Genomic DNA, 71,820 nt, shown 5'->3' with positions numbered 1-71,820 from the left:
CTGCGGTCCTGGTCCACCACCCGTGCCCAATGCCAACGCGACACAGGGTCCGCCACCAGCACCACGATCAGCCCACATGACTCAGAATCCGCCACACTGGATCCAACACCGCGACCCCCGGTGCGCGATCCACAAACCGTAATCCATGGTGCGGCCACAGAGGCCCTGGATCTGCGGGTGATAAAGCAAAGGGATTCCGGGGAAGGGGGATAGGGATGGAGAAGAGGAAGGAGAAGCTGGAAAGAGAAGCTCCGTGTGTCATGTGTCATAAAATAGAACAAGTAACGTTCTGGCGCACTAATTAGCTCTAAATATCATCATCACTTGCACATCATCCTGCGGCGCACATCATCCTGCAGCGCATATCATCCTGGGGCACATCGGCACACATCGTCCTGCGGCGCACATCATCACCGCACATCGTGCAGCACACGTCATCATGATGCGCACATCATCGTGCAGCGCACATCATCCTGCGGCGCACATCATACTGCGGTGCACATCATCAGCGCACATCATCATGTGGCGAACATCATCCTGCAGCGGCGCACATTATCACAGCACATCATCCCTGCGCACATCATCATGCAGCAGACATCACCGTGCGGCGCACATCATCAGCGCACATCATCTTGGGCGCACATCATCCCAGCGGCGCATTTCATCCTGCGGCGCACATCATCACAGCACATTATCGCGGTGCACATCATCGTCCAGCAGACATCATCCTGCGGCGCACATCATCACCTCACATCATCATCACCGCACATCGTCATGCGGCACACATCATCCTGCACACATCATCCTGGGGCACATCGGCACACATCGTCCTGCGGCGCACATCATCACCGCACATCGTGCAGCACACGTCATCATGATGCGCACATCATCGTGCAGCGCACATCATCCTGCGGCGCACATCATACTGCGGTGCACATCATCAGCGCACATCATCATGTGGCGAACATCATCCTGCAGCGGCGCACATTATCACAGCACATCATCCCTGCGCACATCATCATGCAGCAGACATCACCGTGCGGCGCACATCATCAGCGCACATCATCTTGGGCGCACATCATCCCAGCGGCGCATTTCATCCTGCGGCGCACATCATCACAGCACATTATCGCGGTGCACATCATCGTCCAGCAGACATCATCCTGCGGCGCTAATCATCACCTCACATCATCATCACCGCACATCATCATGCGGCACACATCATCCTGCACACATCATCCTGGGGCACATCGGCACACATCGTCCTGCCGGCGCACATCATCCTGCGGCGCACATCATCACCGCACATCATCATGCGGCGCACTTCATCATGTGGCACACATCATCCTGCAGCGCACATCATCATCGCACATCATCATGCGGCACACATCATCCTGCAGTGCATATCATCATCACTGCACATCATCCTGCGGCGCACATCATCCTGCAGCGCACATCATCCTGGGGCACATCGGCACACATCGTCCTGCGGCGCACATCATCACCGCACATCGTGCAGCACACATCATCATGCTGCGCACATCATCGTGCAGCGCACATCATCCTGCGGCGCACATCATCCTGCGGTGCACATCATCAGCGCACATCATCATGTGGCGAACATCATCCTGCAGCGGCGCACATCATCACAGCACATCATCCATGCGCACACAATCATGCAGCAGAAATCATTGTACGGTGCACATCATCCCGGCGGCGCATTTCATCCTGCGGCGCACATCATCACAGCAAACTATCGCGGCGCACATCATCGTGCAGCAGACATCATCCTGCAGCGCACATCATCACCGCACATCATCCTGCCGATGTGCGACTCATATCATCATCACCGCACATCATTATGCAGCGCACTTCATCCTGTGGCGCACGTCATAGTGCGGCAAATATCATCATTCCCGGCACATCATCTTGGGCGCACATCATCCCCGCATATCATCCTGCAGCGCACATCATCCTGCGGCGCACATAATCGCCGCATCAGCTCACATCATCATGTGGCGAACATCATCCTGCAGCGGCGCACATTATCACAGCACATCATCCCGGCGCACATCATCGTGCAGCAGACATCATCCTGCAGCACACATCATCCTGCGGCGCACATCTTCAGCGCACATCATCTTGGGCGCACATCATCCCGGTGGCGCATATCATCCTGTGGCGCACATCATCACAGCACATCATCATCCTGCGGCGCACATCATCACCGGACATCATCCTGCTGCAAACATCATCCTGCAGCGCAACTCATCCTGTGGCGCACATCATCCTGGGGCGCACATCGGCACACATCCTTTAGGCACATCATCCTGCAGCGCACTTCATCCAGCAGTGCACCTCATCGTGCGGCATATCATCATCACTACATATCATCGTGTGGAGCACATCATCCTACAGCACATATCATCATCACCGTCCTGCTGCGCACATCATGGTGCTGCGCATTTCATCCTGCGGCGCACATCTTCCTGCAGCGCCCATCATCCGGCAGTGCACATCATTCTGGGGCGCACATCGGCACATCATCCTGCAGCACACCTCATCCTGCGGAGCACATCACCCTGGGGCGCACATTAGCACACATCGAGCTGCTGCGCACATCATCCTGCGGCGCACATCATCACCGCACATCATGCTGCACACATCATCCTGCGCCGCACATTATCCTGCAGCGCACATCATCCTGCGGTGCACATCATCCTGGGGCACACATCGGTGCACATCGTCCTGCAGCGCACATCATCCTGCAGCGCACTTCATCCTGTGGCGCACATCATCCTGGGGCGCACATCGGCACACATCGTCCTGCAGCGCACATCATCCTGCGGCGCACATCATCATGCGGGGCACATCTTTGTGCAGCGCACATCATCCTGCGGCGCACATCATCAGGGCACATCATCTTGGGCGCACATCATCCCCGCATATCATCCTGTGGCGCACATCATCACAGCACATCATCGAGTGGCGCACATCATCAATCAGCAGACATCATCCTGCGGCACACATCATCACCGGACATCATCCTGCTGCACACATCATCCTGCAGCGCACCTCATCCTGTGGCGCACATCATCCTGGGGCGCACATCGGCACACATCCTTTGGCGCACAACATCCTGCGGCGCACGGCATCACCGCACATCATCCTGCCTCGCACATCATCCTGCGATCGACGATGTGCGCCGATGTGCGCCGTAGGATGATGTGCGCTGCAGGATGATGTGCGCTGCAGGATGAAGTGCGCTGCAGGACGATGTGTGCCGCAGGATGAAGTGCGAAGCACCATGATGTGTGCCGCAGGACGGTGATGATGATATGCGCTGCAGGATGATGTGCGCCTCAGGATGATGTGCTCCACACGATGATGTGCGGTGAATATGATGATATTTGCAGCACTATGAGGTGCGCCACAGGATGAAGTGCGCTGCATGATGATGTGCGGTGATGCGGCGCACATCATGGTGCTGCGCACTTCATCCTGTGGCGCACATCGTCCTGCAGCGCACATCATCCTTGGGCGCACATTGACACATCGTCTTGCAGCGCACATCATCCTGTGGCGCACTTCATCCTGCAGCGCACATCATCCTGCTGCGCACTTCAAAGGAGGAGGGTTGGAACTAGAGCTAGAAGTTCCAGCCCACATAACAGCCTTTTGATTAAATTTGTTATTATAACATTTAACAATACAGGACAAAATCGATTTATGTATGTGGGTCTAGACACAGCATTAAAGTCATGAAGTTATTTCGAGAAGTGAAGGCCTATTTCAATGGCAAGATAAAAAAAAAAAAGAAGAACCAACAGAAGAATACGGAATCGGGAGTCCCTGCTGACTGTGTGTGAAAGCTGGAGGGGAAGCCAGCTGCCTCCGTGTAGCTTCAAGCTGTTGAATTAGCAACATAGTTTGGAAACAAGACCGGGGAACCGCTGCGCTCAGAAACAATCACATAAGCATTTTGACTCGCTGGGTGTCACTATATTTCAGCAAAAACTGTCCTTTCTACGCGTCATCAACAGCCTTTGTCTTTTGGTTTCCATCGTTCACTGTGTGTGAGGAAAGCCGGACATAAATATACAAGCGTTGACTTCTTCTACATACTTCATGAGGTAGGCATCTCCAAGCTGGTCTTTCGTTGCGCCACCTACTGATTTGGCGGTGAATTATTTTCATCACAAACAGCTCGTAGAACCATAAATGAAAAAGAGTCCGTCCGTCCGCCTGTAACGAACACGGAGAAGCCTACTTTAGCCTTTAAGTTGATTCCAGTGTTTTTAAACTCAATGTTGAATTTACCTTCTCCAGCATATCAAATGATTACAGGGTTAGTATATACTAAAGTATCACATTTTTTCCTAAAATAAAATCAAGAAGGCCCATACCTCCGGGGTTTATAAATAATGTAAATAAATGTAACAAACCAGAAAATGCTATAATTTTGGTTGGGTGTCATTTCCATTTTTTTAATTTTCCCATGCAAAGATCACAGGTGACACAAATCAATGGAGTAAATTCAGTCTTTGTTTTCAAGAATCTCAAGCCCCAATGTCTATTCTATGAGACTGGGAGTGGGCGGAGAGAATTACCTGTCACGGGGGAGGAGACTAGAGTAGGGGAGGTTATATAACGGCTAGGTAAATGTGTACACCAGTTAGGGGTTCTATGGTCCAGTAATACGGCACAATAGAATCAAATATAATTAATTATCTTTTTTCAGTTCTTCATTGTGAACTGTGAATCAATTAATTATCTATAGCTTCAGATTTAGCTTAAAATACATTATCGTATTATTTAACTTGTTTATTAATTTGGTTATTAACGCTGAACTTGAAATTAAATACACCAATGCCATACCAGTTGTGACCAGGATGCTTGGAAGTCAATACAATTAATTAAACGGTTGTATTTGTTTAATAGGGGTTGTATTATGATTCTGGCCGAACTCTCACACAATCAAATAACAGGTTGTGCTTTCCTTCTAATATCATAGCAGGCGCAATATGTTACATTACATTACATATCATTTGGAGGATTCTTTATCAAAAGTGACTTATAATTAGGTGCATTCTATGAAGGGACATTAAGGGGTTCAGTATCGTGCCCAAGGACATATTTGGAAGCAGGTGAGGATTGAACAGCCAACCTTCTGGTTGGAAGACAACCACTCTACCCCTCAACCACAGCCGCCCAATGTGACGACAGCATTAGTTAATATGCAATAAAAATGAACATATCAACAAAATACATTTTCTCTGCTCCAACATAAATCTCAATGAGGCTACGGGCAAAACATTAATTCACAAAGTGCTGTGTATTTATGACAGTCAAGTTCTCACACACCTTACCTTTTATTTGACAGTTTGGTTATAGATGGTTTGTGAATCATGGTCCACACTTGAAATTACCACCCCAAAAAAGGTGTACAATGTATTCTACTTTGTTGCAATTGAAATTCCATGTCAATGGACTTGACAGGATATCAGATTTTACTTCTCAATATGAGTATATATTTACTTGTAAAAATAGCTTATTAAAAATAAAGATGATTATGAAAAGAAAGGTTCATAGTTCATTGGCCTTTTTCACAGCAGACATGAAATAGTTGGTAAATGCAGCTGCTGGCTCAGTTGTATTGCGTTAGAGTCTTACTTAATGTGATTATTAACATTTCATCTATTGTAATTTAATGTTGTGAAAATGGTCTACTCCTTATCATAGAAAGTGAGCTTGTAATGTTCCCTCCTGCCGGTGAGTGGCGCTGTAGGTGATGAGGTCTACCATCAGCCTTCCTCGTTTGTTTACAGAGCAGCAACTTCCCATGTGTCCTTTCGGAGGAAGTTTCGCTAAGTATTGTAGAGAATATTGGTGTAATATAACGGCATTATCTGACAGATGACAGCTAGCCTAATAGCGGTGCTGTGGACTCTTTAGCTATAGCTCGGTAGGTTTTTGAAAGTGTTTGACAGGAGTGATTGACAGCTGCTGCTTGGATACAGCGGTAGAGACGCAGGTTTCAGAGTGAAACTCTTCGGTCAGTGGACATGAATATTTCACCGTGAACTGCAACATAACTGCGTTTGCTAGCGTCGGACATCGCCTTCTGTCTGTTTCGAGCTAACGATGCCCCTCGGCCCTGCTAACCATTCTCAGTTGATTCGCTCCATCCAGAAGGACGAATACTATCAAACTTGCCTGAAAAACAACAGCAACGAAGCTTTTCAGACACTTGCTGGTGAGTTTGTGTCTCCTTTTATCCAGCTTACTCTACTTTAGTATGTAACTTTAGGCAGCTTTAGCAAATGTAGGTAAATTAAGAGCGTCCTATCCTTTAGTCTGGATTGAAGACTGAAGAAATTACTGTGTTTAGTCACACAGCCTCTCCTCAGTTAACACATATTAATACATCGTGTACTGGGTCAGTTGGCAGCTTTGATTAGAGCTGATGTTTATGGGTGAAATGCACTGTTGAAGTTTATGAGCTATTATTTCCTAACACATCTCATTGTATCTAAACTCTGTGTTTAGATGTTTGAGAGAACCATACTTCTTTCAACACTTTCCATGTGTAGTTTATTCTAATAACAAGTCTCTGTCCACCATTAACACAAAAGGTCTAATAGCTTTTTTTTATAAAGTTAATTAAACTATTTCAATGTCATGGCTGTTTCATGTTTCGGGTAAAAGCTGAGCTGGTCATTCTCAGAATGACGATTGTGTTCTGTTCAGAGCTTAAGCATTTCTGTATTATTAAAGTGTGGTATTGTTTGTTGTTTATTTCCTGTAGGTTCCAAACGATGGTTGGACTGGAGGAAAGAGATAGAGCTGCTGTCAGATTTTGTCTACTATGGTTTAACAACATTCTCCGGTAGGGACCTACCACACCATCCGACTTCACTCACTGCATGTTTCACTATTTCAATTATTGTTGGCAGCAATTGATTTAAATCATCCTATGCCTCAGGTTACCAAACTCTTGGTGAGGAGTATGTCAGCATCGTGCAGGTGGATCCCAGTAAACGGCACATCCCCTCCCGGGCAAGACGAGGCTTCTTTGTCCTCTGTCATGCCCTCTTGCCGTATCTCCTGGACAAGGTCCTGGTGTGCCTGGAGAACGAGCTGGGTGGTGGGCAGGAGAGCCTCAGCGGTGTCAGGCGGCGGCAGACAGCTGCCGGGACATGGAGCCTGGAGGCTTGGCTGAGGAGGTGGGTGCAGACAGCAGTGGGGCTGTTGTCAGAGCCACAGAGGACAGCGTGCCTGCCGGCCATTTGTGTCCTCCGACAGGGTCTGACCCTCCTGCACCAGTTCCATGTGGCTATGTTCTACCTCAGTGGCTGTTTTTATCACCTATCCAAGAGGATGGCTGGTATCAGCTATGTAGGTAACTTTTATTTTTCTACATGTTTTACATATATTTCTGACATTAGACAAAATTGAAAACTAATTTGTTTTCCTCTATTTTATAAGTTGGCCAAATCAAAGAGTGACGTAAACTTTTTTACATCAGAGGGTGTGTTGAGGAAAAGACTTAATGTCAAAAGAGAGGCATTGCCTTGGACATTTGCGTTCAAACCTACAGCCGCTCTGAAGAAGGTCCACAGATTCTCCAGAGTTCAGTGCATGTCTGGAAGCAGCTTCAGCCCATTCTGACAGTTCCCTGGACCTCACTCACTCACTCACTCACTCACTCACTCACTCTCACAAAAACACACACTCTCACTCTCACACACACACACGCTCACTCTCACACACAACACACACACAACACATCTGCAAATAGAAACTTGGTAAATACTTGGTAAATACAATATAATTGAGATGTTGTGAACAGAATTTATGTGTGTGTATTTGCATTTAGAGCAAGGAAATAAAATCTACCCACATGAGAAAAAAGTAAATATTTCAATGTCAGGAGTGAAGAGTAAAACTTGCCGCCGTCCATGGGTGCGCCTGGCTTGGGCATCCTAGGCAGTTTTTTCTCAAGCACCGATTAATTTCACATTCGCCACTTTCAGCGGTAAATACTTTCCAAACGGAACATTCACTAGAGGTGTATAAATGTTTAGATTCTTAGTTGCAACGCGATGCGGACGTGGAAGACTCAGAATCGATGCAGTGAAAGAACATAATCGATTCAGGTTTTCTGCTACATTCATTGTTTTATCGATGTACCACCGCTGCATAATTATAACCACTGCTGCTTCAGGATCAGGACAGACGCTCATTAATGGTCCGGTCGTCCTGTGTCAGAGTCTCTGTCTGAGCCTGCTTTCTCCTTACTCGCCCTCTGACACTTTAACATTAAACACCATAACTGATCACAAGTTATTAGGGCACATGTAGGACTGACGTTAACTTTATGTTTGTTGGATTCACACTAGAGTTTATGAGACACACGTTTAAACCTGCTATACAACACGAGATGTTATGACGCGCAAGTGACCCGAATGATCTGTAGTCATGATCCAACATCGTTTATTGACTAAATTTGTTTTATTATCAGTTTTTGTGTGAAGAATAAGAGATGTGCAGACTCCTGCAAACAGAAGTCCCTGTCACAGACATTTGAAAAATTGAATTTCAGGTGCGAAGAATTTTCAGAACCACCTTTTTGGCTTGAACAATGTGTCTTAACAGTTATATTATCTATTGTTTGAAATCTCAATTTTAAAAGGATTTAAAGCAGTAAAATAAATGAGATGTAGTATGAAATACAACAATTCTCTCTGACATGTATATACTCACAGAGTAGAAATATAAAGTGGAAATACTTCAGTACAGTACAATTGCTTACATGTTGTGAAATAAAAAACAAATATTTACACTATTCTTGACATTGAGTAGAAGTTATGTAAATATGGGGGTGTATATGTTCTTCTCTATACTAAGGAACAAAATAGGCTTGTTTGCCCCTGGTGCTGTCTACTTGTCTACTCTTGGGACAGATGTTAATATCAGGACTGAACAGGGCTTCTGACACTTGGTCCCACACCCTACTGAGCCACTCTGACCTTGTTAGATGTAGCTAAGTGTTGCTTTATATGTGATACTTAAATGTAAACCAGTTTGGTCTAAATCACTACTTCACTGAATTATTTCACTATGTTTATCTACATTAATTTCCCTGTGTGTGTAGCTGCATGTGATGGGGCGACACAGCAGTGACGGGACCATCAGGAGCAGCTACAGGCTGCTAGGTGCCGTGTCCCTCCTTCAGCTGGTCATCACTGTTTGTCTCCAGCTTAACAATTTCAGACAGAGACAGAGAGCCAGGATGGAGTGGAAGCTCTACAGAAAGCTCAGGTACAGAACAGACCGAAGGACACATACTCTTTGTCTGGTAATGATGACAGGGCAGAATGTTGGATTAAAAGGATGGATCCTTTTCTACAGAAACTATTTCAGTGTTGAAGTGGGTGAAATTGTGGCCTGTAGAAATAATAACTATATCGATTTATATTGAGACATATTAACATGAACTTGATAATTCTGCTGACCTTGGTAAATATATTACTATTTTTAATTGGACTGAATATTCTTCAAAATGATGTAGCTGTATTATACTGCTATTATATTTTATTATTATTTCAGTGGTAAAATAATGGTCTGAAAATTAGGATAAAACTATAAATTATCGTGACGATTTCTGGGGAAATATCTTTGTCCAACAACAGTTGCTGTCGTGACAGGCTCAAGTGGAAGTCATCCAATTGGGACCTTTGGGAAACTTTGGTTTGATCATTCTTTTTGACTTGCTAGCTCTCAGCAGCTGATCCATACAGAAAGTCTTGGAGGCTGATTGTACCCAATCAATATTTCCCTTCATCACAAGCTATTGCGACACGCCAGGCTAGTGCAAATACTACACTACTATTGTTGTAGAATAGACCTGCATTCAACACATGACATGAACTCTGTCTGATCAGTCCTCAGCGCACAAAGAGCTCAAGCTCCAGAGTTGCCCGCTGTATCCTCTGTCTGGAGGAGAGGAGACACTCCACCTCCACCCCCTGTGGACACCTCTTCTGCTGGGAGTGCATCACAGAGTGGTGCAACACCAAGGTCAGTAACACAAGTTACACAAGTTACACCTGGATATGTGCAAACAGTACTCATGATGGAAGGGAATCAAAGGCAGCTCTGTTAATTAAGAGACTTTTGACACAAGTTTTGAGGGATTATTTCCTAACAGAGACATACATGTCTTGAAACCTAAGCCTTTTGTCAAAAAGACCCTCAACCACAATGGAGTTTTAATGGTTCTCTTTGGAGTTATTGACCTCTAGTGCTTAAAGGCATGCATTAAATACAAACTCCTCCTTCTCACCTGTAAATCCCTCAACGTCCTAGACCCACTATATTTTACCGACCTCCTCCAGCCCTACACTCAAGTCAAAATGCTGCGGTCCTCGAATTCAGGTTTGCACTCATTTTTGAAGAAAGAGCCTTCTGTGTTGGAGCCCCTACCCTCTGGAACTTTCTACCTTAGGAAATATGCAACGCTGCATCTTTGGACAGCTGAAAAAAACAACTCAAACAACACCTGGTCACTGGGATTTTGGCCGCAGTAAATGCTACACCCTGCTCTTTATTTCTATCCTGTTTTGTGTTATTACTTATTTTTTTTCTGTTCTGTCCTCACAGACATATGTATAGCATCCTTGGGTCTTTTGACAGAGGCTATAGAAATGCAAGCTATTTGTATTATATGCGATGACACATGGTTACAGTGGTGAGAACAACTATTGAAAATAGTACAGATACAGACACTTGCTGACCCTGGATGTGTAAATGTAACATTGGCATGTGTCTTTGTGTGATGCTTGTTACAGGCAGAGTGCCCCCTTTGTCGGGAGAAGTTCCAGCCTCACAGACTGGTGTACCTCAGGAACTACAGCTAGATCTACAGAGCCAGACATCGAACATACACAGACTTTAATACTTGCCCCTCGGGAACACAAGAAGACCGAAATAATGTTTTACAACTTTAACTTGGTGTTCCAACATATTGTTTCTTCTTCAGGTTTAACCTTTGTTATTTTTGTTATTTTCTATTTTTGTTTATTAACAGAAGAGAAGCTGTCGAATTCAAATGAAACTTTGAATCGTCTCAATAAAATTGTGTAAATATCACTTCTATATAAAACTTTACAAAGAGGATAATAAATTGCAGTTCATTTACAGATGTTGATGTTGTTCCTTTTTTACAGTTTGTTAGGAAAAAACAGTGACTGTAGTTCACGATGGGACATGGACATGAATATTAAAAATGGATCAAGGCTCCTCTACAGGACATCAGAGCAGTTAGTCTGTGCTTCATCCACAAAGCTGTCATGTCCCATCCCACAGGGAGCTGTTGAACACTTTGGACAAACACAAGCCTGCATAGCAATGAGACAGGTTTATCATCGGTGGCTCTTCAACCGGTTCCAAATGTCTTTGGAGACCTTCAAACAACCCAAAAAAACCTTAGACCACAGCAGCTCCCGGAAGTTCCATTATATGCAGCGCACATGGCTAATGTGATGGAGAAAATCTGCCTGATGATTTCCAAACCTGCAGATAATACCCATCACCTCATGCAAACACTTGTGGCCTTTTTCAGCCTTCAGTCATGTTGCTGCCCCGCAGAGGCAGAGAGCTGTAACTACAGACACAAGGATGTAGAGAGAAACTGTTAAATTTCATGGAGAGGCTGTGGAGGCGCAGAGCGATATGCTTGTCTGATAAACCTGGGCTCATGGCCCAGTCACAATCTGAAGCTACATTTAAACAATGAACTTTTCATACATTTGTGTTCATACACTACAGCGTTTACCCTTTAGCAGGACTAGTGTATCCGCTGTTTTATTTCTCTGATAGTTGGAATTACTGTAGGACAACAAACTACTAATTCAGTGGTGGATCATCCGTATGAAACTTCTTAGTTGAACTTTTTTGTGTACAGTAGACTTGATGATAATTTTGATGATAAAATGGGTTTTGTGATAGCAGTGTCAGAGTGAGCCACACATACGGGGACTATAGTCCGTAACCTAATTCCACATCTTTAATCTGATGAGCGTTAGGGCGATCATTGTGACGACACACTTAATTACAATTTAGAATGAAGTAGTTATGGTTAACAATTCATATTTTACAATTTCTTTCTGTTTTAAGGCTGAGGTGTTGAATGTTTTTATCAACACATTAACATTCAATCAATTTGTACCATTTTTTTATCCAAAGCAACTTACAATAGATGTACAACATATGCTACACAGTGAAAATGAATATTATAAGATTTTAAATGTTTTACGGCAGGTTTAGAGGTGGTTTTCGGACCGCTGTTAAGTGAACTCTGGAGCAGTTAATTTCTAGTGTGTACACCCTTCGAACCAATAACAGGAAGCATGCCAGTTTATCTGTCATTTATTTGGTTTAAAAACATTTTCTCTTTCCGTTTTGATGAGCGGAGGGCTACCACACCGTTTGCGGCCAAAATTATGACTTGACTCAGGATGAAGTGAGATGCCTCCTGGATATTTGGCCTGAAGAGAACATATCTCAAATACTATAGAAGGGGCATAAGAACACAGAGGTACTCAAAATATTTAGCGAGAGGATTCCAGCGAACTGTTGAGCAGTGTCGAGTGAAAGTAAAAAAGCTTCAACAGTAGGTCAAAGTATGCAACGCTTTGCAGAAAAGTGGTAGCTCTGCAGATGTAAAGGACACATTTGTGTTGTATGATAACATGATACATAACTCAAGACCCACTGTGAGGCCAGTAGATGTGGAGGAGCTCGGAGGAGCATGCACCTTATCATTGTTGTGCTTTTGCTACTCACAGTAACAGGAGTAAGTGATGTAGGGTGAATATTCAATCATTTAATGCTCAGTGTCTCATCAGATGTTCATATGGGCGGTCCTCTGTTTAATTATATGCACTCTAGATCAACAGAACCTGACTGTGTTCCATGATGTACCATATTCATGTAGAAATTTTGATTGTTGTGTTTTAACTGGCACAATTGAATGACAATAATTCAATCAGGAGAGACTTGATTTCCAAATAAAATATTTATTTTGCAACACACAGAAGATGTGAATGTTTTACAGTCTATGTCATTTTAGACCCCTGTGAGATGTCATCAGGATTAGAAGGGGGGTGGAGCAGAGCATCGAACAGGAATACCCCCCCAGGGTCTAGACACTGGTGGTGGTTCATCAGTCAAACGAGAGTTTTGGATGGCCCATAATTGTGAGAATTGTCCTGTTGGACTCGCCAATTGTGACATCCTCTGCCCTTAACCCTTAACAAAAGTAAGGAAAAACTACATAACCTTTTTGTAAAAGAAAAACGTAGAAACCTCAGGAAGAGGTAAACTGAAAACTATTCCAGTGTCGGACAAAACCATTGCTCGCCGTATTGACGAGATGGCATCTTATGTGATTGTGCAACTACTAGAGAAGCTGAGGTTGGCAGATGCATTTGCATTACAATTGGATGATTCAACAGATGTGTCAAAGGACGCCCAGCTTCTGGCCTTTGTGCGCTTTATCGATCAGAAGGAAATGCAGGAGGAATTTTTGTTTTGTAATCGGCTTCCTGAACGCACAACTAGTTCTGAAATCTTCAAAGTAACTGATGTTTTTTTCTGAGTGAATTACATTCCATGGCCAAAATGTTCTATGTTATGTTAAGAGCTATGGCTGGTTTAAAAAGTGGACTTATCATGCTTGTAAGGGAAGTGGCTCGAAAGTGATTTGGACACACTGCATGCTAAACAGGGAGTCACTTGTTGCCAAAGACATGAGCGCTGAATTGTCAGATGTCATGGACTCGGTAGTGAAAGAAGCGTTCTTTGCAAACGTGTCTCTTCTCTAATCTCTGTGTTGCTGAGGGAGAAGAATACACTGCGCAGCTCTACCATTCTGAGATTCCATTTTTACTTCTCCAAAAGCACACAGAGCTGGCTGCACTTTTGGGTTACAAAACTTGCATATCTTGCTGACGTTTTCGCTGAGATGAAAAAAATGAACAGTACTATGCAAGGTCGCAACAGATGCCATTCAGCTGTATGACAGAATGGAAGGTTTTCTTAAAAAATCTGAAGATGGAGGGAGCACGTCAGGGAGGGAATATTTTCCATGTTTCCATCAGTGGATGAGCTAGGAGATTCTTCTGTGCTCTCGCCCCATAACATGTGCAATTCTTGCTAACATGGAGGCGCTCAAGGGACAATATAGGAACTACTTTTCTGAGGCTGACTCATGGCGCAGGAAAAAGACATGGATACAGTGGATGCAGCAGACGGCACACGCCTGACAGTGGCATAGGAGGATCAGCTCATCAAAACATTTGGAACTAAACCACTCACCCAGTTCTGGATTTCTGTTCATAAAGACTTTCAACAATTGGCAGCAAAAGCTTTGATAATCCTCTAGTGGATTTTCCTCACTCACCTACCTGAAAAACAAATTCAGGTCAAGACTGCAGCCTTAGGCTGATATGACCCTCTGCCTGACAACCTCCATCCGCCCAAGGTTAGATAAGTTGTGTGTGACTCATCAGGGTCCTACATCTCAGTAATATGGGAGTATGTGTGCCATCCACAGAAGGCTTGAGGATTCACTGTCCCTTCTACATTTATGTTTAGAATATAAAAATGAATCTGTGAATTACTTTAATAGCTCAGTGTCGTATGCAAGATGTATGTTAATAAATGGCAGTGGCATGGCCACCCTGTACCTTGCACATGTTTAAATTAAAACCATGAATATATGAACCTGTGTATTATTTCAATAGCTTAGTATAGAATGCACAATAACAGGGTAGCTATGTTTATACATGGCACTAGGCCAAGTTTAATATAAAACCCAATTTTACACAATATATATAGTAGGGGGTCGGTGCTCAATCTCTCCATCAGTTTGGGGCTCCTTGGCCTGAAAAACGTTGAAGACCCCTGTTCTAGAGGGTAAACAGCGCAACAGCGCTATCGTGTGGCGCATAAAGGCTACTACCTTAGAGTAACATTGATGGCACACTTGTCTGTAAACGTTAATGTGAGTAACTTAAGCATTAATGTTATATTAGAATATTGTTTCAGAAAAACCGTTGCAGCTGCTGCAGTGTGAGCTGGAGTTTGTTATTGAGGCTGTATGGTAAAATAATGTGAATTTAAATAGATTGATTGGTAATATTACTAAAACAAACACATTATCATACTGACGAAACCGATTTTACTGAAACGTGGATATTTAATGTCACATCTGCATTTTAAGAGCAGCTGTTTCACGAAGCATTAAATCTCCTAAATATCTTTATTGAGAGTATTGGTGTTAATGTCTTTGTTTGTCAAATGAAAATAAATAATAGGAAGTTTAACTTTACTAGAATAGACTGATGTCCACATATTAAGTGTCCATCCCTATTTCCTATACTTAAGTGAGGCGATTATGATCTGATGAACTTTGAAGTAATACACTTTTACCTCAGGTGCTGCATAACTCATATTGCTATATAATTTTTCGCTATTTGTTAACAATTACTCTTCTGCAAATTTACAGTTACTTGGTCAATAAATAATTCTGATAATTTTGTCACTGAAACATTTTAAATTTGTGGTTTTTCTTATTTTAAAAACCTTCAATTGTCCTTCTAAATTTGTAGTGTTTTCGGGTTGTCAGAACATTCGTCTGTCCCATTCCAGTGCGATATCCCGAGAATGTCTTGAGGGAAGTTCTTCAAATTTGATGCAAATATTCACTTGAACACAAAAATGGAACTGATACATTTTTGGTGCCTGTCGGTCAAAGGTCAAAGTCACAGTGAGCTCACAATCCTGTGTATGTGATAAGAGAGTAACAGTTTGGATTTCATTACATCTAACACAAGGCCAAAGGTCACTCTGACCACTCAAACACGTTTTGCCTTGGGTATGTAATATCTCAGGAACATTTTGATATATAATTCTTTTAAATTAGACACACAAGTCCACTTGATTCATTAAATTATTTGATTTCAGTGGCAAAAGGTCAAGGTGGCCTTAGAAACAGGTTTTTGGCCTCTTGAACGTGATATATAACAGAGTTATGAGTTGAGTTGTCACTTAAATATGAAGTGATTACAATTAAGTGGTCAAAGTTTACACAGACCTTTATATGGGTCTGACATTTTTTTCGGGACAATTTATATATATTATATATAAGTGAGCCCATGTCAGTCATCAAATTTCCTACTTTCTTTTAGAAGATAACACAACATGTAAAACAATTTGATTCTGATCATTTACTGTTTCCCACTGATCATTTCAGGCAGACTGCACAATGTAGTTTTACTTATAGTTAGATGGCAGATTATTCTTCGTGTACTGTAGAAGCTATGGTATACTGTATCATTCATAACTTTTGATCAAAACTCTTAACAGACACACTTCTTCGGTGTCCTTTTTACCGCTTTAAAGCACAGCTGCCCAAAAGAAGAAAACGCCTGGAAGCAGACGAAGGCAGAGGAAAGGCACATGAATCGATTCATCACATCGTAAAGGTTGAACCAGAAGCTCTAAAGGATCGGAACTGAGAATTTGAAATTATACATTTATAACTACATTACGGAACACAAAAGGGAATTAACACAAATAGTGTGAAGACTGGTTTATACACATTTCTGATAAAATTTCAAGATTTTCCCCTTGAGCAGTCTCATGATGACACACGCTTTGCCTTTTATCAAGTGACGAAAATTGATGGCCACCTGGTGGGCCATGACATACTGCAGCATTCCATATTTTTCATTGATCAGGGACAGGCTGTAAAGATTGAGTCGTTATACTCAGACAGGAGGAGAAATCATCCAGTTGCTGGTACCTAAAAGCCGTCAGGAATTGGTTTTCCAGGTGGCTTATAAGTAGATAGATAGATGGATACTTTATTAATCCTGTGGGAAATTTAGATCATCCAGTAGAATTCCCTGGGCATGCAATTAGGACGGAGGCTCACAGATGGTCTCTTTTACAGTCACATGCCCTGGGTTGCACCACTGTTGGGACATGGTTTTTGTGCAAACCGCAGGCCTCCTTTCAGTCTAACTTGTAACAAACATGCCGCATGTGCTGGAGTGGACTCAATCCCCCAAGATGCCACAGGTTCCATTGATCTTACAAAGTCAAGGAACTCAGTCTCCCAGAGGATGTAACAGGATGCTGCATGTCCTGGGGTCTGGGCAATATCACACAAAGGTGTCAAGAGCCACCAGGGTCAACTCCTATTGGTCACTCTGGTCCAAGACCTGTGAGTTCACAGGGGCCAATATAAGGAGAGGTCTCCCCAAGATCGCTCTCTTTCTACAATCCTTCGAAGGCCAGCAGGCTGTCCAGCCTCTCTTCTCCTACATCGCCAAGGGGGGGGGGCCTGGCTGATCAAGCTTCCTTCTCTATCCAACCCGCAACCGGAGGTCAGAGGTGCAGCTCCCCTGCCCACACTCTTCAAGGAAATCTCCTCACCCTTCAAGCTCTACCAAACTCCTCGTAGTGACGCGATGTCCTGCAGGAAAACTTCAACCAGCATCTGAGCACACCGCTCGACAGAATCGCGAATGCATAACTCTACGACCACAAAGCCAGGAGACGTCACAGAACTGCAAACTGAACAGCAACTCTCTTTTCCTCTTTCCGTCGGACTGGTAACATAATCTGGGCTTAATAATTATACTACGCTAAGCAAGACTGTTTATTTGATCGGTGTGTGTTTATAAATTTGATATATGCTGTGACGTTGTAGGCATAAGTTAAAGGAAGGTTAATAGTTAGGCTCGCCACAGGCTTTGTCCCTGACTCTATCATTATCTGATTAACATCCAAACAGACACGCATAGCATCTCACCTAGTTAAACCTTCCCCCTGTGCCGTAAAGCAACCTCAGAAGGAGGGGGGGGGGGGGCTCTTATCTCAGGGACCATTCTTTAAAGCATGCTAATTTACACTCACACACCTCCTTGTTAGTTAGTTTGATTGTTTAGTAATTTGTGTTTTTATACTTTATTATGTTCATAATAAATGTTCTTCTTTCCCAAATGTTCTGTCATTAATATTGCATAAGTGAATTTTGCCAACCGTTACACTGTTAAGAACTCCATAACCTTCATTGTGTCACAGTCTGCTCATCCCCTGTCTGCTGGTATTTTTCCACTCACCTGTCTCTGCTCCACTCTGCCAGTCAGCCACACCTCCTCATCAGGGCAACTCTCCGCACCTGTGTCAGCCCTGGCTGCATTTAAGCCTGCTCCTGTCTCTGCTTCAGTGCCAGATTGTTCTTGTGTCATGCCTGACTTTCCAGCGTATTATCCCCGGACTGATCACCTGTTGCCGACCCCGTCGATCCCTGACCTGCCTACCTCGTCTCTGCCCTGGACATTACCTCAGCCTTCTGCCTTCGACTACGAGTTTCGCCTTTTCCCTTCTGGTTACGCTCCTGCTCGGCTCTGTGGCTCCACAGCCCCCCACTGGACCTGTCTACCAGCTAGTCTGCCTGTGCTGCTTTTGGGTCCTCACCATATCCGTGACAGTACAATCTGGCCAGATATGGACCCAGCACACACGGCGATGGATCGCCTGGAGAAGGTAGAGGCGATGCTCCAGCACCACGGGAGGCTGTTGCTTTCTAACTCAGCAGAGGTTCAACAAGCGGTGGCTAAACAGGAGCAGGCGTTTACCTCGCTAGCCTCGCAGGTCCAACAGCTCACCTCAGCTTTTGCGCAAGCTGTGTCTCTGCCTCCAGAACCAGTCCAGCCTCCACCAGCCCCCTCTGCCTCTGCTTTCGTCTCGGAGCCTCGTTTGGGGGTTCCTGAACGCTACGCCGGGGACGCGGAGGGCTGCCGCCCGTTCCTCACGAACTGTTCGATCCTGTTCGCCCTCCAGCCCCACACCTTCGCTTCTGAGGACGCCCGGGTGGCGTTCACCGTGAATCATCTGACGGGGCGCGCTCGGCTGTGGGGACCAGCCGAGTGGGAGCGTCGCACTCCAGCGTTCTCCTCTTTCCAAGCCTTCGCCGCTGAGCTCCGTAAAGTGTTCGGAGAAGCTTCCCGAGGTTCCGGACACTTCAGGAGGGCTTCGGGGCCTGAACCAAGGGTCTCGTTCAGTGGCTGATTACTCCATCCACTTCCGCACCCAGGCTAGCTCCAGCGAGTGGAACCAGGCTGCCCAGTGCGACGCATTCCTGATGGGGCTCGCTGACTACATTAAGGACGAACTGATTTCATACGAACTCCCCTCCACTCTCGACGGCATCATCGATCTGGCGTCCCGCATCGACCGTCGCATTCAAGTGAGACAGCTGGAGAGACATCAGGGGCTCGCGGGACGACGCCAGCCCGCCCCGTCACCAGCGGCTACCGGGGTATCGATGCCTTCTGGCAGCCGGTCTTCAGGGGAGCCTGAACCCATGCAGGTGGGTCGGGCCAGTCTAACTCCAGAAGAGAGGAGGAGACGCCGCAAGGGGAACCTCTGCCTGTATTGTGGCCAAGCGGGACACTTTATCTCCGGTTGTCCGCTAAAAGGTCAGGCTTAACAGGAAGGAAGGAGTTCCTGGTGAGTCATACATCTAACTCCTCCTCCAACCCACGATCTCTGTGCCAGGTCCGTCTGCTACTGCCGGTGGGATCCCAGACCCTCGCCACCCTCATTGACTCTGGCTCTGATGCCAACATTATGGATTCTAACCTAGCTCTGCAGTTGGGTGTCGGTCAGATTCCCCTGCCAGCTCCAGTCTCCACCAACGCGCTGGATGGCCGACTTCTGGGAACTGTTACCCACCGGACAGCGCCTATACGGATGTTAATCTCCGGGAACCACCATGAAACACTCCAGTTTCACATCCTGCACTCTCCTCGTCATCCTCTCCTTCTGGGGTTCCCATGGCTCCGACGTCACAATCCACACATTGATTGGACCACAGGGGCGATCCTGGGGTGGAGTTCTTCCTGTCACCAGGTCTGCCTCAAGCAAGCCGCCGCACCACGATCTTCTGTCGGGACAAGTTCTTCAACCGATGTGCTGGGGGTCCCGCCTGAGTATCTGGACTTCAGGGAGGTCTTCAGTAAGGCCAAGGCAACCTCCCTTCCCCCTCATCGGCCCTATGACTGCGCCATCAACCTCCAGCCCAGGGCCACGCCGCCCAGAGGACGCCTGTATTCCCTGTCCGTTCCTGAGAGGGGGGCGATGGAGACTTACATCAATGACGGTCTAGCGGCGGGCATCATCCGCCCTTCCTCGTCTTCGGCTGGAGCCGGTTTCTTTTTCGTTGAGAAGAAAGACAAGACACTCCGCCCCTGCATTGATTATCGTGGATTAAATGACATGACAATCAAGAACCGATATCCCCTGCCTCTCATCTCCTCAGCTTTCGAGCTCCTAGAGGGAGCCACCATATTCACCAAGCTTGACCTGCGCAACGCCTATCACCTGGTCCGGATCCGCGAGGGGGACGAGTGGAAGACAGCGTTCAATACTCCCACCGGTCACTACGAGTACCTGGTGATGCCTTTCGGCCTCACCAGCGCCCCTGCTGTATTCCAGGCTCTGGTGAATGACGTGCTCAGGGACATGCTGAACAGGTTCGTCTTTGTGTACCTTGATGACATTCTGATCTTCTCCCGCTCCAGAGAGGAACATCTGCATCACGTCCAGAAGGTCCTCCAACGCCTCCTGGAAAACTCCCTGTTCGTCAAGGCCGAGAAGTGTGTGTTTCACGCCTCGTCTGTTTCCTTCCTGGGGTACGTCGTAGGGAGAGGGACCGTGGAGATGGACTCAGGTTTCTGCCGTCACTACTTGGCCCACCCCTGATTCCCGCAAGCAGCTTCAACGTTTCCTGGGCTTCGCCAACTTCTACTGGAGGTTCATCAGGGGCTACAGTTCGGTGGCGGCCCCCCTCACTGCTCTTACCTCCTCCAAGTTGCCTTTTCTCTGGTCAACGGCCGCCAATGACTCTTTTTCAGGCCTTGAAAACACGATTCACCTCAGCCCCCATCCTCCGAATGCCGGACCCTGAACGGCAGTTCGTGGTCGAGGTTGACGCTTCTGACTTAGGAGTGGGGGCCATCTTGTCCCAGAGAGCAGCCTCTGACCAGAAGTTGCACCCCTGCCTGCGCCTTCTATTCCCGACGTTTGACCCCGGCAGAGAGGAATTACGACATTGGGAAACCGAGAACTCCTCGCAGTCAAGTTGGCTTTGGAGGAGTGGCGAAACTGGCTCGAGGGGACTAAATTCCCGTTTCTGGTATGGACAGACCATAAAAACCTGGAGTACCTCCGTTCTGCTAAAAGACTGAACTCCCGCCAGGCTCGATGGGCACTCTTCCTGACCTGCTTCAACTTTTCCCTCTCCTATCGACCGGGGTCCCGCAACGTCAAGCCCGACGCCCTGTCCCGTCGGTTCTTGGAATAGGAGGGGGACAGGACCGACCCAGACACTATCCTGCCTTCTTCCCGTCTGGTGGCCACACTCCCATGGGAGATAGAGGAGAGGGTCAGGGCCGCCGCCCAAGACCAGGCTGGACCCAGTGCTTGCCCTCCCGACCGTCTGTTCGTCCCGCCGGACCTCCGGTCCGAGGTCCTACAATGGGCCCACAGCACTCAACTTACCTGTCATCCAGGGATCCAACGGACCAAGGACGTCGTGCAGCGCCGGTTCTGGTGGACGTCACTGGATGAGGACATTCGGGGGTTCATCAATGCCTGTCCCACCTGCAACCAGCACAAGCCGGCTCACCATGCCCCTGCCGGTCTTCTACATCTTCTGCCTGTGCCTCATCATCCCTGGTCGCACATTTCTTTGGACTTTGTCACCGGTCTACCACCATCCAGCGGCAACACTACTATCCTGACGGTGGTAGATCGGTTCAGCAAGATGGCACATTTCGTGCCCCTGCCCAAACTTCCATCTGCCAAGGAGACGGCGAAACTAATCCTTCTCCACGTCATCCGTCTCCATGGCATCCCGGTGGATGTGGTCTCTGATCGGGGTCCCCAGTTCGCCTCAGTGTTCTGGAGGGAGTTCTGCTCGCTCCTGGGAGCCACCGTCAGCCTGTCCTCAGGGTACCACCCCCAGTCCAACGGCCAGACTGAACGCAAGAATCAGGAGATGGAAACTGCACTCCGCTGCATGACGTCTCAAGACCCTACTCGCTGGTCCGAACAACTTCTGTGGGTAGAATATGCCCACAACACTTTGACCAGCTCCGCCACCGGTCTCTCCCCCTTTGAGTGCACCTATGGGTTCCAGACACCACTTTTTCCTGCACTGGAGAAAGAAGCATCCTGCCCCTCTGTCCAGAGCTTCATCCGCCGTTGTCGCAGGACTTGGACCCGAGCCAGGGCAGCTCTACTCCGGGCCGCTGACCGCTACTCCGCGGCATCCAATCGCCACCGCTCCAAGGCCCCGGACTACCAGCCGGGTCAGAAGGTTTGGCTCTCCACCCGTGACATTCCCCTCCGGGTGGAATCCAAGAAGCTGGCTCCTCGCTTCATCGGCCCGTTCGAGATCCAGGAGATCATCAACCCGGTGGCAGTGAGGCTCAAACTCCCAAGATCCATGCGGGTTCATCCCACGTTTCATATTTCCAAAGTCAAACCGGTCCGAGAAAGTGCCCTGGTCCCTGCCGCGCCGCCTCCACCGCCTCCTCGCCTCATCGATGGAGGTCCCTCCTACACTGTCCGTCGCATCCTGCAGTCTCGCCGGCGTGGGAGGGGATTCCAGTACTTGGTGGACTGGGAGGGTTACGGTCCTGAAGAAAGGTCCTGGGTCCCCGGGAGGAACATCGTGGACCACACCCTCATCAGGGACTTCCATCGACGCAACCTCACCCAGACGTCCAGAACCAGGCCACCTTCCAGACCACATCCTCCGGAGTCCCCGAACGACAGCGACGACGCCGAGGACGGGGCAGGGCCCCCCTACTCTGAGGAGGACGACGACACTCTCCCCGGGACCATGGAGGTAGAGATGGATGCTGGACTCTCGGACGAGTATTAGCCCTCCTCCGGGCCCCCGCCTCCCACCCGGTTTGGTCCATTCGTCTTGGGACGTCGAGAGCCGTCCCTTGAGGGGGGGTTCTGTCACAGTCTGCTCATCCCCTGTCTGCTGGTATTTTTCCACTCACCTGTCTCTGCTCCACTCTGCCAGTCAGCCACACCTCCTCATCAGGGCAACTCTCCACACCTGTGTCAGCCCTGGCTGCATTTAAGCCTGCTCCTGTCTCTGCTTCAGTGCCAGATTGTTCTTGTGTCATGCCTGACTTTCCAGCGTATTTTCACCGGACTGATCACCTGTTGCCGACCCCGTCGATCCCTGACCTGCCTACCTCGTCTCTGCCCTGGACATTACCTCAGCCTTCTGCCTTCGACCACGAGTTTCGCCTTTTCCCTTCTGGTTACGCTCCTGCTCGGCTCTGTGGCTCCACAGCCCCCCACTGGACCTGTCTACCAGCTAGTCTGCCTGTGCTGCTTTTGGGTCCTCACCATATCCGTGACACATTGTTCATTATACAATCTTTAATGGTAAAATATTGAGATTTCTAATTGAACTAGATCTAAATGAGACTGATCTTAATCAATAAATTGGCTATCTTTTCCCTTCTATGAAGGGTGGTGCCCCGCGAGAACTTTAACCAATTAAAGTTATGATTTAATATTCATATTTTAAATATTAATGTTTTACATTTTATTTTGATAACCAAATTTGTTGAGTGCCTAAAGGCACACCATTCTATGGTAACTCTTTTTAAGCACTATTGCACAATACCACCTAATGTAAACATAAAGTGCAAGCCCCCCTCCTTTCCATTTGCCACTTAGAAATTTCAATTCATGTAAACTTTATTAAAATGTTTGTGTAAAAACTGTGTATTTCACAGATTAAAAAAATGTATACAACGTGTATACAGAGTTTTACCGAATATGAAATGTTTGTTGCCCTTTGCCTTATAAAAGTGTTTAAACATGTGGAACAGGAAAAAAGATTTGAAAACATTAAAACCTTGCCACCGTTCCCTGCCACAGTTCAAGGTTTCCATAACTATGATGTTCTCAAAATGTTCATTTATGAACAGAAATGGCTCACTTACCTAGAGTGATCTGGGCAACTGGGAAAGCTGTTGCAATAGAGAAGATTCATATTCCCTATTTAATAACATACTTGGTCTCATTCTTTGCTTATTTTATACATTTACATACCTGTAATAAAAACACTTGCACAGAGCAAACCACATAAATAGACCCCCAAGTCCTTTGCCATCCTGACTCAGTTATCTGGGGTAAAAGAGAAAGACCCCCTTCATTATACAGACTTGTTTTTTGTGAGCTGAAATCAAGAGGTAAATGTTAGGAGGCAGCTTACCGTCTGGCTTGTGTTCAGTCTTTGAAAACACCAGTTTGGGTTGTTAGCCAATATAACAATATCACAACTCTGAAGTGTTTCTCACAAGACACTGAAGAACTTGATTGCATCACCTCAGGATGGAACATGTAAGAAGGGAATTTCCTATGATGAGTTGAAATTGCATTAACATTTCAGTGCAACTGTCACAGATGCGGCTGCTGTTGCTAGTTCTCATACCAGGGTCAGAAATTGGACGGGAGTGTCAGCCTTAAAAACTAGCTTTCAGAAAGCCTATTGTCACAAATGATAGAATAGTGAACTAATTTGGAACGGGGGTGTAATATTCAGTTATGACAAGGTCATAAAGAGATTGGGTTAGCATGTCAATGATGTTAGCTTTTCTCTGCAATCCTCAGTCCTTGAGTGTCAACCTGTTTCTCAATCTCATTATGGTCGACTAAGAGGTTTTCAGATATGACCTCAAGAAGATGTCCGGACAATTGGGTCAGGACTTTAGCTTTGATAACTATTTAATACTGTAAATAATTTACTCTTGTTTTACTTGGGATGCTTGAATAATAGTATTTGTGGCAAGAGACGTTGACAACAAGTAGTCCCCACTTGTTTCTCTCTCTCTCTGGCAGCTTTCTCGCCTGGCTTTTTAAACCTGAGGAGTAATCAGCTAACAGCCCCTATTACTCACTTGGAGTAGCTGGAGGTTCTCTCTGGGCCACCTCAAGAGTATTATTATTAATATATTTATTCACTGAAGGTTATATCCACATATCAAAAGTATGTCAGTGGTGCTCCGCAGAGTACATATACAGTTGCAATCAGAAATATTCAACCCCCTCACCTCAATAGACATTATAGTGATGTGGATGACAGATAATGACAATAAATGACAAAAAAACCTCATCAAACAACAAAAGATATTTATTGATGCGTATTTTAGTTATTTTGACAACAGAAGTTGACTTAACTTTGAAGTTCAAATGAAAAATGTAACTCTTTCAACACATGTGCATGTGCATTATTATTCAACCCCCCAGCTTCAGTACTTTGTGACGCATCCTCTAGCTTTTATAACTTCTAAAAAATGTTTTCGGTTAGTGCGGACAAGCTTCTTACACCTCTCGATTGGAATCTTTGCCCATTTTTCAAGTGCAAAAGCCTCTAGATCAGTGATGTTTGATGGCTTCCATGCTGCACCTGCCTTCTTTAAATCCCACCAAAGATTTGCAATCAAATTTGAATCTGGTGACTGTGAATGCAACTCCAGGACGTTCCAGGATCTTTTTCTCAACCAAGCTTTGGTGGACTTGGAGATTTTGCTTTGGATCATTGTCTTGCTGGAAAGTCCAATGATCACCAAGGTTCAATTTGTCAACAGAAGGCATCACATTCCTCTTTAAAATGGCCTGGTATTTCTGTGAATCCATGATGCCATGTACACAATAAACATTGCTAGTTCCTGCCGCAGAAAAACAGCCCAACATCATCTTTGACCAACCTCCATGCTGGACTATGGGGATGGTATTCTTCTAGTCATAAACCTGTCCTTTCACACGCCAGACATACCGCTGGTCCATACGTCCAGAACTGTCACCCAAAACTCTGTAGGCTTATCCAAATTCCTCCTGGCATATTCTAGTCGACTTTTGATGTTGCTTGTGGTCAAGAGCTGAGTGCGTCTTGGAGCCGGCCATTAAGTCCTTTATTATTCAGTGCACGTCTTATAGTTGCCACTGCAGCACTTGTACCAGCCTTCATCAGGTCATCCTGTAGGTGTCTTGCAGTCACACAGGGATTTATCTGAGTTGTTCTGACTAAGTTGCTGAGGGTCCTTGATGAAATGCTGGGCTTTCTTCCACGGCCAGGCATGTTTAAAGCTGCTCCATCAGTTGTAAACATCTTATAATGTTCCCAATTGTGTCTCTTGGAATATAATTTTTTGGGGAATTCTTCTTCTACCCAAGGCCTTTCAGGTGTGATGAAATAATCTCCTCTCAGGTTTTGTGTAAGCTCCTTTGTCTTTCCCATGATTGCCACTCACCTTGAATACCTTCATGGGTGGGGTTTATATATGCATCACAGCTGAAGCAAATGAAGGATCAGTATCGTGTTCCCAAAGGCTTAATAATGTTTCAACTCAACTTTAGGACAAAAAAAACTGCAAGACAGCTTTAAAAACAACAATATTATATAGGGGTTCAATAATTGGGACATGGCTATCTTAACAAAATATACTGCTACACACAAATACTACATCATGCATTTTTCGTGTTGATTTTCTTTATCACTCAACTCATAAAGAGGGCATCCGAAGCAGAATCTTGATCAAAGAACAAGATTCTGTCTACTTTAATTGATAAATCCTTAAAATCTTTGGGGGGGTTGAATATTTCTGATTGCAACTGTATCTGTTGAGCGTCATTTTTGTAGAGCCAGTAAGCAGGACAGCAGGTTCCTCAGCAGCTTCCATACCAATCAAAACTGTGCTGTTGATAATCAAAATGTGTTCATTAACTACATATGAGTAATTTCAGGCTGAACATGAGTCATCACATTTGTGTGTGTGTGTAAGTACATGAATATAGATACATTCTCATAGAGAAAATGTTTGTGGGGCCTTCCTTGTCAAGGTTTTTGCCCTCCCCGTGTTTATCAGGTTTACTGTACTGTAAACACACTTCTCACATGTTGTTAGATAATTTATACATTCTATGCTGTATGGTATGCTAACTAACTGCTAGCCACCATGCACAACCACTAAGAGTGTGCTGTGCTTTTAAAGAGACATTTACTGACAAGTCATCTCAGAGACAAGTTCAGAACCGACAGATTCACTCCCAGTCACAGCAGCTATAACTGGAGGGTTTTTGTGTTGACTCTCTTGTACATGGGGTATGGTTGTGTGTTAATGGGCTGCTCTTAATTGGCTTTGAACCCCTATAAACTATATAGGAACACTTTCTGAGGGTGTGGCCAACAAAGAGTTTGCTTTGACCGGAATTCTGAAGCTGGTGCCACATCTAATGACAGTGAGTATCAAATTCATGGCCTTTAAGACTAAATGGGCCTCATTCAAGAACATTTTCATAATCTGAACCTAAATTTCTCCGATATTTGTTATTTGTTCAAATGAAATTAGGACACACCATGAAAACCTGTTTATTTACCATAGTTAAGCATAAGGACATTCTTCATTGTAACAATATTTAGAGATCAAAGTAATAGCATTGAACTAATAAAACTAAATTAGTGTCTTTTAAAATGACTTGTTAACTGTAATTTATAGAAAAGCAATTTCTTGGGAAGTCAAAGTTTGGATGCCCCCATTTATCCCCACTTAAAATGACAAAAATTAGATTGATGTGTACTACATCAGGCATAAAAGATCATAACAAGATTACAGTGCATTCTGGATGTGCCTCTTATTTAAACCTAAGACATTTCGTGTGGTTTTCTATTGTTTGTTGAAGTGGCTGGTTTCACCATGGTGGAATTGAAAAGAGCTCTTTCAGATGTCTGGAAAGACAATTATCGATGCATAAAAAGACCCCAAAAGTTTATGAAAATAATATACTGACGTAGAACATTCAAAACAACTGTCAACATGACCAGATGAGGCCGTCCTAACAAGTTCAGCCCAAGAGAAGATGGAAAGAAGCTTGAAAAAGTCTCCAACTATCCTAAAATCTATTCTTGTACGACCTACAGGAAACTCTTGCCAGTTGATGTCAAAGTACAGCCTCTTCTATCCAAATGAACAAGTTTGATTGTCATGGGAGGTGTGCAAGTTTGCTGTCAAGGAACCATCATTGCAAGACTGCTCTTATTTTTTCCCTGTAAGCATTATGAATAACACCAGTTTCTATTTGAGCGAACATTCATGAGGATACAAAAATTAGCATAATTAACAGGTCCTGTATATGCTGACTCACATGTGGGTTGTACTGTCACTAGAATAAAGAACTGATTTGCAATATAAAAAAAAATCTAAATCAACCAAGAGAGGTTAGGTACAAATCTCCATCTCTGATGGATGTAAAAAAAAGACTTGCCAAAGGTGATCCTGTTTTAAATAAGAAGAAACTCAATCTTGATAATAATGAATACAAAACATCAAGTCATAATTCTGAAAATTCGAAATTATGAGGGAAAGAGTCACAATTACGAAATAAAAAGTCATTATTAGCTAAAAAGTCATAATTATGCAATAAAAAATCGAAATGATTAGATAAAAAATCAAAATTATCAGATACTTTTTACGCAGCAGTCAAAGCAGCAGCCCTTTTCGCAGGAATTGTCATTAAGTTTAGCACAAAAATGGACTGTGAGTATGAATACTACTTTAAACGTGGCTTTAAAAAAGATGAAATACCTAATTTGCTTGCTGATTCACATGGGATTGTCCTGAGCAAACACACCCTTAAATTTGAGCAAGAAAAAGCTCTGGCTGGAGTGGCCACCTCAGACTTGATGTAGGAACAAAAAAATGCCATATAGCTTCCTTATCTAAAAAAAGAGAATAGCGAAATGTGACAACACTTTACTTGACACTTTTTTTTTTATTATAGACTGAACAATAGAGGATGTGGGTTCCTGAGAAGAGCAATCGTATATCCTGTCAAATAGGTCGACTGCAGATGCCATCTCCCTCACCCTCCACACTGCCCTCTCCCACCTGGACCAGAGGGACACATATGTGAGAATGCTGTTCATCGACTACAGTTCGGCATTCAAAACCATCGTGCCCCTGAAGCTCGTCACCAAGTGGATATTGAACTTTCTGACATGCAGACCACAGGCGGTGCGGATCGGCAGCACCACATCCTCCACCCTGACTCTCAACAACGGTGCCTCCCAGGGCTGCGTGCTCAGTCCTCTTCTGTACTCCCTGTTCACGCATGACTGCGTGGCCACCCACAGCTCTAAAACCATCGTTAAGTTTGCTGATGACACCACTGTCATAGGCCTGATCACCGGCGACGATGAGAAGGCCTACAGAGAGGAGGTCAGAGCCCTGACATCTTTGTGCCAGGAATACAATCCTCCATCTCAACGTCAGCAAAACGAAGGAGCTGATCATGGACTACAGGAAGAGAAGAGGAGAAGAACACACCCCCCTCTCCATCAACAGGACCACGGTGGAGCGAGTCAGCAGCTTCAAGTTCCTCGGGGTCAACATCACTGATGACCTGACCTGGACCCATCACACAGACTCCATCAGGAAGACGGCCAGACAGCGGCTCTTCTTCCTACGCTGTCTGCGGAGGCTCAACATGGATGCCAGGATTCTCTGCAATTTCTACAGGTCCACCATAGAGAGCATCCTGACTGGCTGCATCACCTCCTGGTATGGCAGCTGCACCGCCCAGAACCATAACGCTTTACAGAGGGAGTTGAAGTCTGCCCAGCACATGACCAGGACACCCCAGCCATAAAAATGTTTGCCTGCTGCCATCTGGCCGACGGTACCGCAGTATCCGGGCCCGCACCACCAGGCTCAGAGACTGTTTCATCCCCCAGGCCATAAGACTTTTAAACTCCTCTCCAGGACCTATTTGCATATTTGCACTATTGTTGTTTTATTTTCTCCTCAGCTGTTTATATATATATATTTAGATATATGTATATATATATATATATATATATATATATATATACTTTATTTTCTATTTAAAATTTTTGATATTTTATACTATTTCTATTTTATTTTATTTTATAGGTTGTAATTACTTGAGCATTGCTAGAAGAGAGCCAGCGACTGCTTAGTGTTATTGTTGTGCATTTGACAATAACAAATCTTGAATAATAAATAATGAATAATAAAGTGTTCCACGGAATACAAAATTTCAAATAGCTTTTATTATAATATGCCAGTAAAATAAGCTACAGATACAGTAACAAAAAATCTGAGATTGATGTCGTTGTATATAAATAACCTTTGGGCCTTTGGTCATAATTTTGACCTTTGAGCCCATTACAAACAGGAAGGTTTACAATGGTTCGGCTCTACTAGTATATTTAAGCTTTTAGTCTTGTTTACTGATTTATTTTCATTTTTGGATTCCTCTATATTAAGATCTGAGGTCTGTTCTACGAAGCAGGTTCAACATACACAGGATATCTTAACTTAACCTAACAATAGCAGTCAGTCTAAGGGATCACATTTAACTGGTTATCAACTCAATAAGTCAACCCAGGTTTTCCTCATCAAAATTTAAGCGTGTGCACACAAAAGGTGAGGTGTACTACATATGAGCTGGTAAAAGAAAGGTGTGAATGTGTTAGGTGACATTTGGGAAAATAATATTACATGACCAGGACATAGCAATGAGTGGGAACAAGATAAATAACACAGTGTCATGAGTTATGAATCTGTTCTTTACTAACAAGACCTGTATAATTAAAGAAGCCTCTTGGGCGAGAGATGAAACGTTTCACTGAATCACATGAAGTTGCCTAAGAAGCTTTAGTTTAACACACACTGACTGCACTGACTCTGAGGACACACTGTGGTGGAAACATTTGCAATTACTAGTCAATACAAACCTATGGACCTATTTTCATGTGCGCATTTGTGACAGGATGTGCATCAGGAAACAGGGAGAGATTGAGATGTGGGTGTTTTGGCGGCGGAGATCGACTTAACCACCCAGACACTGTTTGGAACTTCCCTTATCCTTCCCTTTAAAGAGAGAGCGCAGTGTACAACAGTTTAGTGTCACTGAGGGTTGACTGTTCGAGTCTCAGAGAGAGAGAGGGGAGGGAGGGATGGAGGCTTTCACAAGGTAAAACTGTAAACTATCTATGCCCCCTTTTCAATTCAATATTTAATTTCATAGGATAAAGCTACTTAAAGGAAAGTAATTCATATAATAATTCTATATCTGGTTATCCCGCCCCTAACACATCCAGTACATCAATATCAGTCATTAAAGTAAAGAACAGTATCCGGTTGGTTATGTTCGGTTCCAGCAGTTGACACATGTATCCTCCCCTTTGATGAGAATCTATATATTTTGCTGAGACACTTATCAGAGTAGGTCAAAGGAGGAGAGTCTTTGAGGACTGCGGACCCTTGTCCACCAGTTCCGTGGGGTCCTCTAAGAATGCTGATGTCAGGTTTCATAGGAATTGATTGGTCAGTGGGCGGTGCTTTTGTACAGCTTGATCTCTGTTCTGCAATTTAACCTGCTCCGTAGCATAAGCTACCATGGTAAATTACCCTGATAAGAAGTGAACGGGTTTCATCGGACCGGAAACCCCGCATTAACCCTGATGTTGCAAACGCGCATATCCTTTCTCGTAGTACAGGGCCCTGGTTGACTTATCTGTTTGTGTAATGGCCTTCACGTTTTCTTTTTAAGCCCTGTGCCTGTCTACAGATGGATTTGGTTGAGTAGGAACCATAGAATGTAAATAAAGCATTACAGGGTGAATCTGGGATTCACTTCCTCCTCCACCGTCGGAGCTCACTGGTCATGTGACCAAAACTGAGCCGACGGACTGAGACGATGTGTGTGTGTGTTTGTTTGTTTGTGTGTGTGCTGAGGGGCGTGTGTGTGAGTTTGTGTGAGTTGAGTGTGGAGAGAGACACTGCGCGTCTGGACACTGAGGTCTAGGATCTGGAGGTAAGAGCAATTGAATGGTGGGTTTTTTTAAACTGTGTTACTGCTGAAGATTGTGAACACTGTGGAAACACGGTCCTGCTGCTCCTCACACGACAACACAACAAGCGGTGTGTTGTTGCTCTTTAACCAGAACAAGAAAACGAGAAATGTCTCGGCTTCGGTCGGACTAATGTCAAAAAGAGAACATGGCAAGTTTGCCAACTTTGAACTACAGAATTTTAGGGCAAGCACGAGACACGGTGTTCCTGTTTATGTGTGAATGCGTGCTGATGTAGCGCCGTTTTCAAAAGAGAATATAGAAGAACGATTAAAACGCAAAAAAATTGTTTCCCATTAAAAACAACAAAATACGTTATTTAAAGTTAAGTTGCGGCTTATTTTGATTTATTGGGAATATATGGTGAACAAGGGTTGAAGTGAACTGTCAGAGGTGTGTGTGTGTGCGTGCGTGTGCTTGTGTACGTGTACTTGTTTTTCAAGAAAGTAGACTATCAACTTTTTAGCTTTCATTGTAAATCGTAGCCTTTGCGTTGGGAACCACGTGACTGGAATCTACAAGAATCTTTGTCAATATAAGATTAAAATGTATCCCCATATTTGTTTGTTTATTGATTTTTTTTTTTTATAATGATGAACATAAGGGGATTTGTATCATCCAGCTCCAAACGAAGATACCACTCCTTAAAAGAGAAACACTTCTTTTGTTGTTTAGATAGTTCCCTCTTTAGGACCTTTTCCATCATAAACACTGACCTTGGACTGGTGTGAGTCGTGGTTAGGTTAGGCTTAGGATTAGGTATGAAGTTGTCATGGTTAAGTTTATGGTTAGGTATGAAATGGTCATGGTTTAAATCAGGATTAGGTATGACATTTTCATGGATGAAGTTAGGATTAGGTAGGATGTGGTTAAGGTAAGGGGTCAGATGTGATTCACAGTTAGGGTAAGGGGTTAGTATGTTTGAAGGCAAGTTTGAACATATTGCAATTTGCGCCATTCAAAGTGCTGTACAAAGGAACAGAATATTTAAAACATTTTAAAAGAGCTATACGAAAACGTTCTAGAATAAAAGACTACAGTAAAACACATAAAGTAAATGCTCAGATATTAAAAAGAGGTTGTGATGTATTGGGATCTGTGGCCAACAATAGTGTTTCATGGCCTTTTGTAAAATAACTGAATTTTTCTTCACTTTACCTCAATGTTGATTCTGGGAAAACTGAGCAAACCTGTCCCTCCTGAGCTGAGGGTCTAAATGTTTAATATAATAAACCCTAAATATGCTAATAATTGGCCATCCTCAATGCAAATCGACTGAGTCCTACCTTTGCAATTTTATTTTGAAGTAGGTACTTGTTTTTGCTGTGTTGTCAGGAAGGCAGAGTTAGGATCTGCTTACAGATGTAAATGTAATATCTAACAACACTTTCCAATCACTGTCACTATGGGGCACAGAGGATAGACCTATGAGGGTAAAATTTTATATTTTAATATAATTGAGATACCCTATATTATGACAGGCAACTGTCTTTGAGCTGTTGTTTTTGCATTTACTTACAAGGGAACTCTGGTTGTGAATAATATTTGATTCCTAGTCTCGGTTCTTTTTCCATAAAATGCTGAGTATTCTTCGAACTAAGGCAAAAGCAAACCATGGAATCTCACAAACTGATTCCCCTGCTTTTTGCTGAAAGGAATAATGTCTGCCCTGAAGCTGGAGGAGAGTCGACAGCGGATTCGCACAGAACTTGACACTGTCGTGGACTTCTGGCTCAAATACTCTCATGACACTGTACATGGGTACTGTAGAAATTGAAATATTGCCTGCTCATATCTTTCTTAAGTGCAATAAACCTGAATACCAAGCAGTAATATTCAACAGTTTACAGTCTGTATCCTTGTGGTGAACCTTGTTCTCCAATTTCTGTTTAAGGGGTTTCTTCACTTGCATTGGACGGGATGGAAAGGTTTATGATGAACTTAAGTACGTCTGGCTGCAGGGTAGGCAGGTAAGTTTAAATACTTGCAGTGTAAAACAAATAATCCTCTCAATGGATTGTGGTCAGTTCTTTGATTGAAGTGGTTGGTTTATTTCATAGGTGTGGATGTACTGCCGCCTGTACCGAACTATGGTTCGCTTCCGCAAACCTGAAATCCTTGAAGCAGCCAAAGCTGGTAAGTAGAAACGTTAAGGCTAGTTCTGCTAATTTAACCTATTTAGTCAGAGCAGGTGAAAATCTGGTTCAGAAAAGCACATTAAAATGTCTGGAACTATTTTCTTAATTTAAATCCAGGTGACTGGATCAGTTTCATTTGGTCGCCTGTCAATACTGTCATATTCCCTTTGTGAAAACCTGTGTGGTTTTCACTGTGTCGGATAATTCACAACGCCATTCTGTCGTGATAGCCCTCACGACAGAAAATGACATATTGTTATTATTTTGTTTTTAAGGTAGAAGAAGTCATCAGTCTCAGAGATTCATGTCTGAGAATACCTTTATACTCATTGCTAATACAAGTTGTGTCTAATCAAAAGCTAATGTTACACTGTTGTGTTTACATCTTAGGAGGAGTGTTCCTCAGGAGGTTCGCTCGTGTGTCCAGCAGCAATGGTCAATGGAAATGTGCCTTCTGCTTAACAAGAGATGGTAAAGTGGTCAAAATTCAGAGGACTATATTCAGTGAGTGTTTCTACATCATGGCCATGGATGAACTGAGCAGAGTCACTGGTGACAAGGACATGCAGGTATTAATACAAAATACTTAATATTTATTTATAATGTACGTATATGTGGTTTATATACCTATGTGTATCATATTTTTGATCATGCAACTGTTTAATATTATCTTACAACTTTTTCCCTCTACATAACAAGCTATTTTCAGTATGTGACCAATTCAATGGTCATACCTCGTCAGTCTTAAAATAGCAATGGACCAAAAACTGAAAGAAATTAGCAATGCCCTATTTGCATTCACAGTGAATAAGTTGAAATAATTCTGAAAGCCCATTTTCACAGATTTAATTAATTAGTAATTAATTAGGCAGAAAGCCTGTCAGTTGTTTTTGCATGTATAGGACATAACTGGCTTCAGTTTAAAAAAGTGACCATTCTGCATGATAAAGAGTCTGCAGCCTTGCTAGTGAGTCTCTGAAGCTGTAGGCTGTAAGCTGTAGAGATTCTTTGAACTGAAAGTGCAGCTGAATCTGATGGGAATACCATTGGCTTTGCAGTCATGGTCATAAACCAAAGTATTATAAATGGAAAGGGAATCACAATTTATGAAGGTTAACTGCTTGGCACCATAAATATCTGTGTCACATTTCTTTGCCAAACCTCATAGTAGTAGTTGAGAGGATCATTTATGAGCTGTTGGTGGTGCTTGATTCAATGAAGGCCTATACCAAAGTTCCAGGTAATCCATTCAGTAGTAACTAAGGCTACCTGAATCCCTAAAAGTACGTTTTCGTTTGAAAACCTATCAAATCTGCTACAGATCCAGACTTCTCCAGTTATAGAGCTGCCAGAAACCTTACTTATCTCTGCTCTGTAGAAACCAGGCATTCAAGTTAAAAGTTGGATAGAAAAACTAAAGTTAAATGCACTTTAATGTCATCTCCTCTGCTGTGTTCCTAGCTGGAGGCTGAACAGATGATGGACCAGTTGATCTACTGGGTTCGAGTGGACTCCTCAGGATTGGGCAGGCCCCAGCTTCCTGGAGATGTTCTTACCAACAGCATGGCCATTCCCATGATGCTCTTGTGCCTTGTGCAACAGCTCACAGAAGGCCAGGGTCAGGCAGTGGTTCAGAAGTACAGAGAACTGGGCACCTGGTGTGTACAGCAGATTCTACAGCACATACAGGTATGGACATGGCTTGATGCTGTCTGGTCAAAATAACTTGTCAAAAAATTATGTATTTACAACCAGGGCATTTTGTGACTGCTTAAGGAACAAACCAGTTTCAGGTCAGTTAGTTTATTGTGTACATTCACAATTTTTTTTAATAAATGAAATTTTATTGATTGATTTAGCACATTCTAGCAGAATAGGTGGTACTCAACGTAGTTACTATTCAAACTGGGAACCTTCTTGCTGTGAGGTGACAGGGTAACCACTGTGCCGTACTCTCAGTATACTGCAATATCATTACTCGTCAGCAATGAAATGTAAGTGAGCTTCAGGGGTTTAAGTAGTTGAAAGCACAACATGGATTAACTGCATTTAGCGTGGCTGTGGAGACTACAGTCAAACAAAGTTTTCACCTGAATCCACTCGTATCATGTTAAAGTCTGGGAGAGGCGCTGGTCTAGTGGCAGAAACTTGGACTGTGGGCAGAGAAGGTCTCTGGTTCGACTCCACGGAGAGACAACAAAAAGACGAACCTGGATTGATCTGTCCTATCCTGCACCAGATGGGTCAAAAGCAGAGATTAAATTTCCCTACCTGCATGAGTGTGCCTTTGCATGTCTGTGCATGTGTTTGGGACTAATAAATGCATCTTAATTGCATCTTAATCTTAAGTCAAATGCGGAAATATTCTTAAGAGAAAATGACACCTTAATTATATTATATTTTCGTTGCACTGGCCATACTTTACTCAAATAACTTCAACGATCTCTTAACAGGTTATAAGTAAACACCCATGTTAGTCAACAGGACACACTCAGCAAGGTAATGTTCTAGGGCTTTGGTGATTTGTATTATTATTAGTATTAATGGTTACGGTTACACTTTGACTTTGTAGAAGAAGATTCTCCCTTTGATATGCTGTAATGTCTTTTTCTTGGTACAGAGAGACGGCACAGCTATTTTAGAGAATGTGTCAGTGGATGCGGCAGAACTGCCAGGTTGCCAGGGCCGACTTCAGAACCCAGGTAAACACTGGACTGCTGACCAGTCAGCCAGATAAGAGCACAGAGCATGCTTGAGACAGCTGTTCTTATTTGCCTAACTCAACATTTTCCCTTTTGGTCACCCCACATGCTAACCTGTGCTGACTCAGGCCATGCCCTGGAAGCAGGCTGGTTCCTGCTTCAGTACAGTGCAGAATGGGGGGACAAAGAACTCCAGAAGACCGCCATTAACAAGTTTGTGGAGCTGCCTTACCAGTATGGATGGGATAAAGTGCACAGCGGTCTCTTCTATTTCCTGGATGTGGATGGTTACTGCCCCACACAGGTGATTCAATAATTTCAAGTAAACGCATGATAGGATTTTTTAGATAAGTGATGCGCTTACATTTAGCTTGTTATCATAGATGAAATAGGTCACTAAATTTGCTTGTGTGTCTGTCCAGTTGGAGTGGAGCATGAAGCTGTGGTGGCCTCACTGTGAGGCCCTCATTGCCTTCCTGATGGCCTACAGTCAAACCAAGAAGCCCGAGCTGCTGGAAAGTTTCTCTCAAGTTTACGAATATACCTTCAGTCATGTGAGTGTACACTACAGTTCCAATGAGGCACAGTAGGACAACTGCACACTTTTTTATTACTAGTTTTAAGATATTCAGCATCTTGGAAAATTATTATTCTCATTTATGTGAGTGAGATGTTTCTGATTAATCTCATTTCTGTGACGACGACCTGACTAACTTATTTTCACTTAAGATGGAAGCAATCGATCAGAAATTATCTCTGTACATACTAACACAGCTGAAAACACATGTCACGTTTTTGTATAAGGTCTTTCTGTATATCTGTATATTTGAATACACTGTAATATATATATGCCTGATTTTGTTTTTCTGCAGTTTCCTGATGCTAAGAGCGGGGAGTGGTTTGGCTATTTGACAAAAGAAGGGGAGGTGGCACTGGATTTCAAAGGTGGCCCTTTTAAAGGTGAGATCGTCATTAAGATGAAGAATAGACTGAATGCCAGAAACTGACTACTTAAATTAAAACCACAAATAGAATTGTTTTTAAGCAAGCTACAAAGAAGTTCTGTCCACTGTCAGGTTGGAGTTCTGTGTGAATACAATACTTTTTGATTACTCTTAAACATCCATCTCAGGTTATCCCATCACAAGTGAACAGCTCTAAGTACAGTGAACCATTGAGACACACTAAGGGTGCATCTGAGCTCTGATAACTCAGACCTCATTCAGAGTTGATCTGTGGCCACATTCTTTAAGCCAGTGTGAACATCAATCTATGAGGGCATGCACAATTGATGCACCAATGGGGTGGAGGATAAGTGAGGAAGCCATGATGCATATTCATTAGTATATATCTGGCCTTTAGGTCTTGCAAGACAATTTAGGCTATGATTTGTCAACTGCTTTTCAACAAAAACAGCGCCTCCCGCTGCATATCTGCTGTAGATGCATAGCCACTGCTATAGTACTGCACCGTGTTAAAACCACAAATGGATGACTAGTCTACAGAATGCACTGTGATGAAAAGTCTGAAACTCCTAGCAGTTACTAGTATAGCACATGTGGCTCTTCGCCCAAGTTTCAATGCTGTATAACAAAGGTTCCAGGTTTTGACAAGGAGGAATAATGTGTGAAATATTAAAACATGTGGTTATGCTAAATCAGTTTTACCACCTACTTTTCGGGCCATCATAATGATTCTGGAAATATTCAAGGAGAAAAATCTTTAGTCAGTGGAGTCCCCTCGTGATTCTTTCTGACTGTGGGAAAGATGGCAGGTCCATTATTTTGTCAGCAATGATGCACTGAAAGGTATGCAAGGTATACTTGCTGCATATGTGTATGCAGCAAGTAAAGCTACAGTAAAATAAATCAAAAACTGATTTATATATTGTGAGAGATTCTTTCTCTCTTTAATTTGTCTTGAATTATGGCCTGAGTGAATTGGACCTTATCTTAACTAGGGAACAAAATAGGGTTGTTTGGTGCCTCCCACCCCAGCCTCTGGGCCCCGGAGGTTTTACAGCACAGCTGATGCCCCGTTGAAAGTCTGTAAGATAATTGTGTTTCTCATCTCTTTCAGGTTTCTTCCATGTTCCCCGCTGCCTCTACATGTGTGAGCGTATTCTCGATGAGCTGCTGGCCAACAAGGACTGAGCACTCTGACATTGATTTTACAATAATTGGACTGAGGCTGATTTGTGATTCTGTTCATGAAGTCAAATCATCATAATCAGGTTATAAAGACAAATTGCAGTACTATTCAAATTTGCATTTCTGTTGATTTACTAGTTTCATCTCATTAAAAATGTATTGTTACTGACCGGGTCATTAAATCTGTTAGTATTTGAAATTATGGCACCAAGAGCAAATTTGTGGTAAGCTTAGATTTTCTTTCTTGGACCGACTAATGTTTTTTCTTACTTTGTGCCCACCTGTCTTATTTTTTCCCATGCAAGATACTAAAGAGGATATCTTACTGTCCCTTTTAGTTCCTGGACATTGACACTAACACTTTTCATCTGCACCAAATGAATTTTACTGTTTCAGTTGGCCCAATACATGCCTTTTTCCATTATCAAGTTCAAGTTCCATCCCAGGATCAACACTGTCAACCAGAGATGCACTGTCCCTTCTTCATCACACATACTAAAACATTCACTCAAAGAACATGTCAGTTTCGGCCTTAATTCTACATGCTCACTGAGCTTTGGAGCCAGATTTAAACACATGTTAAAGAACACATTTCTGAATACAGTTTTCCAGCATACCAATTCGTATATTCTAACTAACTGGTGAACCACAATGAATGTTACAGAAGTAAAGATATCGAGTGTTTGACTGCTAGTTCTTGGCATTAGTACATTCACAGCCAAGTCAATGAATTGTGTTTTGAAATATTACTAATATTAAAACTCAAAGTATCTTTATGCCGACTTCTTTAATGTCTTGAAACCCTTTTGACTGTTGTGTTTTGATGGCATGTTATCAAATTTTGACGCTATGCCACGGTCACACCATATGAACAACTGAAATTTGAGTTGTTTAATATCTCCACCTTATTGAGATGACATTCACAGAATTTGAAGTTGATCGGATGAAAGCCCTGGGACAAGTTTGTCAAAGTAAACATGTGGAAAATGGCCATTAAAAGATTTAAATGTAAATAAGGAAAGATGTGCATTAAAACATACCTACTTAAACAAACATATACAGGTATGCATGTGAGCCCACATCCATCTACTAATTCCAGGAATCTGTATGTCTGTGCCTCACATAAATTGGAAAACATTCATCTTATTGATTCATGTGTATCGTTAAGGGTCAGTGCAGTGTCCAATTTGGTTCGTTTTGGATCATAATGTATTGATACAGTAAATTGTTTCTCTAATCTTATTGGTTGCAAATGTTAATGTCCGACTGCATGAAATGATTGATTTTCCTACTTCGTGGTGACGTCATGATGATGTCCCACCTACAATACGCTCCCTCTCTCCCTCCTCTCTAGTCTCCTTTGTTTTATCAGCCCTCCCTTCAACTGACGCTTTCTCACTCATGCATCCTAACTCTGTCAAGGATACTCTCCTTTCTACTCGGCCCTCCTCTCTTGACCATCTCTGTCCTCTTACATCACGACAGGTCCAAGCCCTTCCTGACCTGCTCAATTATCAATCTCTTCTCTCCTCTTTCTCTGCCTCCCCGTCCCCGTCCCCTTCCTCCTTCCACCCTTCTACCAAGCCTCTTTGTCAACTACTTTTCAAAACAGATTGATGACATACACTCCTCATTTTCTAATCCACCATCTGTACCTACATTTCCATCAACTTCATCTTCATCCCCTTCGCCTTCATCTTTCACCCCCCTGTCTCCCAATCAGGTTCTAACTTTGGTAACCACGGCCCGCCCAACCACCTGCCCCCTTGACCCATCCCATCTCACATTCTGCAGACTATTGCTCCTGACCTTCTTCCTTTTCTCACCTATCTTATCAACACTTCCCTTTGAACTGGCTGTTTTCCCTAACTCTCTCCTCAAGAAAACCCACCCTCAACCTGTCTGAAGTAAACATTTACAGACCTGTCTCTCTTCTTCCCTTTCTTTTCTAAGCTCTCAAGCGAGCTATCTTTAATCAACTCTCCTACTATCGCCACAACAACAACCTTCTTGACCCTCACCAGTCTGGTTTCAAGGCAGGGACTCAACTGAGACTGTCCTCCTTGCTGTCTCTGAGCAACTTCACACTGCTAGAGCAGCCTCTCTCTCCTCTGTCCTCATCCTTCTAGACATTTCGGCTGCATTTGACACAGTGAACCACATGGGTGTCTCAGGCTCTGCTCTCTCCCTGCTCCCATCCTACTTCAACGACCACACTTACAGGGTAACTTGGGGAGGATCTGTGTCTGAAACTTGTCCTCTCAACGGTTGTCCGCACACCACCTGAAAATGTACCTTAAAAAATGGTCAAAATTATCTAAATCTATTTTAACTATCGTTGACAAGACGAGACGAAAATGTTGGTGTTTGACTAAGTCACAATAATTTTTTTAAACATCATCGTATAAGGCCGCCATGAAGTACCAGGAGCTGTGTGTGTGTGTGTGTGTGTGTGTGTGTGTGCGCGCTCCCAGATAGCGCACCGGTCCCGGGGCTCCGCCCCCCGCCCCGCTCACTCGCTCAGAAACACAGCCTTATTCATTATTCGTGGGCAAGTCGCTCCCAGCCACACATACAAACACACTCACAAGACCACGACATTGCAAATACAACTTTATTAACATCACACACACTGTATCAGCAAACAAACACAACCATTGACAAGTTTCTGATTCGTAAAAGTCAGGCAACCGATGCGCCAGTTGCAAAGAAGCCAAAGCTTTGCAAATATGACGAGAGCTATTTGCAGTTTGGTTTCACCGTCACTGGCACGACTGAGCAACGTCCTCAGTGTGTTTTGTGTGCCGAGGTGCTGGCAAATGACAGCACCTCATGAGTCATTGAGTTCAGTCTCTTCATCGATGCAGAGTCCACATCGTGATGCATCTAAGAATTGAGACATTTCCAGACCTCTAGTGTGGAACGTGGTGAAACTGAACCCTTTCGGGACCCTGAAAAAAAAGAAGAAAACTTGCAATGGCAGAGTGTCTCTTTTGGCTCATTTTGCTGGTCCCAAGCCCGGATAAAGGAGGAGGGTTGGACGTAGAGCTAGCTATGCCGCAGCTAGCTATGCCGCCCCACTTAACAGTGCTGTGCACATGATCCTGCGGCGCACATCATCCTGCGGAGCACATCATCCTGCGGCGCACATCATCATCACCCACGTCATTATGCGGCGCACATCATCCTGCAGCGCACATCATCCTGCGGCGCACTTAATCCTGCCGGGCACCTCATCCTGCTGCGCACTTCATCCTGCCGGGCACCTCATCCTGCGGTGCACATCATCGTTTGGCTCATCCTGCGGCACACATCATCCTGTGGTGCACATCATCACCGCAAATCATCCTGCCGCGCACATCATCCTGCAGCGCACATCCTCCTGCTGCACACATCACCCGGGGCACACATCATCCTGCGGCGCACATTATTCTGTGCATATCATCATCACACTCATCATGTGCGGGGCACATCATTGTGGGGCGCATATCATCCTGCAGCGCACATCATCCTGCCGCGCACATCATCCAGCAGCGCACATCATCCTGCAGCGCAAATCATCACCGCACATCATCTTGCGGGGCACATCATCCTGCGCCGCATATCATCATCACCACACATCATCATGGGGGCAATTCATCCTGCAGCGCACATGATCGTGCAGCGCACATGGTCCTGCTGAGCACATCATCCTGGGGGGCACATCGGAGCACATCGTCCTGCGGCGCACATCATCCTGACGTGCACATCATCCTGCAGAGCACGTAATCGTGAGGCGCACATCATCCTGCGGCGCACATCATCCTGCAGAGCACGTAATCGTGAGGCGCACATCATCCTGCGACGCACATCATCCTGCTGCGCACATCATCATCACCCAAATCATCGTGCGGCGCAGATCATCCTGCGGGGCATATCACCATCACTGTTGTGCAATAGTGCTTAAAAAGAGTTACCATAGAATGGTGTGCCTTTAGGCACTCAATAAATTTTGTTATCAAAATAAAATGTAAAACATTAATATTTAAAATATTAATATTAAATCATAACTTTAATTGGTTAAAGTTCTCGCGGGGCACCACCCTTCATAGAAAGGGAAAAGATTTATTGATTAAGATCAGTCTCATTTAGATCTAGTTTGATTATAAATCTCAATATTTTACCATTAAAGATTATATAATGAACAATGAAGGTTATGGAGTTCTTAACAGTGTAACGGTTGGCAAGATTCACTTATGCAATGTTAATGACAGAACATTTGTGAAAGAAGAACATTTATTATTAACATAATAAAGTATAAAAACACACAAGTTACTAAACAATCAAACTAACTAACTAGGAGGTGTGTGAGTGTGTATGTGAATGTAAATTAGCATGCTTTAAAGAATGCTCCCTAAGATAAGAGCCCCCCCCCCCCTTCTTCTGAGGTTGCCTCACGGCACAGGGGGAAGGTTTAACTAGGTGAGATGCTATGCGTGTCTGTGTGGATGTTAATCAGATAATGATAGTCAGGGACAAAGCCTGTGGCGAGCCTAACTATTAACCTTCCTTTAACTTATGCCTACAACGTCAGAGCATATATCAAATTTATAAACACACACCGATCAAATAAACAGTCTTGCTTAGCGTAGTATAATTATTAAGCCCAGATTATGTTACCAGTCCGAGGGAAAGAGGAAAAGAAGTTGCTGTTCAGTTTGCAGTTCTGTGACGTCTCCTGGCTTTGTGGTCGTAGATTTCTGCATTCGCGATTCTGTCGAGCGGTGTGCTCAGATGCTGGTTGAAGTTTTCCTGCAGGACATCGCGTCGCTACGAGGAGTTTGGTAGAGCTCTCCTTATATTGGCCCCGGTGACCTCACAGGTCTTGGACCAGAGTGACCAATAGGAGTTGACCCTGGTGGCTCTTGACACCTTTGTGTGATATTGCCCAGACCCCAGGACATGCAGGATCCTGTTACATCCTCTGGGAGACTGAGTTCCTTGATTTTCAAAGATCAATGGAACCTGTTGCATCTTGGGGGATTGAGTCCACTCCAGCACATGCAGCATGTTTGTTACAAGTTTGACTGAAAGAAGGCCTGTGGTTTGCACAAAAACCATGTCCCAACATCACCCACATCATGTGCGGCTCACATCATCCTGCCGCCAACATCATCCTGCGGCGCACATCATCCTGCAGCGCACATCATCGTGCAGCACATATCATCTTGCGGTGCACATCATCACTGCACATCATCCTGCTGCACACATCATCCTTCAGCGCACATCATTCCGGGGCGCACATCGGCGCACATCGTCCTGTGGCGCACATCATACTGCGGTGCACAGCATGATGATGTGCACCATAGTTCTGTGTTTAATTTATTTCAAAGTAGGCCAATATTTGCCTGTGTATTTTCTTCTCCTCTTCATAAGCGTTTGGTGTTTTCCTTTGATGGAACTAGTAAAAATGGCAATAAAATGTCAACAGTTTGCTTTATTGTCGTTCTATAATTTCGTAAATGCAACAAACTATATATTAGTATAGTTTCACTTTGAAGCGTATATAAAACTTTATTAGCTTATCAAATATGTTTTGCGGCTCCATACAAATTTTATTTGGGGAAAGAGGGGGCAAAATGACTCTTTTGATAGTAAAGGTTGCCGAATCCTATAGACCTATGCTAGGTGGGATATCTAATGGACAACCTAAGTACTGCCAGCTAGACTAAAAATAAGAAGGATAAAAATGACTAAATGTGACTAAAACTAATATGTGTTTTCGTCTAAAGACTAAGCCTAATAATAAATCAAAACTAGCTGCCTAAATTAACACTGTTTTATATGAAAATTTATGGTGAACCTGTTCCCAGGCAAGCTCCTGCTCTGGGATCAACGAGCTGACATTATATTCACACACAAGTAAGATAATACAGAATAGGCTCATCCCATTGGTCGAGGAGGTACTGTTGCTCGCGGAGAAGATAGTGGAAGATAAGTAAGTATCAGGAGAAGATAGTAGAAGACAACAAAGCAGCATGAGTGACATTGACACAGACGCCGACACTGCTTTAGAAAGAAATACAAGTGGAAAAATCTCCACATAATGTGGTATTGAGCTGTTGAGTTCATGATTTTTTTTCTTCCTGTATTACTACAACTGCAGCCTACAGTCATGGCCTTTGAGGCACAAATATGTTTTTTCTACAGACGTTCTGTTTGCACTTTTGATATTGCACAAAAAATATGCACTATTTCAGGATGGATGTTCTGATTTCTATCTATTGTTTTATATTAATGTATACAGCTTTAAGTTAAGCAAGACAGGTTTCTGTTTAAGAAAGATTGTTATTTTATTCAGTTAATGAATTAGTTTATTATTAAAGTGTATTGCTGGATAATAATTTGTTTTCCACGTGTTCATGTCACTCAAAAATATGCCTCTAATTCAATTCAGGGTCAAATAGTTAAAAAATCATTTCACTCGCAAAAAAAGGGGCTAAAAGATTTCACCATGCCAAGAAGGGTGAAGGAAATGGGGTCGGCCAGCCCTGCCAATGAGGTGTCCCTTATTTATTTTAAAGGGAGTTGGCAACCCTACTTCCGACTATACCTTGAAAAAAAAATGTAATGTTTTAGTAGCACTTAAATGGCACTTACTTTTAGCACTTTGTAGTTTGGCTTTCTTGAAGTAAATTATACTTTCTTTATTATTGTTGTTCTGGGTTTGTACCCTCATGGTTGAATGCACTCATTGTAAGTTGCTTTGGATAAAATTGTCAGATTAATGAAATGTAATATTGTCCTTGAAAACACAAAAAGGCAACAAACCGTGCTTCCAGCTAACAACAACCAACGAAAATCCTACAATTAAATGTGTACTACTCAGGTAGGAATAACACTTAACTTAATTCAAGGCACAAACATTTTATTGAGTTTGGTCCACAGTATCATACGCTGGAGGAGATGAGATAGGAGACATTCAAGTTTCCTTTCTTAGCTCCTACTATGGCAGCCTTTTACGTACCTCCGGGTCATTACACTCGTTCAGGGACCCAGGTTATAAACAGTGCTGGACCGCAGCCCTTATGATTTATGTAAATCCAAAAACTATTTGGTACATGAGCTTTATTACATTTCGACCAAAGCCCGGAACATATTTCAGAGCGGAAGCGGAATGTCTGAGCGGATGTTAGCAAACCGGAAGTTATCAGGCCAGAAGTGTTTTCAGTTCAGAGGCTCCATCGTTTGGTAACACGATCACTGTTATTATGCGGTGTCATTACATTGAGATGGACACTGACAGAAGTAAGAACCATCTTTGGCAGTCTGCGGTTAACATATAAACACTGATGGATGAACAGAACATGTATGTGTAACGTGCAAATGTTAGCGACGTTGAACACAACCCACGTCACAAACAGGAAGTTGGATGTGACAAACGAGAAAAACAAACGGAAGCCGAGAGGTGCAGTGATTGAATTGTAAAGTGGGAGTTATTAGATCGAAGGAAATGGACTCAGGGAAGATACACGCGACTCCTTCTTCTGTCGTGGGGGCGCACACACGACGATACAGTTTACGAATCACTCACCAGTTTGATTGAAGCTGCTCACTTCGGGACATCACGAGTCCAGTTTCAGGGATTTTCACGAGTCATGTTTCCTACTCGTAAGCACAAGGATGCAGTTACCAGGTACAGTTCTGATGACCCTTCCCATGTATTCCAAATATTTCAATATTTCACTGTTTTATGTCTACGTTTGATAAAGTTCAGGTCTATAACATGTCATCAGCATCACATGTATATTACCTTGCTACTTTTACAACCAGATCCTTTTGTGGTTTTGATCACACTCATGTGATAAAAAGCCCAACCTGATTATCAAGATCCCTGGGTGATTCTAACATGATCAACAGTCTAATCATAATGACAGGAGTATTCAACCCAACATGGAATATGAAACCTAAACCAATGGCTCTTTTTAATTAGCTATGCAGCTTCACAGTGAGAACAGTCAAGTAGTTACTAGTAGAGAGAGGATAACTATAATATAGATCAACTTTATTTGTAAAGCACCTTTCCTACAATAAATGCTGCTCAATTTGTTCTATACAATATAGATAGAAGTTAAAATGTCATTGAAACAAGATAACAGACTATAAGAAACATGTAAACATGTTAAAATGACATTTTAAAGTTAAAGAAATAAAAATGAAATGGATGTCAGCATGGATCCGTTGCATGATTATCTGGACCTGGACAGGATTTAGCCCGACCCTCCTATCTGAACATAAATTTGGGTTAAGAGGTGAAGTTGACGTCCAACACATGACTGTAACAGAAGCAAAGCAACTTTCACCTCAGTTAATGTAGGAGGTCCCACTTGGATTGACAAGTTTAGATACATTGTTAAACTTATTCTAGTTGGAGTCAGGCAATTGTTAACCTAGTTTATCGCCATAGTCGTTTCCCTCTGCTCTTAGTATTTGTGCTTAGCTTTGCTAACCATTTTCCAATTCCAGCTCTGTATTGCCATGAAGCCATGACAGTACAGCAGTGAATGAACAACTCCAGGACTCTGAATTTGAAGCAGCCAAGGGGAACTTCATTCATTCTTTTATTTACACTTCTAAACAGTCACATTCTCAAAATAGATCTACTGCAGCATCAAGAAGAACTGTTTGGGAATTCAGCACATAAACAACATTTCACTGCTTCAAATTAGTAAACTTAAAAACTGTATTTTCCTATTAGTATTTTCAACCTTTTATGAACAGTTTTTTGTGCTCTGTTGATTTTTCTCTCAGTGGAGCCGGTGTCTTCTACCAGGCGATGCCTGCTGTTGGAGCCGATGGAAAGAAAATCATGACACTGATTCCTGTAAAACTGGTTAATGGACAGTTTATCCGATATGAAATACGTAAACCCAGTGTGGATTCTACCACACAGAAAGCAGTAAATATTTCCTCAGCACCACTTCCAGTCAAAAAGGTTGTCACTAATGTGTCAAATGTCTTGTCTAATCGAGGTGTATTGGATCCTGCTAATTCACGGAACAATCCTCCTCAACAGCAACAGACTGAAAGTTTAATGTCCAAAGTGCCGATAACGCCTGCAACCAACTGTGTGAACTCTGTAAGACTTCCATATCAGCTCCCAGTGATGGTGAAATCTCCAGCCCTCCCCAAAGGACAGCTTCTTCAGATTCCCCCCAATGCACATGTGCGAACATTGCCAGCATCGAAACTTCCTCCAGGTATCAAGAAGCAGATTTTTAATTCATCAGCCGATTCCACTCCAGACGTACCCAGTGTAGTTTTTGTGTCACCGGTCACCACCGTAAGTCAATGTGCTGCTCCACCATGGGATTCTGGATCTTGGTCACCTAGGCTGCCTTCACAGACAGAAAAAACAGCTAAAATATCGAAGCCACGCTTGAAATTGATTCCAAAGGCTTCACAAGGGCCTAACGGCCCTACAAGGTGGGTAATTGAAGAAGAGGACCCCTCAGCTGCTTCTTATGTGGATTCTTATTCTGTTACTTCTCAGATTATTCGATCAGTGGCTAAGAGAGAGAAAATGGGCGAGCACTATAATGTTTCTGAGTCTAACTTGGACAAAAATGGACAAGAACAAGATAATGCCTTAATCATGTACAACGGGAAGGTTTTTTTTGTGGGCAAAAAAAGCAGTCTACTATTTCAACAAGGACATAACGACGCACCCACAGCAGCAACAACTAGTTCTGAAGTTAAGGAAACCACAGAACCTTTATTCCAACACCCTGTTGAGCCAGCTGTACCTCAAACACAGCAGGACATCAGCATTATTATTTCAGATGAGCCAGATGAGGTAATCGATCTCTGTGATGACGATACTCAAGATGACTCGCAACAAGCAACATCAGTTGGCACATCAGCAGTCTCTCATCAGGATGATGACAACGTAATATTTGTGTCATATATTCCACCAAAATCTGAGGCTGATTCGACCCAAACACAAACCACAATAGAAAAGGACAATGACCTGCTGAACACGAGCTGCTCGAACAGTTTGTCACAGGAGAAGAGCTCGGGTGGTAGAGCTGACGCTGATGGAAGGGATGATCTTACTGGAGGAAGATCAGGCACAGTTGAAAATGTCACACATGTTTGGGCTTCTGCCGGGACGAGTGTGAATGATGATGAGGGTTCAAACATGAACAGTAAGCAGAGCACTTCCACCCAACAGGAGGGGAGCATGGGAGGTGATGTTGATCCAGAAACTCCAGCAGATGGCAGCAGTGCAGCATGCTCTCACAAACAGGAGGAGGTGAAGCCACTTTTATTGTTTCATTGATACAGAAAAATAGTGATTTTAACAGAGAGGTTAAAAGCATATTGTTATTCGGTCTTAACTTAATTATTAAATTCATGCAACATAATTAAATAGAGAAACTGTACATTCCAAATCCACAGATTTAAGGGGGATATCTTCAGACAACTTTTTTTAATTTGAAACATTTTGAACTATTTCCGTATTGCAGATGTAGTCATCAAGCTTCTGAGCCAAAAGTATTCTATTGCATAACACACGATTGGTACCAACTGAACTCGCGTAAAATTGTATAATCATAACAGGAGAAACTGGTTTCCACATGTGATTCATATAATGAAAGTTACCATCCTGGTTTGAATGACTGCTCAGGTCCTCCATGCCACTGTTACATATACTGTTTACAGGTTATTTGATCTAATACAAGCCTTCGCCCTCTGTTCAGCTTTTCTGACCACAGTTATGTCGTAATTCAAGGGTTGCATCCTTCGGAAGCTGCTTTCATAGACAGATGGCATCACAGTGACGCAACTAGGCCTTCCCATTTCTAAGGCTCATTCAAATGCGGCTGCCAAATTGAAAAACAAGTTGAAAACTTTTTTAAAAATAACAAAGGTTTGCTTTAAAAGGCTTATGAGGCCATATTCTAACCTCCTGATGCAATCATTTGCTGGGCAATGAACTAAAATATAAGATACATCCATGAAACTCTTATTTTTTTAAGTGGCTATTTATTGCTTATTTGAGTATGAGTTGTTTCATGTAAAAATAGCCATAGTTTTTGCAGTAGCTAAAAAGATTAACTGTTTCTCATTTTTAAGAGTTGTCTGTATTTTCTATTTTTATATTTGCAGGCACCTCCAGGTTGTCAGACATCTTCACCGGCACCTCCACCTTGTAAAATGGCTGACCGTCAGCTGAGCCAGATATTTGGGATTACAGTTGATGTGAAGATTTGCCTGCAGAGGATTGATGAGGCCTCAGCTGGACTTGCAGAGGCTCGGATTAGTGAGTTTTTAAATTCAACAGAGGATCAGCATGAACCAGCAAATGGGTTGAAACAGAAGGAACTCTTTCAGCAGGACTTCTACAGGTCCTGTGAAAACCAGAACGATGATGTGAAGAGAGAGGAAGGAGTAACTGAATGGGAACAGCGAGCAGATGCAGCCACTGTAACTGCTCACACAGATGTCATGTCTTTTGAATGTGCCGTTTTCAAGCTGAACAAAAAACCTCTCTCTGAGTTGGGTCAAAGTCCACCCAAGGGGGCTTCATGTGGTGTTGAAAACACAACATTGATTGGCTATGTGGAGCCGATTGATGAGGACTTCTTCAATGCAAACGAAATCGCAGAGTTGCAGGATGTAGTGACCAAGCGAAAGACTCAGACTTGTGTGGACCTGAATACAAACACCAGTAGAATAGGAAGGACGAGGAAACGCACCATGTGTCCATGTTGCGTCCCTGGTACTCCGGAGCCTGCAGTGAAATTCAAGTCAGAGGAGCTGGAGAAATGGGCATGCAGAACAGAGCAGATCAGTAAAAAAGGGACACGGACAAAAGCTGCTAGAAAAGGTGTGATAACATCTGGAAACAGCTGTCTCACGGTCAGAAACAATCAGAAATCTAAGACTCATGAGGTTCCAGCCTGGGACAGTTTGTCCTCAGCATCCACGGACACAGATGAACTACATAGAGACAGACAGATCCAAAGACTCAAAAAGCTTCTGAAAGAGAGGGAGGCAGCTTTAGAACTGATGGAATATGGAACAGCATGAGCTGAGACAAGTTTCACATTTCAAACTAATATTCTAACAAATTTGCTTACGTGTTTTAAAATTTTTAGAATATCATTTGTTTTACACAGGGCCAGGTCGGAACCAAACCAGCGATCGCTGCAGGACGCTTAAACTTCCTTTTGAGGTGGTGTGAACATGTCTGAGTGCAGAATCTCCTGCTGTGTTGTGTATGTGTCAAATGCAAACTCCATTCAAAGCCTGGACCAAATCCTCAAGAGACAGGAGCCTGAAAACAGCTGTAGTTGTGCGGGCGCCCCAATAGATTGATTTCTATTGGCTAACACACATTTGTTTCATAGTTGTCAGTTACTTAATGTTATGAGTCTTGAGTTTTTATTTGGCAGCTGTTGGTTTTCTACCCCCTACATGAAAAATGGCTGCATTATCATCGCAAATAGAACAAGACATATTGTGAAGATGACGCCACTGTCGCCTGCCACAGTCAACAAAGTTATGGTAATTAATTACTAGAAATGTGATAACAGATTCGTATTTTAAATGCTAATATTTGTCTAAGTAAAGATTTGCTTCAAACAAAAACTCTGCAACAGAATTTCTACGTAACATCCTTCATCTGAATCCTGTTGGTAACACGGCTGAGTGGAGAATCTCGTGTTGTGTTGTTCATGTGTGAAAGGCAAACTCCTTAGAAACTCTGCATGCAATTATCTGGACTTCCTTTATGTCTGAAAACGGCTTATGTTTTTAGCAACTCAGCCTGAGAATGGTGATGTGGTTCACTTGACGTGTTGAAGGGGCTTTATAAATAAAGTGTATTATTATAAACAACCCCAGTATCCAATTCTCAGCAATAGCTCTATGACTTGCTCTTTTCAGTAAGTTGTTATGCCGTCCACAGACACAGGACCACAGCAAATGTTTACAGAGAAACCTACAATGGCACCAAAGTGGATCATTATACAAAATGCTCACATGAGATGTTCATAATACAGATGTTGCAGAAGAACTGGAGTCTGAGCCCACAGATGCTGATCCCCCATGGTGGGAAACAGCTGATCTACTACTGCCAGCATAACAGTGGCTCAAAGAAAGTAAATTGTTGTGGAGAATGTTGAAGAAATGGCTCATGTGTTATGTAGACTACAGAACCTTTGGGTTCCTGCTTATGAAGGGGATACAAGAAATTCAGACAAGTGTAGTAATCCCATTAGTAGCCACAACAGACATTGACATATGGTCATTTGATCTCTTACAAGCCAGATGGAACACCGGCCTTTTTGCTTAACTCCAGTAACCTTAGTATTATGATTTAATCTTTTTTTCTTCTTCCACATGCATCCCATTACAAATGGTAAAAGCAATCGATACAAACAGCAAAAGAGTTTAGCCTCCCTGCTTTACAATGTAATGTGATTTCATAAAATTTTAATTTTGGCTCAAACACTTTTCAAAGGTAGCTACTTATGTCTCTACGATTTTCACCTCTTATGCTTGCTTTAGGTTTGTCACTGAACTTCCTGAAATCTTTAGTTATCGCACCATTAGATGTTTGGACCTGTAGAAGAGGATTCATCAGAGAACTTGACTTTTACATAATAAAAAGCAGGGAAGAGAGGACACAGCCCTGTGGGATGCCTGCATTTGAAATGTTGACAATGGACATTTCTCCATTCACGAATACCTGCTGGATTTGTTTTGTTATTTTAAAAAAAATGTAAAGGTACAGTCAAATCTGGTCAATTAATCTAAAATAAGAAGCCACTCACTCAACTAAAATGTCATTGTTAAAAGCGAAAGAGAAAAAATGAGAAGTTGACATTTTTTTTAAATGCTCAAAGTAAATCACAGGTTGAAACCGTCATAAAAGATCATATGCGTGAAAAAATTAGCAAAAATATTTGGTTGGAGGCTGTAAACAAAAGGAAGAAAATGAGAAATGGCGGAACAGGATTCCATGTTACATAAAACAGGTAAGCACCAGCCAAAAACTGAGGAGCACACAATACACTCATATGAGGAATCCCCTGTTTAGTCACAAAGGAAAGAAAAACACTCTGACTTTAAATTGTATTTTTATTCAATCTTATCCGCACTTGTAGTCACTGATTTTCAAGCACATTCAAAAAGTAAAAAAAAAAAGCACAGAATATAACAAGAATAATGCAGGGAACAAAGTCATATTTAAAGGTTTTAGACAGCACGAGAAGGAAGGAAAGGAAAATATCAAGTCTTCTGATCGACACTTCCCAGAAGGTGGCGGCAATTCCCCTGTAAGTTGTTTGCCACCCGTCATTGAAGAAGAAGAAGAAGAAGAAGAAGAAGAAGAAGAAGAAGAAGAAGAAACAGAAACGAGAAACAGAAGAAGAAGAAACAGAAACGAGAAACAGAGAAGTCGTGGTGAATGAAGAAGGTAAGAGCAACATTATTGTGAACAACAGTATTTAAACACCCTCCGCTCAGAGGTGAGCTGAGGGGAAATAGCTGCCTCATTCAGAACAGAGACATATCATTCCGCCAAAGCGCTTCATGACCAGCGAACATGTTTAAACTAGTCCAAGTTATGTTGTTTCGATCCTGTTCAGCTGCGCTACTGGGATGTGTCAGTATATGTATATATATATATATTAGGGCTGTTAAAATTAAGGCGTTAACGCGGGATGATTTATTTGTGGAATCTACGCGTTAATCAGAATGAACTGCTCCATGTACCCACACTCACTCGCTCAGAGCGACACACGGTCGGTCAGTGACTTTGTAGAAGAACAGTAAAACACAGAGTTTCTCTGGTCTCAGCTGCTCAGGGATCAGAGCATACGCTGCAGTTGGTTTGGACCGACCTGGAGTTTCTGTGTCCTCCTCCACTCTGCGCTCAATAGAACTAGTACACACTCATCACTAGTTATCAGAATCTGGGGTCTCATTTATAACCGTTGCGTGCGTACGCCGGACCCCTAGCTGGGGGGAGACCCTAGGGAGCTCGCGAGCCCGGTGTTCCAGTTTACCTGGCGCGCATGGCAGTCTTTTATTTAGTGTCTAAATGCAACACATATGCACATCTGCGCACTCATCTTCACGAAGATCAAACTACCATGTTACTTCAAAAGTCGCTCCTGACAGCAATGGCACTTTATTTATAATGATGTTTCATGAAGCGTCCACAATTGCCCGTATCACCACACAACATTGTTTGTGAAAATACAACAATATATAAATAGTTGTATTATTATTATTTATCACTATCATGATTTGCCAGAGTTGTCATAGTAACACAGTGAACTTTATTCACTGCAGCCATCTGACAGAAGACAAGAAATACACAACACGTTGTTCGACAATGGAGACGTTAAGTTAGTTTTCCAGATTTGCCTCGTCACACATGTGTCCTGTTGACAACACACTCTACACACTTTGGACAGATCATCTGTTGATTTCACACAGATAAACAACACTTGCATTACAACTACGAAAAACAAACACATCCGTTCTGTGATGAGCGTTTGGGTTGTTTTCATTCTCCGAAGACAGAACCTTGTCATCGACAACAACGAGAACATATTTAAAAATCCCATCCACTGACTTTAACCAGCAGCGACGGGAGGACACATGAAGCTTCACACGTCCTCTAGAAGCACGTTCACCAACTTAACTTATGAAAACACCGCTCGAGCTTCCGCTTTGTTGATGTGAGGGATGTTTTCATGTAGCACTGGTTTGGTGTGTGCGCGTTGTAATGATCAACAGCGTCAAACAAAAGCATTTCGAGTGGATCTGGTGACGCGTGTGGGTTCTTCAATGCTCCCTGTGTCTCCTATGAAGAGGAGCTTCAGATTTGTAAAGCCTGGTATTACGTTTAAAGCGTTTATTCTGTGTTCGGACTATCACCAGATGACAGGGCGTTACCTTAAAGCACATCTGGTGATATACATCTGACAAAGCAAATAACGAGACATTTATCTGACGCGCGATGCAGATTTCAGCGACTCTGTGGCGTAGTGAGATCGTCATCAGGCTAGAAGCTTCTCGTGCCTCAGGTGGTTGTTTCGAATCCCGTTCAAGGTTTTTGTCCATTTTTTTTTTTTTTACCATTTAAATGTATTTTGCGGTCTCAACGTGTTCAGTAGATCACCGCACTTCACACACAGGCGCTTTGTGAAAATGACGAATCTGCCACCAGCTCTGAAAAAGAGGGTCAACATCCGGAATGACGCCAGTTGCCATGCGCGCCAGTTAAACTGGAACACCGTTACCCCGTCTAGCGTTAGCTCGTGAGCTATCCGGGCCGGTGGAGCCCGGCTTGCGTTAGCTCGCGAGCTAAACTCACTCGTCCGAGGCCCTGTAGCGAGACTCCCTGCATGGGCATGGTGTGACTATGACGTTTATTCCGGTCGTAATCCCATTCGACGCACTCTAGCGCAGTGGTTCTCAACCTTTTTTCAGTGACGTACCCCCTTTGAAGAAAAAATTCTGCCGAGTACCCCCTGACCAGCGCAAAGCATTTTTGGTTGAAAGAAAGATGTAATGTGATTTATTAATCCTTGTAACGAGACACATTCAAATTTAAAACTCCATAAATTTCCATAACATTGCTCATTTGTAGTGGTCTCTCTTGAACTATTTGTAAATAAAAAGATATAAAAATAACTAGACTTTTATTATTATCTCAATATAAATAAAGATTTGTGCACATCAAAATAATTATCAACTTAAAGTGACCTCTTTTGGGATCATAATAAAGATATGTTCTCAAACTGAACTCATGAACTTAATTATAGCTAAACACTTCTTCCCAAAAAATTAATCATTAACTTAGTTTTAAATAAAAGATTAGCTCAAAACATATTTTTTATATATTTATCATCTTAAAATATCTTCTTTAAGGATCGAAAAGAATACTGACAGGTAGCTTGTTTCCGCTTGCTTCTGGGAGGCTTTTCGCATCGTGTCTTGAGATGACCTGAATTCAGAAAGTTTCCTCTTAAAAAACTCAGGTGGCTTAGCAACATGACTTTCATGTTTTGTCTGGAGATACCGCTGAAGATGTGGTGGCTTAATGCCACTGTTGGCTAATCTCTCCCCACAGAAAAAAAACAAAAAGTGTAAATAACCCAATCTATGTTAATGTTAATATTGGTGAAGTGTCTTTCTGTTATTTTATTGTGAAATATTTGTTCGCTTCAAGGTCATACAATTTCATTTCCGCTTTTGTATTACATGCTTTTATTTTGAAAGGGTACCATAGAGACGCAGACTTCTTGTTCTGAATCATTAACTTCACAACGGAAAACTTTTACGTTTTAGCGCCCCTTCGAAGAGGCACAAGCTCTCACGGTGTTGTTTAGGGAAGGCTCTCTGCTCTGGTTTCGCCTTCTTTGGCGCTTGTCCCCCGTGTTTCAGCAGCATTGCTGCTGCACTTCAATTCGACTCCATTGTTGAAGTTTTCAAGGCAGATGATGACAGGCGATGACAGGTGGCGTGTGCCAGGTTGGGTCAAACCATCGGTATGGGGGAGATTCTGTTTTTTTAGGATAATTAAATTTAAAAGCCTACTGAATATAAAATTTAGTTCATAAACTTACACTTATATTATATTGAATATTTGTTAAGTAACAATTTTTCAAGGATTTTTGAATGGATGCTAATTTTAAATATAAAAAAAAAAAATCTCAAGTACCCCCTGGAGTACCTTCAAGTACCCCCAGGGGTCCGCGTACCCCCATTTGAGAATCACTGCTCTAGCGTATCGTTTCTGACATAGAAGAACCACCACAAATCGCGGGAGTTGTTTTTTTCCAGAGTTTTGGAGACGGTAGACAAGCCAGATACCCAAATTAACGTGTAGAAGCACTACAAAAGTGGAATTTTCATAATATGTCCCCTTTAAAGTTTAAACTCGATTTCATTGTATTTCATTGCATATATTATCATATGTCATTTAAGCCCAACCCCATTTCTAAACTCAATATTTAGCAGGTAGGACATGAAGGGGTACTCATTCCGGTTCAATAATAAAAGTCATTTTTTTTTGTGTCTACACAGGGAAATACACAGAGCATGGATTCCCTCAACAGACTTGAAATCTTCATTCCAGATGAGGCTGACGCAACAACCATCCATCTGTGTAGTTTACCAGCCGTATTGCTCAAAAGAATGGGCCTCCCCCTGCATGACTCGAAAGACTCCAAGAAACTGGCAATATGGATTAGTCCAGCAGTCTTAAGAAGGAAGGGGCAGAAACCACTGTCCAACACAGGAAAGGATGCACTAGAAAGCGCGTCCTCATTGCTGGGCAGAAGGTTCCGGCCTCTGACGGGTCCTTTCAAAATGCCTATTTACTCTAGCAACCGTGCCATTTCCAACATGCTGAAGGATATGAACCAAGGGAAAATGCTCTCCACATGCAAGTCTCCCACCTCCTTGTGTCCCCGGGGCTCGCCACCACAGAGTGGCTTCTCTGCTATTGTCATCTACCATGGATGCATTTACCTGTGCATCAGTAAGAACAATCCAAGCAAGTGTCAAAAAGACACTCCCTCTACTCACTCAGTGTCACCTGAAAGCCAGAAGAAGGTAACTTGACATTTCTGTTGGGGAAGTCACAACATGGGAAAACATGACAATTCATTTGACATTTATAGCTTTACATTCACACAAATGCATTCTCATTTCAAAAACCAAACCATTTCCTTTTCATTTCGAACTAACACACCAGAAACCACATGAAATTATATTTCACAGACACAGTGCATGTTTGGGTTAACAGGAAGCAGATTATACACTCTGCAGTTGGTCGCTTGGCTGCATAAATACTGCTAGGAAGGAATAACGGTGATGATGAAAAGTAAGAACATCGATTTGTTTTCTCGAAGCAACAACGCAGATAAACTGTTAGTTACACCAAGTATTGGTAATGCTGAATCAGGAAGACAATGCAAGTGTGTCAACGTTTCCAAAAGTCTGTTTGGTGTGTTTGAAGACTCAGGAGAAATGCAGGACAAATTTTTAAACAGTTTAAAACTAAAACTAGTTTGGTGTGGAGTGGATGCAGCTTTAGCATTGGAAGTGAATCAAGACTCTTTTTCAGAAATGTCCTGAAAATGAACTCCGGAGAATTGGGCTTTACAGCACATCAACACCGGTGTCGGCTCTTATCATCACATACTTACATCCGGAGGCTCTCAGGAGTTCAGTGCACATTGACATTAGTATGTTGTTTTTAAAAAAGAAAAAAATTATATTAAGCGATATTTTTTTTGAACCCTTTTATGGATAGGAGAGAGAGTAAGCTGTGAAAGGGGCATAGAGAGAGAGTGCAGGAGGACATGCATAAATGACTGTGTTTCGGAATCGCCTTTTTGGTGCAGAAGCTCCACCAGGTGAGCTATATCCAGACACATTGCTTTGAAAATGTTCCCTTGGATTTCACCAATTGCTCGTGATAATCTTTAAAATGCATTAGGGCTGGGCGATATAGCGATAGTGATAATTATCACAACAGAACTTTAAGACATGTGGATAGAACTCATTTAGTGCTGCCACTAACGACTCAAAATTGACCATTTCATTTCAGAAGAGCCGCACCGCACAGCGCCAAGGAAAGCCCAGCGCTAACTATCCACTCAATCAACTGTTATGAATAACATTGAAGATTCCAAAGTCTATTTTTTCCGCTCGCTGCAAGCGTATCGCGGCAGGAAACACACTGGAAAATGATTTTAAACGATATTAATGACTTATTTTATGATATAAATGATAAAATATGCATCCCATTCTTTGTATACCCCTTCTGTGGTCCTGGAGTTTTAATTTCCCCAATAACATAAGCAGATAGATAGAGAGAGAGGGGGGGCTATGAAGACCATCATAATTTACCCCCAAACCAGTACAGTGAACGGGTTACATACAACAACAAGCGGTGAAAGCAGAATCGTTGGCTGACCGGCGCTGAGAAATGCGCGTCCCGTGTGAACAGCCTGGGGCCTGCACACGCTTAAGAATAGCGCTGCACGGGGAGCAGAGCGGCACGGCTGAGCACTTCGGCGTCCGGTAAAAACCCGCCGTTACGTAGTTGAAGAACAACATTTGTTATAATGAATTGAAATGAAACGTTTTAGAAATTGAAAAGGTAAATTCATAATTTGTGTGGGTCCGACTCGTCGGTTTAAAATATTGATGTCGACGCATTTTCAGCTTGTCGACTAATCGCGGCAGCCCTAAACTCATTCCATCCATGTTTTGACAGACAACACAAACAAGCATGAGAATAGCACCCTGCTGAAGCAATCATGTGACTGGAATAGAGTTACAGCTGGGCCAGGTTAGGTGGATGCAAACAGCACTGGGTTTCGGAACAACAGCAGCAAATGTTCTAATGATGGAGCTCTCGCAGAGGAGGAAAACTCTGCATCGATTCAGTGCTAGAACACAATCGAATCAGGTTTTCAGCTATGTTTATTGTTTCAGCGGTTTTTTACCTCTGAATAATTATAACCAGCGCTATTCCAGGACCACGATAGACGCTCATTAAAGGTCCAGTCGTCCTGTGTCGGAGTCTCTGTCAGCATCACAGATCCCAAGTTATTAGGAAACGTACAGGACCGACGTTTACTTTGTGTTTGATTCCCTCTAGAATTTAGAGAAATTGTTGACGTGTTTAAACCTGCTCCCTGGGGCTCCCCCGGCTAGGGGAGCCCGGCTCCCCGGCTAGTGTTAGGTCGCTGCTGCTACCCCTCAGACATTTAAGTGGCCGCATATACAAGGGACCCCCGGGACACCTCTAAACGTTGACTCAACAGTGTGGAAGGATGCTGTTTTAGACAGGGGAAAAAGGGTGCTGTTTTAAATGATTCTTGTGGTATTTTGACCAAAATATGTTACATTAATTTCATTAAGACCCCAAGGAACCATATCAACTGTGGTAAAATGGGCAAAATATGTCCCCTTTAAGAAAATGAGAATGTACTAGGGCTGAAAGATTTGGGAATATAATCTAATTGCGATTTTTTTTTTCCCAAATATTGTGATTGCGATTTAAAATGTGATTTTTTTTTTTTTTTTTTTTTTATAATAACATCCTCTTTTCTTCTAAAAATCTTCTATCTTCTTGATCAGAGCAGTTTTGTGTTCCCGCAGCATTCTTGCTGTGGTGAGGACAGCAGTCCCGTGCCATACTCTCTTTCGCCAATTTTAATCGCGCACGTTGCGATTAGAAAATCGCGTTTTATCATATCGCGATTTTATCGCAAATGCAATTAATCGTTCAGCCCTAGAATGTACTTGTAAGTCTGTGGACAGAATTTTCTGTTTAGCATTTTCCATAAGTCTTATGTGATACTACCTTATTTTGTCCTTCAGGAGCTGCACAATTACAAAAGGCCCAGGAAAATTTGCACCACAAATAATGATTCCTCATCCAAGGCTGCAGCAGCAGCCCCAGAGCCATCCTGGTTTCATCCTGGGGGGGGGCAGGATGTCGGGGCCAATGAGGACAGTGGTGACAGTGAGACAAAGGACCTGGCCAGTGATGAAGCCGAGCACACCAGTCATAAAGATGAGGGGGGCGGTGATGTGCACATGGAACGTGGTGCAGTGACACTCAAAGGCAATCAAAGCTGCACAGGGAGGGAGTCTCTGGGCGCCACCCCCCTGGGGAGGGAGTGTGACTTTGATGAACTGGTACAGGAGGAGAAGATCGCTCAAATGAAGGCCAGACTCCGACTGCTTAGTCACACTCAGTAGTAATGATGTGTCAGTTTCACAAAAAATCCAAACTTATATTACAGTTTTGTTAGATTAGACACCTACTTCTTTAGCTTTTGTGTTTACCACTTGGAATTTTTTCTAGGGGAGACCCTGTGAATGTACAGGAACAGGAATTTCTCCCTGTTATTGGGATTTCGATATATATATGTTGTTTTGTAAGAATCTGTTGGTTTTAAGCACACATGCATATTTATGGTTTATGAATGACAATGTGACTTGTATTCAATACAAATTTGAAGCCCACAATATAATCAGAAACCAGTTTGCATGTTAATAACCTCCTAGTTTAACAGTCATCAAATTCCCTTGACATTTGCTCTAGATTAGGATTTATATTTGTCCTGAAACCTGATTTGTTCTCTAGCACAGCCATCAGGCCAACTTAACAAATGCACATTTACATACTGCTGTTGAGGTTCTGAGAATCTTATCTCCTCTTGAATCATGTCTCACTTTGTTATTTACAAAATGTTCAGTGGTGATGTTGCATCATCACTGAATGGAGGGGTATTTTGGAATACCCCTCCCTTTCCAAAACATCAAAGAGAACCTGTGGCAGCCTTCAGTTGTCATAAAAACTCAAGTGTTTGGCTTGACCAGTCTGTGCTACTGTAAAAACAAAACATGCCGGCGTCCGTAGAGGACCTGCTCCTGATGTAAATATAAAGGGCGTATTTCGTACAATTTTAAATGAAAAACAATACAACACAGGACTTTATGTTCAATTTCAGCAAATGTTTCCCTTTGACCTTATATCTAACTGTTAAGTGTAAGTGCATGAACCTCCTTCAAGGGTCACAAGTGGGTCTTTTCTTCCTATAGTTGCCCTGTTGCCTTGAAAGACTGAAAACTCCAACAGAGCGATAGGATTATAATGATACACTATCTGTTTCTGTTTGTTTACTGTCATGTCACTGCTGACACATGGTTGACTGTTGTGATGTAGTTCTAACTGAGAAAAAGCATTATTTTTGGATCACTTCTATAATCTGATAATACATTTTTTCTATATGAAGAAATTGGCCTGTAACAAACTTGAAATAAACCCAGCTGGTAATAAGGTTAAAGTGATCAGAATTTGTTTGGACCTGAAGCCAATTTTCATCACATTCACACAGAAGTGACCTCTGCACTGTTTTTCAGTCATTAAGTGCCACATAGCTGACAACAGATTTCGAAGCCAGAGCAACTTGAACATCCCCATGTGGTTGGCGGCAGTATATGTCTTTAACCCAGTCTCCTCTCGGTTAATGGATAGAAAATGGTCCAAACTGAACGGTGACAGTACGTGTCAATTTTTTATCTCACGGATAGTTCCTGTATTTTTAGGAAGTTAACAGCAAATTGATGTATGTTAAATTTATTTGATGCTATAAAACAGTGCAAAATGTTCTGATTGACACCTGAGACTGACTTGCCATTGGCTAAACTTGTGTATCAATTGCACCTCAATCTCGTCCTTCCATCCCCTGATCGCTACTGGATAGTAAGATCATCCATCTTTATGTAGTCTATGGTCTTCTCCAGCCAATGAACGCCTGCATCCAAGGAGAAGAATTATCTCGTAAGCCCTCCTACGAAAGAACAACAGGCTCTGTTTTCTAATGTTGTTTTGATATGCGATGAAATTTATTTTAGTTTGGCCTCAGACTTGAAATCTAGAAAAGATGGGGCTGAATACATAATAAATGAATGATTGTTGGACAGTTTAACAGAAGTGTTACGTCTGTCGTCAGATTTATCACAACACATTGGTGACCATGGCTCAGAAGGTAGTGCAGGCTGTCCTCTAACCAAAGGGTTGGTGGTTCAAACCCAGTCTCCCCTATTCTTAATTCTGTAGTGTCCTTGGGCAAGATACTGAACCCCAAATTGCCCCTGATAGCTGTGTAATAGTAAGAAATAGAGATTGTGCTGCACATCACATTAGAGACTATTTACATTTCAGTATAAATACATTATTCCTATGGCTCTAGATGTAACACATGTCCCAGTCTTGTAGTGCAATATATCACGAACAGTGGGAAGAAATTTCTTTCAATTCCCACTCCACCTCAGTCACAATAATGTATATGCTCATAATGAATTAACAATGAAACGATTTTTTTTTTTTATATCTAATAGGAGAAACCGACTCGCTAACTTCTAAGTGAATTGACCTGTTATACTTTTTCATGTTCACGTGTTATCAAACTGATGAAGAGCTTGTCTTCATGTGCTATTGTTTTGTCTTTCTGCAGTGCTGTGCTCTCAGGGCCACTACTTTCAATTCACTGTCCAATAATCAACAGGGGGGAACTTAGTGCTGCACAGTTTTCAGTGGGACTTTGTCTTAGAAAGGTTCATGATCCTTTTGGAGGGTGCAATCAGTGTTGTTGAGTTGTGTTGTCCAACAAAAAAGAATAGAAAAACCTCAAAGTCGAATCCACAGATCTAAATCAGTTTTAATACAACCAGAACATGAATGAGACGTCATGGGATATCATGTTTGTGAGTGTGTGGGTAGCCTGTCACATTCACAGTAGGAACAGAGCAGAACAAGTTCAGCCCCAGTGACAGTATGTTAAATTGTCTATTATGAGTTTTGGATTAGATATGAGTGAGGGGGAGGAAACCTCAGTGCTGAGGTCCTCCCATCCTGCTGCATGAGTATAAGCCTGCAGGTCGGCTGAGGTAGGTCCCCACAGACAGGATGCACTCCACATACTGCTCCTCTGCCAGACCATCATCACTCACAGTAAGACCCGCTTTCACTCCGCTTGTAACTCTAGACCAGGACTGGCAGGAAGTTGATGATGCCATGTTGTAGCGCAGAGAACTTTTCTTTCTCTGTAGTGCTGACCTTAATCTGAGATACTTAACCTTCTCTTCTCTGTGTCCACACTTGTGAAACTTAATGTCATGGGACCATTGTTTGTGTGCTGGACGTTGTGCGCAGAGCTTTTTATAAAGAGTCTGGTGCAGAGTGAAGTTAGACATCTTGTGTTCATCCTACCTGGTCTATCTGCAGGGAAGATTTTAGAGTCAGTGGTTGTTGTTTTTTTTAAATAAAAATTAATTTGCTTTATTTTGGTTCACATGTTTGGCTTTTTATGTAAGATTGAATGATTTACTCAACATGTGTTTATTTTTCTTTCATCGGATGTCGGGTCTTTATGGTCTTTTAAGCGACGGACATAATTTTCAGACCTCCTTTCACAGCTTTTCAAAATGAAATCTCAGTAATTCAGCTTGATTTAAAGCATCACCGCCACCACAAAATTACCTTTAAGTTGTGCTTTTACTTTGAAGTGATTCCTTGAATGATGCTACTATGACAGATATCTGCACTGCGGACACCCGTAAATGTCTGTGTCTGTCTGACATTGGAAAATAGAGTAATCAGATAATCAAAATGTTCAGGTGGGTCGAGTATTATTGCTCACGGGCTGCCAGTTGCTATAGATTATCAGATGACATAGAAGAAGACATGGTCAACTCTGTCCACAGACTGAAGGCAGATAATGCTACAGAGTGCTGGTCGTTGGTTTATTCAATTTGTATTAACATTGAATGTATCACTTTTGTGGAATTAATCATTCATATATTTTATTAGAAAATAATTTTGAGCAATTTATCGTTTTCCTCTATTTATTCAAAATGATATTATTATTATTACAATTTCAGGCAAATTTAATCAAATACTTTACATTACAGGACAGGACAGAAAGTGGATTCATACCTTGAACCACACCTCGCTATCCTAAATGTATTGAAATTTCTATGTATTGAGTCCACTGAGAGCACACTCTCTCCATGCTCAGTAAAAATCACAACTTGACATCCGTTACATGTGGGGATGCGTTCATGACCATCTTTGCAGTATCATTGGAAAAAATGGGCAAAAAAAGCTGAGACTCCTGTTTGAATGAAACAGAAGTCTTTCAATATTTATTGTCATTCAACTATGATACGATGTAATTAAATAAGAAATCGAAAAATGAAAGGGTGACCACTGACCATGATTTCATTTATAAAGGGATTTTTTATTAAATTTATTTGAAAGAGAAGAAGCTTATGGAAAATCATAATGAATACATTAATCTGTAGATTTATTTGTAGAGGCATTGTTTGTGTTTTGATGTAAACCATCGATAAGAGAGGGTGAGAATATAAAATAAAGGTCCTATTCAAAGATACCATGAGCAGGATGACTGAGAATCTTCACAGATATGTTTTGTATTGAAGTTTCTCTTCTCATCTTCAGGTGTTGTGTGTGCAGCTCATGTGTCTGGCAGGCTGGCCCCTCTCCTCAGAGGCAGCCAGACTCCGCTGTGGTTCGGATCTCCTCAGTGACCTCATATTTGTGTGCGGTGATCGTGGGATATATTTAGGTAAGTCTATCTTCATATTGTCCACTATCTTTCTATTGTCACCAAAATAAGCTTTTCTAGTAGACAAGGTGACATTTGTCAGTTGTGCTGGGAGTGGAAAGGTCAGGTGTCTTTTGGAAAGTTTATAAAATAATCTTCCTGTAGTATCTAACCTCATTCAGGCTTTGGTCATGTAATGTAATCAACATCACCAACTATTATCACAACCATAATCAACTTTTGATGTGAAACATACAAAAACATCATCATGCATATCCCTGTTTGTGATTATCAATGCAGGGCGTTTCACAGTGTCAAAGTCTATCCTTGTCTTTTCTGTACTGAGGTGCAGGTGTAAACAGTATCAGATTTTTAATTGAGACATGTACGAATTTCTGCACCACATTTCGAATCAAGTTATTAACTAAATTCTAATAAAAAAAATAAATTCTTAATGATTTAACAATTGAAGCCTGCAGTAAAATTGCAAAGATGTTACAAGAACATTAAATACTCATATTTCATTAGTGTCCTATACTATTTTATACGAGAAGAGGTCAGTGTGGATTGGTGCAGGACAGATGCTATGGAGAGGACACTTGTACCTCAGCATTAAAAAAGTATATAGTAGCAGTGCAGAGATGTAGTTAATCTGAAAAATGTCACAGAAGATGCTTCACTCACCTGTGCCTAAAATCGTCTGTCCACCACACACAACGTCCAGGTATTTATTTCTATCCTGTTGCAGAATCACTTAGGTCTGAGCTGACACTGATACTGTGTGCATGCTTGGTAAGAATTCAGACACTAATAGTCTTCCACAGAACTGTGTCTATGAAAACAGACATTTTACAGGTTTCCTGGTTGTAAACTGACTATCTGTCAGTTGATGTATTTGTCAGTTGAGCAGCGTCTCTTATCAGGCAGTCTATGGACCGAGGTAAACAACACTAGCAATAATACGTAACTATTTTGATCAGCAAGATCATTTTGATAATTTGAATATTTTTATTTCATCATGTTTGACAGACAGAAATTCGGGGTGTCACTGTTGCAGATCTCATGTCATAACAACAATAATCACTTTCTCTATAGTAATATGTCCACGAAGTAAAAACATAACAAATTGCTTGTTGCCATAATCCATTTATACAGCGACGAATTACTGGGTTTTTATTGTGAGAAGAATGTGTTGATTATCAGCTCCACGACAACAAATCATGCCCCGTTTATATATTTATATTAAAATAAGCCACACCTCAGCAGTAAACTAATATATTCTGATTGACTGTACTATGAGAGATAGAAATGCATGGCATTGGATCAGCTGGCTGCTGCAGCATGTTGGAGTAACGGGCCAAACACTTCACAGCAGATTTGATGAAGTGAAGCATCTTGAACAGTTCTTTATTATGAGATTATAATTTCTCCCACAGAACCAATAGAATTACCAAGAAGCCCTTTCACCTGATTATCTTTCCCCTGTTCTGACCAAGGCCACCCTCGCCATCTGCTATCAGACTGGTGGCAGTCCACCAAAACCGGCTAGCGTGCTAACCAGAACACCGTGCCTCGTGTGTGATAGCTTTATTGTTAAAACACTTGTTATCTGAGATGGGTCCAGCTTTCACACTTACAACGAAGAAGTGCGCACAACAATTCAGAGTAGGTCCATATACTTCACATATGATGGTGTTTTGTTCTCCGAGATGGTTTTATCCCCATTTCAAACACACTTTAAACAAGATCAAGTCTCTAGAGGTTTTGGTTCCTGACTGTCTAGTAGATGTTGAAAACTGACCTGCTGGTGGCACTAGATGAAATGCTAAAGCAGAACAAAAACAAAGCCGAACAATGGCAATATGCAGGGGAATTTAAAGAAGACAAGGGTCTGGATATTCATGTACCCCATATACCCCAAAACTGTCTATCATAACAACAACCACCTTTTACAACTGCTAACTCTTTAGTCTGGTTGTTTTATCCAGTAAATGTGAACGTCAGTGTGACGAATCAGGAGAGGTTTTTTTCAGATACATTGCATACAGACTTAAAAAGGTTTAATTCATCTCAGTTTTTTTAAGTAAGGAAGATACTGCAGCTTGACATGAGTTTCCTGGTTTACCTCTGCAGGTAAAGGAACGTGGTCTGGTTACGGTCCTCGGCCCAGAGGGAAGGGGATAGTAGATCAGTGCTGCCGAACAGGTGGCTGTGACCTTCAGCATCTGGAGAAGTACTGTGCCAAACCAAAGAGCCGGGAGCATACCACCACTTGGCCAGTCACAACCACAACAGCACACACCACGACACAGCTAGATATGGTAAGAACTATTTAATAAAAAGTCATCTTCACTAAATGTTTACTTACTAACTTTATACACAACTGTCAAATGCACTGAATAGTTTTACAATCAGACATGAAATTAGTGCAGGGGTACAGTCCTTCCTAACTTACAACCACGTGTTTGATGTACTGACAACCACGACCAAGACAATAAACCCAATACCCAAAATCTGAGAAGGAGTGGAGAATACTTTCTCACAGAGAAATTGGCCCACAACAAATTTGAAAACAAATTCAACGTAAAAATAATGATTTCTTATACCACACACAAAACCAAAGAATACACTGTAAGTAATTGATATCCCTGATAAGCTCATGTGGAACAGTGCAGGTCCCACAGAGGGCCAAGGTTTCCCTGCTACCTTCGGGCTCCATGTCCTTGAATCAACTCATTTTTGTCCTGTCTTTGTTTTGCAGGCACAGCAGTTCGAAGCAGTATTTCACAAGACACTTTTGGAGCACCTCTATGCTCCCAACAGTCCAAAGAGGGAAGCTTATAGAAAGAAAAAACAGCCTTCAATCCAAAGGAACACCAAAGCGCCCTCATCAAAAAGGAGGATTAAACCAGCACATCCAACAGGCCTCCCTCAACCTCTGAGAGAGCGATGAGATTTAACCCTTGACCACTGTCCTCATGGAAATAAGCATATCTATAGTTACTGGATTGGAATCAGAGGGACCTTTTGCGGCTCACAATTGCCTTTTGTTTGTCTCATGAGAAATGATATCTTATTGCAACATGACTAAATTCTAGAGGTGGGAAGAAATAAATTACAAAAACATTGTTACTGTACTCTTTCAGGTATCTGTCCTTTACTTGACAAACTTTACTTCTACTTCCTACAGTTCAACACAAATATAAGTAGTTTCGGCTTCTTACATTTTCAATACAAACCATTACTTTCATTTTAATGCATTAGGTGGGAATTATTCGCAATTTTTTATATTTTGCATCAACGAGCGCCATCTTCCCAACTTTGAGACAGATTTCAACCTAAAGGGACAGTAACACAGAGAAGGTTATTCCTTATTGTGTATCTATCAGCGTATATCACTCATAACACGGCGAAAACGAAACAGACAGGAGAGGGAGATTCAACCGCCAAGAGGCGCAGCAGAGATATCTGTGACGAGGAGTCTTTTTTCTATATTCATTTGACATGATTCTCAGTTTGTTTTGCACAGCTGGTAGACAATGTTTTACTTTTATACTTTGAGTACATTTCAGAACCTGTACTTTTATACTTTTACTTGTGTAAAGAGGGAATACTTTTACTTGAGTCATTTTCAACTCAAATATCTACTTATATCTACGCAGAGGTACTTATAACACCTCTGCTACATTCTGACCCGTTTCTCCTTAGGAGAAATAAGGAACATGAGACCACAGCAGGCCTATTCAAATAGTAGCCCATGGGCCTGATGCTTCTGCCCTTTTGAAAATGTCCATGGCATGCAAGACTGCCTGCAAATCAATCTCTCTTGTGTGAGATGTAATAAAGAGATTGTTAAGGTACATCTCTGAGCAACCTCGTTGTGATCTGTTCTTGCTCGCCCTGATTGTCACAGCACACTGATTAGGGTTATGGGAATATTTATAGAGAATCTTTAATGAACGCTGTCTATCTGTGGTATAAGTGATGATGTTAGCTTGTCATGAACCTGGTCAAACTTTTCTACTCCCCTCTGCGTCTCTATACCTGCAGTAACTGTTCAGCAGCAGTGGATACTGACTCATGTCTCATGTCATGTTATTAAGTTGTTATGTCAGATTCTCCAAATCATGTTTTACACAGTGGATGTGTTGTAATGTATTTCTCCGTCATATTTGTGGTGTATCTAGTCACTGAATAATTTTCTCTTCCGTGTGAAAAGTTCATTCTTAGTTTTGGAATCCCTATCAGATTTATATTATTCACTGTGAATAATGTGGGAGTCTGAGCAGACTATCCAATCAGTGGAATACAGTTACTACATCTGTTCACATGCATTAGTCCTTTTGTACTTGGTCATAATTCTTAGACTGAGTGACGCAGTGTTTTGGATGAAGTCATTAGCAGGGCAGATGTATATATTAAATATTTATTAAATGGTTCGGATTGAACTTGTCATTTTCTACTTCAGTGGTTTCCTCTGTCTGAAATTATCTTGTATGTTTTTTATCTGTCATATTGTGAGTATGAACAGGTTTTTTGTAAAAACATTTTTTGCATTAATTATTTATTCCATTGTGACTGTAATAAATAAAAAAATGTGTTTTATGTCGAGGTTACATGTTGATTTGAAGCCACTGCAGGAGAAAAACCAGTTCAGGTTTGACCACTACGTTCTATCTTGAAACATTTTATAGCACTATCAGGCTCAACACAACTTGTCTTTTTGTTTTGGCGTTCAGCTACAGTAGTATCATAAACAGCTGACTCATTTCACTTTGACACGGCTGAGGTTATCATCTCTCCAAGTTGTGAGGGCTATCTCAGCCCTGTGTGGAGCAGCCTGATAAATCGAATGACTCTTTATGCTTCATCTGCATCACTATGAGATTAGTGAGTACATTCACAGTCTCAGTCTTTATCCAGAGTTATCTCTTGTTGGAGAGGAAGTAGTTACCTCGGTTTCTAAGCAGACACAGTATCTGGACATACGTATGCAGTTGGAGGAGTTGAAAACATAACCTACAGCTTATCGGTTCAAAAAGAAAGTGTAAATAATCAAACCTTGTAGGTAAATACAAGCTGTAAAAAGATATGTAAAGATTAGCAACTCTTTTTCATTGTGCCAACACATTTTGTAGAAGTATTTCTTGTGCAGTAAAAGGGAAATACCCATTTCTCATCGTTTTTGCTTGTCGTCATAGCATTACAGTTTTTCATTATTATTCGTCCAGTTTACAATTCAGTATATTGGTTGGGGGACGTTTCCTAATTTTATTTGTAAAGCGCCAAATCATAATATACATTATCTCAATGCACTTGAGATATTTCAGCTCTTTGCTGTTTTAAAGGGTGGATTTTGGTACCACAATTGAAGCTATGTGCACGGTTAGTAAAGGCCCAAAATAGGCATGAGGATTTTCTTTTTCTCATCAATTAGGGAAGTTGACTCCATTCCAGGCCAACCCTTTTCATGCAGAGCACCAGACCTCTAATTTTGGAGTCTAATCCCATTTGTTGATGATACGGTTCCCGGACCAGTTAAACATTTGGCCACTATGTTCATCTGGAAGGAAAGTTAACTAAAATACAAAATAAATAAATCTGGGACTGACCAACAAGTAGTAGGTTGAAGTATTAACAAATGAATACAGCAATCATAGGAGACATATACATGTACTGTGTGTAGAAAAAATAAAATAGTCTATACATTTAAAAAGAGAATGAGATACACTAGCTCAAATGTTAAGCTTATTCAAGCATCAAGAATATCAAAAGTATCAATTACTTCACACATACACATTCACTGATATTTAACATAAGCTGCACCAATGTAAGTAGCTAAAATGTTTAAGATTACAATGTTTACTCACTGGTGTCCATAAAGCATATCAGTGAGAATAGCAGAAACTCACTGCTCTCTGCCATCTTGTAGATGACGTCATGCGGTAGCTACAAAGATTTTAGAGAGCAAAGCTGCTATGTATCTCGTCGAGAGAGGTGATGATGTCCTTTGCCTGATCAATTAATTTGAGAGGTCTTTCAACTAGTTCCTGCATGCTATATTATCGCTGGTCAAGTTGACTGTTCTAGGCAGACCAGAAGGACCACCAGGCCACAGGGAAAGGTTCCGGTGCTCCAGATGCAGACCACCACTGAGTCCTTGAAGGACCACTGTGTACAAAGTGAAATATACATTATTGCCTAGAAAGGAGAAATCTCCAAATGATAAGGGAAGGAGTTTCAATGCTTCCTATCTTATTTCCCTTAGCAGAGGAGACACTGTCACATATCTTATGAAGGGGGAGGAGAAAATCTATTCCCAAAATTCATAGTTGCACACGTAAATATAAAAAAACAGAACAGCTCTTGTTCTTGTGACACGACTGAGAAAAGATGTGAATTCTCCTGATTTCTTCTCTGTCACATCAGTCCAGTATTATAATCACAGCTAAATACTAATATAAATATAAAAATCATAATGATATACAAATATGAATATACAAATCACAACTAAATACAAATATGAATTTAAAAATCATAAGAAATCAAAGCAAATATAAGGTATTTTCCAACCCCCCTGTTGTGAAATGTGCAACAACATGTAAG

The 71,820-nt window shown here is 42.4% G+C and overlaps 4 protein-coding genes and 1 long non-coding RNA gene across 8 annotated transcripts; all 5 read left to right on the top strand.

The window, feature by feature from the left end:
• The first annotated feature begins 5,822 nt into the window (after nt 1-5,822).
• pex10 (peroxisomal biogenesis factor 10) lies at nt 5,823-11,204 on the top strand. 3 transcript variants are annotated; one of them, XM_062392118.1, is made up of 6 exons: nt 5,823-6,256; nt 6,809-6,889; nt 6,986-7,398; nt 9,158-9,324; nt 9,948-10,083; nt 10,854-11,204. In XM_062392118.1, exons 1-6 carry the CDS (start codon nt 6,145-6,147, stop codon nt 10,920-10,922), a joined length of 978 nt encoding a protein of 325 aa, XP_062248102.1. In that variant the 5' UTR covers nt 5,823-6,144; the 3' UTR covers nt 10,923-11,204. The 3 variants fall into 3 exon arrangements, with proteins under 3 accessions (XP_062248102.1, XP_062248104.1, XP_062248103.1); XM_062392120.1 differs by lacking the exon at nt 10,854-11,204 and having other exon boundaries at nt 9,781-10,082; XM_062392119.1 differs by lacking the exon at nt 10,854-11,204 and having other exon boundaries at nt 9,696-10,082.
• Nucleotides 11,205-31,504: 20,300 nt separating this feature from the next.
• Nucleotides 31,505-39,822, top strand: renbp (renin binding protein). The gene is made up of 11 exons (XM_062392378.1): nt 31,505-32,019; nt 33,712-33,817; nt 33,951-34,026; nt 34,117-34,192; nt 34,585-34,763; nt 35,656-35,883; nt 36,815-36,896; nt 37,025-37,200; nt 37,319-37,450; nt 37,769-37,856; nt 38,976-39,822. Exons 2-11 carry the CDS (start codon nt 33,717-33,719, stop codon nt 39,047-39,049), a joined length of 1,212 nt encoding a protein of 403 aa, XP_062248362.1. The 5' UTR covers nt 31,505-32,019; nt 33,712-33,716; the 3' UTR covers nt 39,050-39,822.
• A 6,492-nt stretch (nt 39,823-46,314) lies between these two features.
• lrif1 (ligand dependent nuclear receptor interacting factor 1) lies at nt 46,315-51,931 on the top strand. Its single transcript, XM_062392701.1, has 3 exons — nt 46,315-46,721; nt 47,837-49,340; nt 50,198-51,931. The coding sequence occupies exons 1-3, from the start codon at nt 46,684-46,686 to the stop codon at nt 51,119-51,121; spliced, it is 2,466 nt and encodes an 821-aa protein (XP_062248685.1). The 5' UTR covers nt 46,315-46,683; the 3' UTR covers nt 51,122-51,931.
• A 1,446-nt stretch (nt 51,932-53,377) lies between these two features.
• LOC133956711 (insulin-like growth factor II) lies at nt 53,378-70,229 on the top strand. 2 transcript variants are annotated; one of them, XM_062391977.1, is made up of 5 exons: nt 53,378-53,513; nt 57,140-57,670; nt 65,109-65,235; nt 67,348-67,535; nt 67,976-70,229. In XM_062391977.1, exons 1-5 carry the CDS (start codon nt 53,505-53,507, stop codon nt 68,165-68,167), a joined length of 1,047 nt encoding a protein of 348 aa, XP_062247961.1. In that variant the 5' UTR covers nt 53,378-53,504; the 3' UTR covers nt 68,168-70,229. The 2 variants fall into 2 exon arrangements, with proteins under 2 accessions (XP_062247961.1, XP_062247962.1); XM_062391978.1 differs by lacking the exons at nt 65,109-65,235; nt 67,348-67,535; nt 67,976-70,229 and adding an exon at nt 60,455-62,269.
• Nucleotides 57,678-60,162, top strand: LOC133956712 (uncharacterized). Its single transcript, XR_009921168.1, has 2 exons — nt 57,678-58,476; nt 58,671-60,162. It is a non-coding gene; the product is annotated as an uncharacterized LOC133956712 (long non-coding RNA).
• Nucleotides 70,230-71,820: the final 1,591 nt, after the last annotated feature.

Source organism: Platichthys flesus, chromosome 7 (genome assembly GCF_949316205.1).
Source record: "Platichthys flesus chromosome 7, fPlaFle2.1, whole genome shotgun sequence".
NCBI classification, from domain to species: Eukaryota; Metazoa; Chordata; class Actinopteri; order Pleuronectiformes; family Pleuronectidae; genus Platichthys; species Platichthys flesus.
Note: the sequence above shows the minus strand (reverse complement) of the source record. Positions and strands in the feature narration are given on the sequence as shown.

Excerpts from the sequence above, each read along its gene's own strand:
- pex10 (XM_062392118.1), top strand. The coding sequence starts at position 6,145 with ATGCCCCTCGGCCCTGCTAACCATTCTCAGTTGATTCGCTCCATCCAG. Across the intron at positions 6,890-6,985 it reads TGGTTTAACAACATTCTCCG|GTTACCAAACTCTTGGTGAG; the intron begins GTAGGGACCTAC and ends CCTATGCCTCAG. Across the intron at positions 7,399-9,157 it reads GGATGGCTGGTATCAGCTAT|CTGCATGTGATGGGGCGACA; the intron begins GTAGGTAACTTT and ends CTGTGTGTGTAG.
- renbp (XM_062392378.1), top strand. The coding sequence starts at position 33,717 with ATGTCTGCCCTGAAGCTGGAGGAGAGTCGACAGCGGATTCGCACAGAA. Across the intron at positions 33,818-33,950 it reads TCTCATGACACTGTACATGG|GGGTTTCTTCACTTGCATTG; the intron begins GTACTGTAGAAA and ends TTTCTGTTTAAG. Across the intron at positions 35,884-36,814 it reads AGATTCTACAGCACATACAG|AGAGACGGCACAGCTATTTT; the intron begins GTATGGACATGG and ends TTCTTGGTACAG.
- lrif1 (XM_062392701.1), top strand. The coding sequence starts at position 46,684 with ATGTTTCCTACTCGTAAGCACAAGGATGCAGTTACCAG. Across the intron at positions 46,722-47,836 it reads CACAAGGATGCAGTTACCAG|TGGAGCCGGTGTCTTCTACC; the intron begins GTACAGTTCTGA and ends TTTTTCTCTCAG. Across the intron at positions 49,341-50,197 it reads GCTCTCACAAACAGGAGGAG|GCACCTCCAGGTTGTCAGAC; the intron begins GTGAAGCCACTT and ends TTATATTTGCAG.
- LOC133956711 (XM_062391977.1), top strand. Across the intron at positions 57,671-65,108 it reads CACCTGAAAGCCAGAAGAAG|GTGTTGTGTGTGCAGCTCAT; the intron begins GTAACTTGACAT and ends TCTCATCTTCAG. Across the intron at positions 65,236-67,347 it reads TGATCGTGGGATATATTTAG|GTAAAGGAACGTGGTCTGGT; the intron begins GTAAGTCTATCT and ends TTACCTCTGCAG.